This window comes from Panthera uncia, chromosome D4, assembly GCF_023721935.1.
Source record: "Panthera uncia isolate 11264 chromosome D4, Puncia_PCG_1.0, whole genome shotgun sequence".
In the NCBI taxonomy this organism is placed as follows: Eukaryota; Metazoa; Chordata; class Mammalia; order Carnivora; family Felidae; genus Panthera; species Panthera uncia.
This window is the reverse complement of record NC_064807.1, coordinates 15,668,758-15,740,846: the sequence shown is the minus strand read 5'-3', so window position 1 is coordinate 15,740,846 and position 72,089 is coordinate 15,668,758.

Sequence of the window (72,089 nt, the reverse complement as noted above, 5' to 3'; positions counted from 1 at the left end):
TCAGTTTTTAGTCATTTTGTGTACTTTTGGTTTTATTTTGTATTATTGATAGTCTAGTGAAATTTTGTTTTATTTATTTATTTTTTTTGTTTTAGTCCAGATTGAAAAGTCAACAATTTTTTAACCAGTTCATTTACCCATTTATATTTATTGTAATTTATAATGTTTTTGTTCTTATTTCTGCCACTTTATTTTCGATTTGTGTTTCCTATGATCTTTATCCTTCTGTCTTTTGGATTAATGAAGTTTCACTAGGTATTTTTGTTTGTATTTTTTATTTTTATTATTATGTTTATTTTTTATTTTGTGAAATTAGAATTTTTGCTTTTTATTCTTTCAATCTTTATGTTTTAAATATAACTTTACCTGCAGTTGTTATGAAGCTCAGATTTACTTAAACAATTTTCCTGAATCAATCTTTCTCTGTTTTTTTCTGAGTTTTTCTTTTTTTTTCCTTGAGTGCATATAATGTCACAACAAAATAGTACACTGCATCTACGTTGCATTGATTATATTTATCCATTTTGGGAATTGTGTTTCTTTATTACAAGTAAAGGTTTCATCAATTCTGATTTTCTGTTTTCTCTTAAGTTCTGACATCTGGGGATTGTTTATGCTCAATAAAGCATGTAAAAGAGAATTTTGTTATATTTTTACTGTCATTTCTAGGTGTTTATATGTATTGGAAGGTTATTTTAAGCGATCAAATGAAATGAACCGGCAGACTAAATTTTTTCCTCATTTTCTTTGTATATGAATAAATCTACTTTGCACTCATTCAGTCATCACAGGAAGGCACAGAACTTCCATATGACATGGTGAGCTGCTTTATGTAACTGTGCTTGTTATGAGGAGATATATTTGTTCTACATAATAGATAATCTATGGGAGATCTCAGAATTCGCTAAATGTGCCTTAAATTGTCTGGCTTTTTCAGCCCCACACCATGCTGGATGGCCCAATTTCATTTGTTAATTCCCTTCCTTTGTTGTCTTCCTTATTCTGCTCACCAAGTTTTTCCTGACCTCAAAATGGGCATCCCTCCTGGCTAGGTTTTTCCGAACCATGTTATAACGTGAGTTAACTTCAAAACATTAAGTGAATGAAGCTAAATGCAATAATCAGATATTCTATCATTTCATGTATTTGAAATATTTGGAAAGGGCCAATCTATAGATATAGAAAGTCTCAGGTTAGTGGTTGGAAGTGGTAATGAGGATTGATTAGAAATGAACATTATTTCTGGAATGAAGAAATTATTCTAAAATGATTGTGGTGATAGATGCACAATATTCGGGGTAAATTCACCAGAAATACCAAATTGTACAGTTACAATGGGTGGAATTTATAGTATACAAATTATACTTCCAAAAAGCTATTTAAGAAAAATAAAGCTAAGACTTCCTGAAGTTTCTCTTTTCTCTAACCTGAAGCACTGATGTGAATCTTGGAAATAGGCCACATTTATTGCAACCTTGAAAAGGATAGCTACTTGCTAAGTGGTTAGAGAGGAGTGGGATCTACTATAGTGAGCTCAACTTGGCTAGTTTTTATCTGGAATTCTTTTATTGAGGATACAAATGTATGTATTTTTTCATTTCATATTTAAAAAAAAGTTTATTGTTTATTTTTGAGAGAGAGAAAGAGACAGAGCACAAGCGGGTGAGGGGCAGAGAGAGAGGAAGACACAGATTCTGAAGCAGGTTCCAGGCTCTGAGCTGTCAGTACAGAACCCTACATGAGGCTCGCCCCCACGAACCATGAGATCATGACCTGAGCCAAAGTTGGATGCTTAACCGATTGAGCCACCTAGGTGCCCCTCATTTCATATTTTTAATACATATTATGTATCTATCTCTGCTTTTTAAAAAAATTTGAGTAGTATTCCATTGCTTGGATGTACCACAGTTCATTCATTTACCAGTTGAAGAACAAGTTAGGTTCCTTTTTTTTTTGGCAGTTATGAATAAAGCCACTAGAAACATTTGCATACAGATTTGGTGTAAATATAAATTTCATTTTTTTCTTGCTGTGGGATCCCTGGTATGTTTAACTTTGTGCATATTTAACTTTGCAAGAAACTGACCTTTTTTCCAGTTTCCATTTGGCCAGCCATGTCTGAGAGTTCCAGTTGTTCTGCATCCTTTTCACAACTTGCCATTGTCCTTTTTTAAAGCCGTTTTATTAGATGTAGTGATGTTTCGATGGGATTTTAGTTTCCTTTTTTTTTTTTTTAGGGTAAATGATGTTGAATGTCATTTCCAGTCTTTAGCTACTGTCCATGATACTGCAATATTGGAGTAATATTCAAAACACTTAACAACTACCAGTATGGTGTGGGTACCAACCAATAACTACAGACACAGAGCAGATGCGTCAGAGCAGAAGTTAGCTGTAAATAACAGTCTGGACATAACTGGATATATTAGTTAACATCAGCCCAGCATATATCATTTCATATGGATATGAACATAATTATAGGATAATTTCTAGATGTAGAACTGAGCGGGGAAATAACAACTGCTTTTAAAATGTGGGTACTTTTTTTTGCTAAATTTCCTTTCATAGCTGCTATGCCAGTGAACACCACTATCACAGAGGAGGAGACTGGTTGCCTTCTCACATGTTTGGTGCAGCAATGAGATCGAACTCTTTGCTCTTTGGCAAAATGCCCAATGAAAACTGGTCAGAGAAATTTAATTTGTGTTTTTCATATTACGATTGAGACTGCCTTTTCACATGTTTAGTCATGTATATTGTCTTTTCAGTAAATTGTCAGTTTATATTTTGTGCTTTTTTTCCTTCTAACGCATTCACAGTGCTTTTCTTAGGGGATTTTAACAAGTTTTCATATGTATAAACATTATTGCATCGTGACAGGATTTATAAGTAATTTTTTTCTAGTTACAGTTTGTGTTTTGGCTTTTTTATTGTGAGTTTTTCCATGAAAACTTTACAAAATGCAAAGGTTAAATTAGTTAAATTTAGTTTTTTCTTTTATGAATTCTAGCTTTATGACTTATTTATAAAAGTCTCCCACATTCTAAAATTAATTTTTAAGTTCTATATTTTCTTCTAATTCTATTATGCTATTTATTTTTCTTTTTAAAATTTAAATATCTGATCATGTAGAATTTATACTGATGTGGATTATTTTGCACAGTTATTTATTTTTTCAAGTATATTAATTGAAAAAAAAACCTTCCCTCACTGAGTTGAAATATCACCTTCATCATAATAATAAACATAATTATTACATCTATTTAAGTGAATTTAATTTTTTATTTTGTTCTATTGATCTATCGTCTATACATATGGTGGTAATACACATTTTAACTATTGTAGTTTTAAAATATATTTTGATTATTGGGGAAAATTTCTCATATCTCTCTCTTTCTCTCTCTTTCAATATCTTGCATGCCTTTTTAATCATCATGAATTTTTGTTAGAACTACATTAAATTTATTAATTAATTTATGGAGAATTGACATCTTATAATGTTGAAATTTTCTGTCTAGAAACATGGTACGACCTTCATTTAGTTCAGTATTTTTTTTATCTCTTAGATGCTTTGTCTCGTTCTATCTTTCTATTTATGTAGATTTTTAAAAGTTTATTTTTAAGACTTTTACTTATGACTGTTATGATTATTTTATTGTAAATTGGGTCATTACTTGTTATTTTTATAAGGCTGGTGAATTTGTATATATGAAGTTTATTTTTTCTGTGTACTGGTATTGTCTCCAGCCCCTTCACTGAATTGCCTTTTTGCTTATGATGCTTTTGAAGTTGGCTTTCGTGGGTTTCCTAGGTAGCTGGAGATTTTATCTGTAATTAACTAATTTTATTTATTTATTTATTTATTTATTTCTCTAATTGCATCAGTTAGATCATTTAGAACAATTTTAAACAGTAATAATTTCAGGGTAAATTCTTGCGCTTTTCTTGGCTATAAATGAGTATATGTTTAGTGTTTTTTCATTTCAGAATGATGCGATCCTTGGTATTGTAAAAGATGTTAAAGAAATACCCATCTGTTTCTGTTTTATTAAGGATTTAAAGTTTAATAAAGAAAGATGTGGAAATGTGGGTTTTTAGTCAGATGATTATAAAACATCGATAGGCATGATTAAGTTACTTTTTTTCTTAGATCTATTCATATTGTAATTTATATTAAAAGTACTATAATATTTCCATAATTTTATGTGGTTTTTATTTTCATTGATATTCATAAGTGGCATCAGGTAGTTCCATATTTTAAAAATTTTTGCTGCTCTTGGGAACAATATTAAATTTTATTTATAAGAATGTTTTAGAAGAAATTCCTTTTCTATGCTATTAAGTATTTTAAAAATGAGATTACCCTTTATTTTTGGGATTTAGTAGAATTTCACGATGAATCTATCTTGACCTTATGTTTTCTCTGATTAGTTCTTTGCAAACTTTGCTTTCCCCCACATCTATTCTAATTGCTTGTTTAGATCTTCTATTATCCTACGGTCTGTTATGGTACACTTTGAATTATTTAATTGAGGTTTTCAGATGTTTTGCTTAGAGTTAATAAATTTTTTTATGGATCCTTTAATTCTCTCAATTTCTATAGTTACTTTCTACATAGTGTTTCTTATTTGCTCATTCACCTTCCCTTCATTTTCTAATTATTTGCTTAATAAGGTTAAATAGTAGGGGTTTTTTTTCACTTTAAATTTTTTAAAATTATTTATTATTGAGAGACAGAGAGACACAGAGCATAAGCAGGGGAGGGGCTGAGAGATGGAGAGACACAGAATCTGAAGCAGGGTTCAGGCTCTGAGCCGTCAACACAAAGCCCAACGTGGGGCTCAAACTCACAAATTGTGAGATCGTGACCTGAGCTGCAGTCAGACGCTCAACCGACTGAGCCACTCAGGTGCCTCTTTTTTTCACTTTTAAAAGAACCAGCTTGTAGATTTGTGTTTAACTTTTTTTGTTTCTTTTTATAATTCAGTATTTTTTTTTATTAGATTTTGTGTCTGTATTTTCCCCTCCATTTTTGAGTTACATATTTATATAACTTATTATGTTATATATACATTTTATGTTTTTATGTTATTAAGACATAAACATTTAGCACTGTGAATTTTCCTCTGAGCGTTGCTTCATATATGCCCATGAGTTTTGATCACTTTTTTTTTTCATAATAGTTTTTAAAATACATACTTCAAAAAGTTTCCAGGTGAGTCAAATATTTCTAGTGTTTTTACTTTTCTACATTTTTTGATTGTCATCACATAATTTCTTTAGTGCACCTTTATGTTTGTTTTATGGCCAAATACAAGTCAATTTTTATGAATGTTCCATGAGCAACAGTATTTAGGGTAGTGAGTTACCAATAACTATATCTAAGTCCATACCTATAGCATACATATGTATATATCTATATCTCAATTAAATAAACTTCACTGGTTATACTGTAGTTTTTAATGCAGTTTACAAAATATTTATGGTTTTTCTTACTTCTGGACATAGTATAGAATTGTATCTCTCTGCCCCCACCTTGTGGTTGGGTGGGGCAATGAAAAGAATGGCAAGCAAAAATGACACATGCCATTTAATTGCTGGAGAGATGCCCCAAAGTGTTCTTTTCCTATCTAACACAGAAACTAACCACATTAGAGACCATGGACAATGTGCCATCTGGTATCCCTGAGTGAGTACTCTGAGCAGAGACCCCATCTAATCCTGGAAGACATGTGATAAAAGCAAAAAATAAACTGTTGTTTTAAGCCATTGGGATTGAGGTCCTGTTTGTTATTGCAGCTAAACTAAGCCAATATTAACTCAACCTTAATAATCTTACTTAATTTTGTTCACTTGATTTATCATTGTTGGGAGAATTACAGTTTTTGTCTACTGATGTGTTTTTGCCAATTTCTGCTTGAATCTCCTATAGTTTTTGTTTTATGAAGATTGATCTTAAATTAACTGGCATCTAAATTTTAATAAATGCTATATTATCATATTAATTGTACTATTTATCATTATGAAATCACCTCTTTATTTTCACTTAATGCCTCTTTGCATTATTTGTTTTAATGTTTTACTGTATTTTTGAGAGTGAGGGAAAAAGAGACAGAGCACGAGTGGAGGAGGGGCAAAGAGAGAGGAGGGAGACACAGAATCCAAAGCAGCCTCCAGGCTCTAGCTGTCAGCACAGAGCCTGAGACAGGGCTCGAACTCACAGAGAGATCATGACCTGAGCCGAGGTTGGACACTCAACCAGCTGAGCCACCCAAGCACCCCTGCATGATTTTAAAGTGAATTAAAATAGCAACACATGATTTGTTTTTGTCTTTGTTAGGTTTTTGTGGCCATCTTTTTATTTTCAATATTTTTAAGTCACAAAGTTTTAGGTATATTTCTTCCATAATCATAGAGTTTGGGAAGTGTGGAGCATTTTTGCATAAATATCTGAAGGATGTATGATCACTCTCAATTCAGTCTTACCGTATTTTAAGACTTCTGTTTTTAAAATAGATTAAAAATTTTTTTCAATGTGTGGTTATTTTATGGGTTTGTTGTTGTTGTTGGCTTGACTTTTGGTTTTTGCCTGATAGAAAAGTCTTCAGTTTCTCTGGTGGTTAACTTTATATTATATTCTTAAGAATACACACACACACACACACACACACACACACACACACAATGTACAGATATATAGTATTTCTTAAGTTTTCCACTACACACAAATTTGTGATACAATTTATATATTTCTTCCTTCTTACCTTCTTCTTTCTCTCCTCCACCATCTGAAATTTCTTGTTTATTATATATTTTTCACAGTATTTTAGTGCTTACACCCATATAAAAGTATATAAATTTTTTAATTTGTAGGTTTGTGAATTCTATTTTGAGTTTTAGCACATGCCCTCACCACTATGCTTTTTTTCTCCCTCGAGCTCCCAATTTTTCTTAATTTTAATATTCCTTACTATAATTTCTCTTTTTATTAGGACTAAACTTAAACAGATGTTTACTAGCATTGGCTCGGAAATGTTTTGCATACTTTCTTGGTTGGTTCTATTATATCCCTTAAGGAGAATTAATGGGAACCTTGTTCCCTTGGTTCCTGTGTGTATACACTCATGTTTATTGATGGTTATTTTTGTATTAGAGTGAGGATATTGGCAAGTAAAAAAAAAATTCTTTATTTTTTTTTTTTCATTTTTAAAATTGTAGGTATTGCTTCACTGACTGCTAGCTTTTAATGTGGCTGTGGAAAGATCAGAGACCAGGCTGATTTTTCTCTTATAAGTGCTTTTATTGCTCTTCCAGTTACTTCTTCAAATTACTTCTTGAAATATACAAGATACTTTTTTTTGAAGTATGACAACTTTATTTGACTTGGGGCAAGATTCTTTAGTTGGGTCAGTTTGGATATATTTTCCTAGTGTCATGGTAATATGTAATATGTACGTAATATGTAATTAATATGTAATTCTTCTTTGAAAGCCTGTTTTCTTGAATTACATCTTTAAGTAATTGTTCATTTCTGTTATTCCCGTTTTTTTTTTTCCATGGGTTCTAATAGTGCATTTGGAGAATCTCTTTTTGCACCTTCCATATCATTTCTTTTAATTAGTAAACGTGATTTTTTACAGCAGTTTAGGTTTACAGCAAAATGGACAGAAAGTATAAGAGGTTCCCATATACTCCCTGTCCTCATACCTGCATAGCCTTCTCCATTATCAATATCCCTCACCAGATTGTTACATTTGTTATTATTGATGAGCCTACACTGACACATTATTATCATCCAAAGGCCATAGTTTTCATTAGGATTCACTCTTAGTGTTGTCTATTACATGGATTTTGGCAAATGAAAATAACATATATCCATCGTTGTATCATTCTGAATGGTTTTAGCACCCTGCAGATTTTCTGTACTCTGCCTATTCATCTCTCCTCCTGGCACCTGGCAACACTAATCGTTTCATGATCTTTAGAGTTTTGTCCTTTCCAGAGTGTCGTAGAGTTGGAATCAGACAATTTGTCGTCACTCCAGATTGGCTTCTTTGACTTAGTAATATGTAGTTAAGTGTTCTCCATGTCTTTTCATGGCTTGATTGCTCATTTGTTTTCAACACTGAATAGTCTTCCGTTGTCCTGATATCCCACAGTTTATTCATCCAGTCACCCCCTGAAAGACCTTTTGGTTGCTTCTAAGTTTTGGCAATTATTAATAAAGCTTCTATGTAGATACGTATGCAGGTTTTTGTATGCTTTAATTTTGTGTGTTTTAGCTTCTCAATTCCTTCGGGCACAGACCATGAAGTACAAGTGCTGGGTTGTGTGGTAAGGGTATGTTTTGTCTTCTAAGGAACTGCCACACTGACTTCCAAAGAGACTGAAAAATTATAAGTTTAATGAAGAAGAATAAAACCTATTAAATGTATTTGTAAACAATAGAAAAAAGTTACTCACAGAACAAATATATTTATTCATATTGAGTCCAGTTTTCTTCAAACAGAAAGCTAAATTTTTGATCCCAAGTGCACTATCTGAAGGAAGAATTGATTTGAAAACTGAAAAAAAACAGAGACACAAACATGTAGCTCAGTTTTGAGGGTAAATTTATTTGTAGAGATTTAGCTTTTTATAACATTAGTATTCATTAATCTTTTTATATTTGACAAGTACTTCATCATTTTTTACAACTTATTTCTCATATAAAACATATGGACCACCCAACAAATAACTAAAAACAAAACAAAACAACTCTCCTTATTTTAGCCTCTGTCTATGCCAGTTCTGCAAATCATTTTGTAAAGCTAACAAGGCTCCTCTAATCCTATTAGGTGTATAAAATTTGTATGAAACCTCTCAACATTTAATAATGTCAAAATTCCATTGAAATGCTTAACTCTTATTTATTTTCATGGCACCAGGCCAAAGGGAAATATGCAGAGACTTAAGTCCATGGACAGAAGTGAAACTAATGTTTAAAAACACCTTTTGTATGCCAGGCATTCTTTGGCTTACAAATATTCTATGTCCTTCTTCCAACAATTCTGCAAGATAGGGATTGTAATCCTATTTGTAAGTGAGGAAATAGATGCTCAGAGTATTTGGTAAAACAGTGATAAAACTGACTCTAGTGGGTGATCTCGCCTACTTCAATATGCTGTATCCCAACAACAGTAAAAAACACACTCCAAATTCTTTCACTGACTAGGAATATCAAATAAAAGGACTCTGGAATGTGTGTCTGAAACATTTTGTGTTTAGTGATGAGCAATAGCCTGATGCAAGGGGTAAAACTTGGTCTTTTAAAAAAATTTTTTTTAAGTTTATTCATTTTTGAGAGAGAGAGAGAGAGACAGCATGAGCAGGGGAGGGGCAGAGAGAGAGAGGGAGGGAGACACAGAATCTGAAGCAGGCTCCAGGCTCCAAGCTGTCAGCACAAAGCCTGATGCAGGGCTTGAACTCACAAACCGTGAGATCATGACCTGAGCTGAAGTTAGATCCTCAACCGACGAAGCCACCCAGGCGACCCAAAACTTGGTCTTTTGACCAACGTGAACATTGATTAAGAGATTGGACCTCTTCTTAATAGATATATTACCTTAGGCCAATTATATAATATTCTGTGTCTCAGTTTTCTCTTTTGCAAAATACAAGTAGTAATAACTACCTTGAAGTGTTTTTTTTTTATTTTTTTATTTAAAAAAGTTTTTTTAAGTTTATTTTATTTATTTTGAGAGAGAGAGAGAGAGAGCACGAACTGGGGAGAGACAGAGAGAGAGAGAGGGAAAGAGAGAATCCCAATCATGAGTTCTATGTGGGGCTCGAACTCATGAACCTTGGGATCATCACCTGAGCTGAAACCAAGAATCAGATGCTTAACTGACTGAGCCAGCCAGGCACCCTGAAGTCTTTTTAAGAGAATTTTCAACCATCTATTTTAATCATGTAACAGTTTTTCTGAAACACCATGGTTTCAATAAAACTGCATTTTAATATATTAGAAAACATACCTGTTTCAGTTGTACAAATTGTTGTTTTTCCTATATTACTAACCCGATTTCTCTGGCTGCTAAAATGCAAAGGATTTTTAAAAAATATACACATGGTTAGATTTCATTAATTCTGTATTTATCTAGAAAGTAATGCAAAGGGTCCTTCTCCCAAGAGTAACTCCTTTCTCCTTTTCCTTTTTTCTTCCTCCCTTCTTCCTCCCTCCTTCCCTTGCTTTCCCCCTTCCTCCTTCCTTCCTTCTTTCCTTCTTTCCTTCCTTTCTTCTTTTCTGGCCTATTTGTTTACAATCAGACTGAGGGGAAACTGGTGAAAAACCATGCTCTGTGCCCCTCGTATCAAATGTGTTCAGTTTTCTTTAGCTGTTTTGTGTAACAGGATTTCATGATTTTGCTCTAAGCCACCTGGGTGGCTCAGTTAGTTAAGCATCTGACTCTTGATCTCAGCTCAGGTCTTGATCTCAGGGACATGAGCTCAGGCCCAGCTCTGCACTAGGTGTGGAGCCTACTTAAAAAAAAAAAAAAAGCTCTTAAAAAAAATAATGAATTTTGCCTAATCATTTTAGTTTATGGGTCTCTGAAATGAGACTTAGCGAAAATGTCACGCAAATATAGAAAATATGCCTCCAAATCCTACAGAATCAAGGCTATGATGTTCTGATGTCTAGGGAATTTCATTTGTGTGTGAACCCAAATTTATAGTATAAAGTCAGGTCAATTTTCATAAAATAAGCTTGATTGGAAAAGCACTTGTATCTCCTGCTGACCACCCCAAATCTTCCCTACAAACTGCAAATGCTGAAATTTGAGATTTCTTTATATTACCAACCCTTTAAAATTTAAATTCTCCATAAGGATAACCTAGGTAGTAATCATAATCATGAAATTAATATCCAGATTGTTTTCCTTTAACCAGCACTCTGGAGAAAATGGATCTGCAATTGAACAAGATCATAGAGGCGAAGGGAAATTTGAAGCACGTTGAACAAAGTAAAGGACAAGTGTAGGTGGGTGGGGCCTTACACCACAAAGCACTAGAACATTGGGGATTAGGGCCTTTGTGTAGGTTTGAGGAAAGATGCTGAAGCACAGAGGACAGATTAAGGATGAGATTTTTCTCACTGGCAGTTGTGCTTTAGATATGCGTTGCTTGTACTGAATTAAGTACTTTCTTGGAACGCATGTGAGACTCCATTTCCTGGGTTCCACTCTGGAGAGTGATTTTTTGATCTGGAACGGGCTGTGGCGTTTGCACTGCTAACAGTGTCCTAGGAGATGCGGATGTGAATGATTGTGCTTTGAGTGCCAGTGGAGGATACGCAGAAACCCTAGAATTGTGGCTCCCAAACCTGGATGCGTGCACTCTAGAATCACCCAGGGAGCTTAAAACCATCCCCTGGCCACTTGCTCAGAGATCATGATTGAATTGGTCATGATGAATGAAGGCAATCAGGACTTTTTAAAAGTTCTACCGGATGATTAGTATGTGCAGCAAGTTTGAAACCACTAAAGGACAGCGCTAAAAGGGCCACCCTTGTAGTGTGAATGATGAGGTTGTTCCTTCAAGAATGAGATTAACCCAGGCCCCTGGGTGGCTCAGTTGGTCAAGCATCCGACTTCAGCTCATGTCATGATCTCATGGTTTGTGAGTTCGAGCCCCACGTCAGGCTCCGTGCTGACAGCTCAGAACCTGGAGTCTGCTTTGGATTCTGTCTCCCTCTCTCTCTGTTCCTCCCCCACTTGTGCTCTGTCGCTCTCTGTCTCTCAAAAATAAATAAATGTGATTTCTTTTTTAAATAATGATATTAACTGCAGAGTGCTAACAGGCAGGCAATTACTACCCTGTTTCCACAGATTATTCTGAGGGTAGGCAGACCCTGTGCTGATCTTCACATTGCTTTGAAAGAGGATAGAAATCCAATATTTTGAGAAATCTCTATAATATTCAAATATTGACAACCATTTCAAATATACTTTAAAGTACAATGTGAATAAAATGTAAGGTGTTTGGGGCCCAAAATAGCCCACAAGACACAGGTTGTAAACTTTTAATTCTGAGAATTTCCAAGCAAATGGTCTATTGGTTCTAATTAGTGTCCAAATATGTGTGGGTTTTTCAGGTAGAATGACATGTAGTTCTTAAAAACAAATTGGATTTACAACTAAGTTGAAGGAATGACCTTTTCTGAATTTGATTGAAGGCAGTAACCCAGATGAAAATGGCTTGAAAACTTTAAGTAGGTACTCAACTATGATGAATTATTATCATTTTGAGACAGTAAGTAAATTCTTAAGATTTGAAAAGAAAAACCACTTTATTTTTTAACTGTTTTATGTTTATCACTTATTTTTTGAGAGAGAGAGAGAGAGAGAGAGAGAGAGAGAGAGAGAGAGCAAGTAGGGGAGGGGCAGAGAGAGAGAGAGAGAGACAGAGACAGAGACAGAATCCAAAGGAGTCTCCAGGCTCTGAACTGTCAGCACAGAGTCTGATGCGGGGCTCAAACCCACAAACCGTGAGATCATGACCTGAGCAGAAGCTGAACACTTTACCAACTGAGCCACCCAGATGCCCCGAGAAAAACTACTTTAAAATGAAACTCATTGTCCTAATGATTTGGGTTCTAACAATGTGCCTCACCAATGTATATACACCATTAAATCAGATCACTCAACATCTAATTTTGTCTTTATATCTATCCAGAATATTAGATTGTGCTGTAACTGTAAGAAATTTTCTGTCCCACAACTAATCAATTCAGGGATAACTGCCCTGAAATACTGTACATTTTGTAACTATAAAAATTTCATGCTGTGTGTGTTTAAATTTGCAGTGCTATAAATGATGATAACTCAACTAAAATATTATTAAAATTAAATATGTAAAGTTAAAAAGAACTCTAAACAAAACATTTTGTTTATACTGTTAGAGCATCTGTTAGTCTAACAGACCCTTCTGTGTAATTATTGATGAGGTCTATATAACAGCTCTCTTACTACTGAATTAACTGAGTTTTTAAAAAATACAGCAAGTCTGTAATTGAAATATGTTTCAGAATTTTCACACACATGCGTTGCAAAATGAATGTATCATATAAATGTAAAGCATAAAAAGGAAGATGCGTCAGGAGTCCTTCCATACCGTAATAAATACATAAAAACAAATACCTCTTCCCTTTTACCTAGCATCCCATTATTATTCTAAGTACTGCAGGTGAAATGGAGACTCAAGTATTTCCAAGCGGAAGGGCTATAATATGATTTTACATAATGTTAACGCACATTCTGTGCCAAGAACTTTCCTCCCATCCTTTGGTTTTAATAGGGATGCGATAACAGAGACTCCGTTTCTCCAATCAGCAGTCATATGACCCTGACAGCTAGTTACTGTGCTTTTGTCTACATTCTTAGAATGCAAATCAGAACAAAAAGAAACCTACAACTGCCAAAAATGACTTACAGTGGGGGTCAAAAAGTCAAATGTCTACAGGGGACAAGCAGGTGACATAAATGGGGGAAGAAGGCCAGAAATACATGCCCAGTCAGTCTACAGGCAGAGCAGCTCTTCAGATACAGCTAATGGCTCTCGTGAACAGTTGTAGGCATGTGTTGTAGTATCAGATTGTACAACATAAGCCAGAAATCTGGATTTTTCAGGGAGAATATTCTTCTTTTTAAACATTTCTCATGTATTGAAATGCCTTTATGACCTGTATAAGCCCAATAAAATATCTGTGTGCAACATCCGTCTCTGGCATAAAGGGACAGAGATTGACAACTAAGGAAGCGGAGATAAAATTCTAAGAACAACTACGTTACAGAAAACACATGTTGGAGAAATGTTGTATAAATACTTGTGTGCAGAAACAAGTTCTTTGCTAAAAATGGGTGAGAAAAAGTTGGTTAAGTGTAAACGAGGTGGGGACTGGGGGCTGTGATAACTACAGACTTTTCATTCATTCATTTGTTCATTCATTCATTCATTCAGCAAATATTTACCAGGTCATGTTGTAGATACTGGGAATATGCTACTTAAACAGAGAGAGAGAGAGAGAGAGAGAGAGAGAGATTTTTTTCCCTTGGAGTTTACACCCCGCTGAGGATATAGCCAAACAAATAAATACCTGATAAGCATTAAGACCGAGCTATAATGCAGTAAGTGGTATCATAGATATTCAATTATATATGGGATTGTTAAGTTGTGAGGTTTATGAAAAAAAAAAATGTTCCCTTTCTCTTCCACCTATTCTGTAAAGAAAAAAGATAAGAGTTTTTATATACATTAGGTTTGTGACATGGGTTAAAAATAGATGCTTATTAAACAATAGAAACAGAAAGTAGAACGGTGGTTGCTGAGAGCCAGGGGGAAGAGGGAATGGGGAGTTAGTATTTAACGGATCTAGGGTCTCATTTTTCCAGGGTGAAAAGAGTTCTGGAGAGGGATACTGGTGATAGTGACTCAACAATATAAATGTACTTGAAACTCATGAAATGTAAACGTAAAAATAGTTCAGACAGCCAATCGTGTTATTTTATTGTGTCTTTTAGATCATTTTATTTTTATTGTATATTTTACCACAACAAAAAAATGGGGAAGAAGAAAAGCGGTTAAGGGCCAGAATGTGGCCTGCGGGCTATAGTTTGTTGGCCCCTAGTTCAGCGTATATCCTTCTAGGTTATCTCATTCTGATAGGACATTGCCTTCGAACCATTTTACAATCTGTAAATTGTCGATAACTGATAGCAGTGCAGAATAATAATTTTCTAAACACAAGAAAATAAGTTCTGTTCAATGAAAATTCAATTACTTTCTCCCCGTAGAAAAAGTCATTTCTGTGTTTGTCTGTAAAATCATTTCAACATTAATTTATATAAATTTGTGTTTCTTTAACTTTTCTTTTGAGCTGTTATGGCATCCTGACTGGTTTCCTCATTTAATCAGTTAAATGAAATCATACATGTTTGTCTTATAGCTTTAGGAGGTTTATGATTTAACCTCTTTTGGAAAATCATCCATTAACATCATGCATATTGTTGACACCTATTTTTTTGAGAAAGAAGTTGTATTACTATGTACATTTATAGAATTGTGTGGCTGTCCATTATAATTTCTTCCTGGGGATATTAGTTGAATGGGACATTTCAACCAAATGGTTTTTTTTTTTAAATTTTTTTTAATATTGTGTTTTCACTTTAAAAAATTCACTGATTTGGGGCTCCTTAGTGGCTCAGTCGGTTAAGCATCCAACTTCAGCTCAGGTCTTGATCTCGCAGTTTGTGGGTTTGAGCCCCACATCGGGCTCTCTGCTGACACCTCAGAGCCTGGAGCCTGCTTCAGATTCCGTGTCTCCCTTTCTCTCTTCTCCTCCCCCACTCATGCTCCGTCTCTCAAAGATAAATAAACGTTAATTTTTTTTAAATTGACTAATTATTATCAGCAAAGTGTGTGTTGTACATGGAAGTGAAAAAGTCCCAAGTGAGGCATTCCAATCTTGTCATCCCCTGTCCTCACAGAAGGTAAGAACCTAAGACTTCCCTTCTTCCAAGCTGAGATGCAATTATCAATTACCTTCTATCTGAATTTGTGTTACTTGCAAGTTGCCCCTTGATGTAAATGAAGTATTGAAAAGTACCCTGAAGAAAACTAAAATGGAGTAAGGGGATGGTGGATGGGTAGAGTCTGGGGTAGCATCACTAACTTTCATGGAAGCCTCTTTGGCTGCCAGCGATAGCATCCATCCGGTCTCCCATGCGGCAATAATTTATACCATATAAACCTCACAAAATCAAGAAAAGCATGAGAAGTTTTGTATATGTCAACACAGAGCAAGTTCTGTGTTCTATTTTTGATAGTTAGGTGCAACTTAACGGGGGTCACACTTTCACATGAGCTGGTTGATGCAGAAAGGAATTTATTAAAGGGCAATAAATGGCTTTCAGGCTGAAGACACAAGTTTAGACTGAATGGGGATATTGGTTTTTTAAAGCCACCCCATATAACTGGGGCTCAAAGAGAACCGATGATCTTGCCAGCATCAGAAGCCTTGCCTAATTGGGAAACCCAAGTTATAGCTAGCTGCTGGCTCCAGATCAGTCAGCATCTACTAAAAGGCAACCAGCAAAGCGGAAGCCTCAAGCCCTGCTTCGTTTCCCACTGAATTCAGTGCAGGTTGTCCGCTGGCATCTGATAGGTGTGACCTAAACCACAAACCTAGGTCTAGGGAATTCTGGGAAATGTACCTCGCGACCCTCCACCTCTGTGATACAGGAAAAGACTAAAAACGAGGTCAGAATACATGCTGGGCGAGTTAATCTATGTATCCAACACACCACTTTCCCCAGATTATTCACTCACAGGGGTGCCTATTCTAGCTCTTCCCGTTCTCCAGTTGTTTTCGGAAAAGCTAAAGCTGAGGGTGATGGGAGTGGGGAGATGTCCACCCTCAGGCACCACTGCCTCCCGGCTCTTTTAAACCAACAATGTGCTGTGTATGGTTTAAGGTTTGTTCAGCAATTGTGAATAAAGCTGGCATAAACATTCACATACAGGATTTTGTGAGAACATAAGGCTTTATTTCTCTTGGATAAATACTCAGGAGTGGCATGCTGAGATGGGTGGAAAGTATATGTTTAATGTTATTAGAAACTGCCAAACTGTTTTCTAAAGTGACTGTACGATATTGCTTTCCAACCAGCAAGTTAGTGGAAAAAAAAAGATTGCTTAGTTCTTTTTCCACTTATTTTGCAATGAATGAGAGTTCCAGATATTCCACACCATCACCAGTACTTAGTATTGCTAAAATTTGGTTGTAGCCTTTTCTTGTAGGTGTGTAGTGGTAACTGATTGTGGTGTTAATTTTCATTTGCCTTTAATTAATGATGAATGATGTTGGGCATGTATTCATGTGCTTTTATGCTATCCGTACATCTGTTTTGGTGAAACATTTTAAAAAATTGCATGTGTATTATTTCATTGTTTTTTTTCCTGCTAGTGAGTTATGAGAGTCTGATTTGGTCTGAATGCAAGTGTTTTATAAGATATGTGTCTTACAAATACTTTCTCTTAGTCTGTGGCTGGTCTTTACACACACACACACACACACACACACACACACACACACACAGTTAAATATGTTAATTTCTTCATTTATTACAGTTAATGAACCGATCTTTTTCTTTTTTTTTTTCTAAATTTATTTGAGAGAGAGAGAGAGAGAGAGAGAGAGCGCTAGCGGGGGAGGGATAGAGAGTGGGAGACAGAGGATCCGAAGCAGGCTCTGTGCTGAAGGCAGAGTGCCCAATGCAGGACTCAAACTCACAGACTGCAAGACCATGACCTGAGCCGAAGTTGGGCGCTTAACTGACTGAGCTTTCTAGGAGCCCCAGTGAGCCAATTTTGATGCATTATTAACTACATTCTGTAGTTTACATTGAAACACACTCTCTGTGTTGTATTGTTATATGGGTTTTGACAAATGCCTAATATCACATGTCCATCAATATGGTATTGTACAGAAGAGTTTTGCCACTCTAAAAATCTCCTGCGCTTCATTTTTTTTATCCCACCTTCATACTTCTGAAACCCCTAACAAACAGCGATCTTTTTACTGTCCCTAGAGTTTGCCTTTTGCACACACACATAAATTTCATCAAGACAGGAAAAACAGCAGATTACCAGCTGTGTTCAGATTGGCTTCTTTCACTTAACAATATGCACAAAGGTCAGGTGGATCAGCACAGATGTGGGAGTCCTCTCCCTGCCAAGAGAGCCCTGAACAAAAGACTCCTGCAGTTTTATTGAACTGGGGCATGGGAAGGGGAGTTAGGAGTACTGAGAGTAGAGAAAAATGTCTTAAAGGGTCCCTCTGCACCCCCATAAGGAGGCTTTGGCTGAGGTGCCTGCAGAAGGTCTTGGCTTAAGGACCCAGATCAAGAGACCTTCAGAATGAAGGCACCAGGCTAGGAATGCAAGTATCCATAAGAACATGGCTGCCCGGGGAACCTGAATCCTTGACTGCAACGCCCTTCAGAGATGGCAGAGGCTGGAGGAAGGAGGGCAGTTCTCCCCTCAGAGGCCTGTCAGATAGAGCTTTGGTCACTGCCTGTGGGTAGGCCTGAAAAATCACAACTAGATTTTTTTGGTCAAATGCCAGGTCCTCAGAAGATTTCATTCATTTTTGTTTCGATATGCTATTCCCTGATGACATATGATGGTGAACATCTTTCGGGTGCTTATTTGCCATCTGTAAATCTTTGGTGAGGTGTCTGTTCAGATCTTTTGTCCATTTTTATTTATCGACATTTATTTATTTATTTATTTATTTGAGAGAGAGCAAGAGCTCAAGCTGGGGAGGGGCAGAGGGAGAGGGAGAGAAAATCTCAAGTAGGCTCCACACCCAGTATGAGCCTGATGCTGGGCCCTGTCTCACCACCGTGAGAGCATGACCTGGGCTGAATTCAAGAATTGGACTCTTAACCAGCTGAGCCACTCAGGCACCTCTATCACTTTTAAATTGAATAATTTCTTTAAAATTTTTGAGTTTAAAGATTCTTTGTATATTTTAGGTATAGGCCGTTTATTAGTTATGTGTTTTTCAAACATTTTCTCCCACTCTGTGGTTGTCTTTTCATTTTCTTAAGAGTGTTTTTTGGGGGCGCCTGGGTGGCTCAGTCAGTTAAGCGGCCGACTTCGGCTCAGGTCATGATCTCGCGGTCCGTGAGTTCGAGCCCCGCATCAGGCTCTGTGCTGACAGCTCAGAGCCTGGAGCCTGTTTCAGATTCTGTGTCTCCCTCTCTCTCTGACCCTCCCCCGTTCATGCTCTGTCTCTCTTTGTCTCAAAAATAAATAAACGTTAAAAAAAAAAGAGTGTTTTTTGTCAGAACAGATGTTTTTGATTTTAATAAAGTGCAACTTTACTTTTCTTTTTTCTTTCGTGGATTCTTCTTTTGGTGTTGTAACTAAAGCTTTTTTCACCAGACCCAAGGACACATAGAGTTTTCTCCTGTGTTATCCTCCAAAATTCTTGTAGTTTTATATTTTACTATTAGATATATGATCCATTTGAGTTAAATTTTATAAAATGTGTAAGGCCTTTGTCTAGATTCATTCATTTTTCTTTTGAACATCCAGTTGTTACAGTACCAATTGTTACAGCAACAAGAACAAACAAAAACAACACAACAGTGAAAACTGCCCTTTCTTCATTGAGTTGCCTTTGCTTTTTTGTCAATGATCAGTTTCATATGGGTCTACTTCTGGCTCGTTTTCATTAATCTTTTTTCTATCCTTTTACTGATATCATGGTGTCTTGATTACTGTAGCTTTGTAGCAGGTCTTGAAGTTGGTTAGTGTTGGTTAGAATAAAGTTTGACTTTATTCTTCAGTATTGTGTGTTGACTGTTCTGGTTTTTTTGGTTGTTGTTTTGTGTTTTTGTTGTTCTGACACAAATTTTAGAATCAGTTTGCAAATATCCACAAAACACCTGGAATTTTGATTGGAATTTCTTTGAATCTGTATATGAACCTGGGAAGAACTAACATCTTAACAATATTGAGTCATCCTATCCATGAATATGGAATACTTCCTTTTACTTAGATCTTTTTTGATCTTTCTCAGCAGAAATTTGTGGTTTTTCTTATATTGATCTTGTACATGATTTGCTAAGTTTATACCTAAGTATTTGATTTTTGGAGGGTGCTAATGGAATTATTTAATTTGTTTCAAGTTATATTCCTGGGCAAAGAGTTGTTTATAATATTTCCTTCTTACCATTTTAATGTCCATGGGACCAGTAGTGATGTCTCTCTTTCATTTCTGATGTTAGTGATTTATTTCTTCTCTCATTTTTCTCTTGGTTACCCTGGTTACAGGTTTATAAATTTATTGATTTTTCTAAAGGGCAATTTTACTTGTTTGTTTGTTTGTTTCATTGGATTACTCCTTTGATTTTCTGTTTTCAGTTTCATTGGTGTCTGTGATAATTTTTATGATTTTCTTCCACTTGCTTTGGCCTTATTTTAAACTTTTTTTACTCTAAATTTGTCTCTTTCTTTTTTAAAAAATTTTAATGTTTATTTTTGAGAGAGAGAGAGAGACAGAGCATGAGCAGGGAAGGGGCAGACACACACACACACACACACACACACACACACACACACACAGAATCCAAAGCAGACTCCAGGCTCTTGCTGTCAGCACAGAACCTGATGCAGAACTTGAACTCATGAACTGTGAGATCATGACCTGAGCCAAAGTTGGACACTTAACTGACTGAGCCCCCCAGGCACTCTTCCTCTAAATTTCTAAGGTGGAAGCTTAGGTTGTTGATTTTAGGCATCTTCTAACATAAGCATTTAATGCTATGCACTTCCTTTTAAGCACTGCTTTTGCTGCTTCAACAAATTTTGTTAATTAGTATCTTTTTTTTGTTTTACTTCAAAATATCTTAAAATTTGCCCTGAAACTTTTTTTTTCCACTCATGTGGCATTTAGAAGTGTGTTGTTTAATATCCAAATATTTTGGTATTTTCTGGACATCTTTCTGTTACTGATTGATGATTTAATCCATTGTGGTACGAGAATTCCTTCTCCTTCTCCTCCCCCTCCCCCTCCCCCACCTCCTTCTTCAATAGATATGAGTTTCTGATTTATATTTTTTTCCTTATCCCTGAGGAATTTTTTTGACATTTCTCACAAGATAGAACCATTGTTAAAAATTCCTTTAGTTTTTGTTTTTCTGAGAAACTCTTTATTATTCCCTTCACCATTGAAGGATAGTTTGACTGAATGCAGAATTCTAGGTTGGTGTTGTTTTCTTGTTTTTCTCTCAACATTAAATTTTCCATTCCATTTTCTTCTTGTTTGCATGGAAGCTGATGAGAAGTCTGATATAATTATTATCCTTGCTCCTCTATAGGTCAGGTGGTCTTTCTTTTCTCTTTGCCTTTTTCAAGACTTTTTATGTATTTTTAATTTTCTGAAATTTGAATATAATGTGCCTAGTTAGATTGGGGTGGGGGACTTTTTGGCTTCTTTCAAGATTTTTTTCTGTATGTTTAATTTTCTGAAGTTTGAATATAATATACCTAGTTAGATTGGGGTGGGAGACATTTATCCTGCCTGTTCTCTGACCTTTGGTCTGTGTTTTGGTATTCATTAAATTTGGGGAATTCTCATCATTGTTGCTTTCAGTAGTTTTTATTGTTTTCTTTTCTCTTTTTCTCCTTCTTCCGGTAGTTCCATAATGTGTATGTTACATATTGGAATTGTTCCAGAGTTGTTTTGTTTTGTTTAAATCTGATTTTCCATTTGCATTTCAGTTTTGGAATTTTATATTGACCCATCTTTTAGGTCATGCTTCTTTTTTTGGCCATGTCTATAGTGAGCCTATCAAAGGAATTCTTCATTTCTATCACAAATTTCTAGCATTTTCTTTTTCTTTTTTCAGTTTCCATCACTGTGCTTACCTTATTTATTTTTGCATGTTGCTTTTTTCCATTAGAGCTCATAATATATTAATCATAGTCATTTTATTTGATTTATTTTTAATGTTTATTTATTTAATTATTTTTGAGAGAGAGAGAGAGAGAGAGAGAGAGAGCACGCACGCGCGCCCGAACATAAGCATGAGTGGGGGAGGGGCAGAGAGCAGGAGACACAGAATCCGAAGGAGGCTCTAGGCTCTGAGCTGTCAGCACAGAGCCTGACACAGGGTTCAAACCCAGGAACTGTGAGATCATGACCTGAGCCAAAATCAGATGCCTAACCAACAGAGCCACCCGGGTATCCTATAATCATAGTTATTTTAAATTCCTTAACTGAGAATCCAAAATCTGGGTTTGGTTCTGATGCTTTCTTTGTCTCTTCAGACCGTGTTTGTTGTTGTTGTTGTTATTTGTTTTTCTGCATTTTAGCATGCTTGTAATTTTTATTGAAATTTGGTTGTGATATACAGTAAAACCTTGGGTTGAGAGTAACTTGTTCTATGAGTGTTCCACAAGGCAAGCAAACATTTCTAATAAATTTTAACTTGATAAATGAGCAATGTGTTGCAATACAAGTAGACTGTGACGCCATATGTCACATGATCACAACTGAGCCAATGGTTCTTGAAATTCGCCTTGATATGCGAGTGCTTTGGATTACAAGCATATTTTTGTAATGAATTATGCTCACAAACCAAAGTTTTACTGTATTTGGCAATAGAATCTGAGGTAATCAGGTTTTTAGTATGAAATTCATGTGAATTTACATAGGAACTTTGGTTGTGTTTAATTTCTATGGCAGCAGATGTTCCCTCTAGTTTTCGTGTTATATTTCTTTTTTGTTTGTTTTCTCCTCTGTTGTTTTGGGCTTTCCCTATGAATTCATTCTTAAATAGGGTCTGTGTCTTACAGCTCATTCAGTTGTAATTCATTGTTGTACTGTTGCATGGTTGATGTGGTATAAGATGTTGGAGAGGGGAAACATTCCCAGGGCCATGACCTAATAAAACATTTATTTGCCTGTAAAAGAAAAAAACAAAATATTCCCTCCTCTTAGAGGAGATAGGAAAGCTACAGCACTATGGAATTTTCCAAATGCCCATCTTCCAGGTCTAGTAAGGCTCTGGTAAAAGTAGCTTTTCCTGGAGGGGATGCTTTTGTCATAGTTATTTTCCTCTGGGCATATCTCAATATGGTTATTTTTCCCTTCTCTATCTGATACAAGAGGAGATTTTTCTCTGAATTTCAGCAGAAGCACCTGATGGGGTTCCTGAAGACAAAACCCAAAAAGTGGGGGAACTCCCTTAGAACTGTCTCCCAGGATTTTTTAACTCTCAGCCTTCAGGAATTCATCAATTGCCATTTAAGTGTAATGGCAGCTTCTATTTCCAGTAAGCTGGTCTCAGCTATGATTCTAGTTTTGAGGTGGTGGTTTGTCTTCAATTACCTGATGGACCTAAGAAAAGTCATATTCTGTTTGTTTGTTTGTTTGTTAGGCTTTTTTTTTTCTCTTATTTTGAGAATAGAAATAATGGCTTTCAAGCACTTTACATGACTCAGTTGAAACTGGAATCCTCTGGATTGTCTTTTTATTTTATTATTTTTCATCAGTGTCTTTCAAAGTTTTTTTTTTCCTTTTCTTTTCTTTCTTCTCTTTTCTTTCTTTCTTTGATGAAATTGAATATATATTATACTTTTGATGTCGATCTAAGAAATCTTTGTGTACCCAATGTGACAAGAACTTTCATTCCTTTTTTTCCCCCAGAAGTCATGGTTTTAGGGTTTGCATTTAGGTTTAAAACCTCTTTAATATTAATTTTTTATATGGCATGAGGTATCACTTGAGGCTACTTATTTCTTTCTTTGTATCTGGGTTTCTAATAGTTTCAGTACTGTTTGCTGAACAGGCTGTATAATTTCTTCTTTGAATTGCCTTTGTAACTATTGAGACTATTCTAAGCTTCTCTCTTCTGTTCCATTTATTTATATTTTTGTCTTTTATCAATACCACACTGTCTTAAATCAGGTATTCTTATAATTTTGCTTATCTGTCAAAGTGATTTTGGCTATTCCAGTATTCCAATTCTTTTCACCTGGTGGAAAAGGCAATTAGAAAATTCTATCCTGCTCTATCCTTTCTTTCTCATGTGGGGGTGGGGGGATAAAAGGCCAATAAATGTTTCTTTTTTTAAAATTTGTTTCAAGTTTATTTATTTATTTTGAGAGAGAGCGAGGAGTGAGAGAGGTAGAGAAAGAATCCCAAACATTGTCCATGCTGTTAGTACTGTGTCCAATGTGGGGCTGGTCTCACAAATCATGAGATCATGACCTGAGCTGAGATGAAGAATCAGGAAACTTAACAGACTGAGCCATCCAGGGGCCCCAGCCAATAAATGTTTCTTAAAGTCACAGCCCATTCCTTTATCCACTTTAAATGGAAAAAAGAAAACCAGAAACTCAGATTTAATCATAAGATTATGGAAATATTTCAATAGGAATGCGAGTGGATATCCTTACCTATTCCCTATGTTAAGGAAATAGCATGGAGTCTTTCCTGTTCAGTATGACGATGGCTGAAGGTTTGTTTGTAGATTCTTTATCAGGTTGAGAAAGCTGTCTCTATTTTCAGTTTTCTAAACGTTTTGCCTGAAAGGGACACTGACTCTTGTCAGAAGCTTTTCCTGTAGTGATTGAGATGATATATTTAGTTTTCTTTAATTTGTTGATGTGGGGAATCACATTAATTGGTTTCTGAATGTCAAAGCAGCATTGCATTCCAAAGATAAATGATTCTTGATCTTGGCGTATTATCTGGTGTATATATAGCTGGGCTTGATTTGTTCATATTTGGTTGATAATTTTTATATGTATGTTCATGAGGAATATTTGTCTATTATTTTCTTTACTAATAATATCCTTAACTTATTTTGACGTCAGTCTCATAAAGTGGCTTGGTAGTATTTCTTCTTTTACTGTTTTATAGAGAATTTTGTGAAGAATTAGTAGTCATTTCTTAAATATTTTGCAGATTCAAGAATGAAATGATCCAGACCTTAAGTTTCAAGGTCTGTAAAAGGTCTGAGATTTATGCTACTTGCAAGATAATAAGTTATATTGACAGTTTCATGGATGCTGGTAGAAGACATGCAAATCTTGGCTCATAGATGGAGCATAATTCATGTCTCATGATAATAGTAGGCATGATTATCATCATTTTTGCCTCAGTTTTTCGAGCCCAGTTCCTACAGGATGACACAAAGAGATCAGAGGAGCCCTGGACCGGAAATGAATTTCATTATAGGAGACAGCTGAGTTTAGGGGATTTAAAATTTTCTAATGGGCAGGACACATGCTTATCCTTTGGTCTGGAGAAAACATTGGCCCTAGCTTTCAATACTATTGGCCCTACAAAGATCCTTGACAACATTGTATAGATAAAATGGGTAATCAGTGCCTTATTCCAAGACATGTAGATATGCAAGAAATACAAATTCAACAATTACAAATTCAATTTCTCTAATAGGAAGAGTATTATTCATATTAGCTATTCCATTTTGAGTGAGCTTTGGTAGTTTCATTTTTTTTTTTAAGAAAATAGTCCATTTCATATACTTGAATCAATTCAGTTATATGAATTGTTAAACTACTGGGCATAGAGTATTTTTTTAATGTTCTTTTTTTTTTTTATTCTTTAAACTTACAGAATTTGTAATGATTTCCTCTTTTTTATTCCTGTTATCAGTAATTTGTATTTTCTCCTTTTTTTATTCATCAATCTGGTTTAAGATTAATCAATTACATTGATCTTTTCAAAGAACTGTGTTTCATTTAATTGATATTTCTTAATTTTGGCTCTGAAATTTCATTGACTTATGTTTCTGTTTTTTGTGTTTTGTTTTTTGTTTTTGTTTTTGTTTTTTGTTTTTTGTTTTTTGTTTTTTTTGCTGTTTAATTCCCTATGTTTGCTTTGTGTTTAATTTGCCTCTTTTTAAATAGATTCTTAAAATGGATTATTGATTTGAGACCTTTCTTCTTTCCTGATAAAAACATATAATACTGTAAATTTCTAAGCATCGGCTTAGCTATATTCTACAAATTTTATTATGTTTTGTTTACATTTTTATTCGGTTCCAAATATTTTAAAACTTTTCTTGATCCATGAATGCCTTCTTCTTTGCCCTATGAGTTTTGTATATATTCCAACTGGTTCTATGATAAGCTTTCCCATTTTATGTTTCATTTATTTAACTTTCCATTTTTATTTTTTATTCCCTTACTCCATTCTTGATAACATTGTTTGGCTATATAGCCCAAGTCATTAATTCTCTCTTTAGTTAACCTACTGGGTTTTTATTTTACCAGTTTGTAGTTTTTAATTATGGAAATTAAAATTTTTCTTAAGTCTATTTATTTCTCATGGTGACTCTTCTCACCATCCCTATAATTTATTTTATTGCTTCTTTAAACTTTTATATAATTATTTTTCTCTATGGGATAATAACAATCTTGGCAAATCTTTAGCAATCCAATATTTTACTGTTCATCTATCTTGACTTTCAGTAGTTGTCTTCTCAGATGATGCTGTGCTTTGCTTAGGGTGTGTGTGTGTGTGTGTGTGTGTGTGTGTGTGTGTGATCATGAGAGGTTTTAATCACTGGAAATTCTGTTGCCTAACTTGGGGATACTTTGGAAAGAGAGTTTGACTTTGCTCTGAGGCCCTAAGTCTTTTTTTTTTTATTAGTGTTTGTTTGTTTATTTTGAAAGTAAGTGTAAGTGCATGCAAGTGGGGGAGGGGCACAGAGAGAAGGAGAGAGAGAATCCCAAGCAGGCTCCATGCTGTCAGCACAGAGCCCAACACGGGGCTTGATCCCACAAACCACGAGATCATGACCTGAGCTGAAACCTAAGAGTCAGGCGCTTAACTGACTGAACCACCCAGGTGCCCCATGAGTCCCTAACTCTTTATATTATTATCATTTTTCTTTTTGAGGCCCTTCTCCTGGAGGCCATTTCCAATTCTTGGTCCTGTGTGTTCCTACTTTGCCTTTCAGTCACAGACTTCTGGGTTTCTGGTCCACTTTACTCCTCATCCCCACCCATATAGAATGGGGTTTTCTTACTTGTTGCTTTTGGAGGTGTGGGGAGACCAACAGTGCTACCGAGAGTGTGTCCAATCTGGGAGTCTAGTAGTGGATTAGGGATAGCTATTCGTACATTAGTAAGCATAGGGAGCACCAGTTAGTATAATCATTAGATATTACTCACTTGAATTCACAATGATCCAAACTTATTTTTAAGAGATTTCTTAACTAGTCTACTCACCCAGGGCTCTCTCTTCCACATGACTACCAATGAGAAAATTCATTGTGTTGTATCCCTAATTAAAATCTATATTGATCCCCCATGCTTGCAGAATAAAATCCAGGCTCTCCAGCATAGCATTTAAGTCCTTTTATCATCTGTTTCAAGTATATCTTCTTAAACATTATCCTCCTCTCCCACTTTTCTCTATAACCACATGGGTTGCATCAGAGCATTCTAAGTTCTACCGAATATGCTGTAGTCTTTTATCAGCTACTATTCTTGGTTGTTTCTTCTTTCTACACTATCCTTTTTCTGTTGAACATCAGGTACATTTGTTTCTTCCTTCAAACTCCTATACAAACAGGTGCACTTCTGTGAAGGCTTATCTAAGTTTCCCTTTGTAAGAAACATGTTATCTCTCCCTTTTCTTCCATACACTCAGAGCCATTTCTTTATGCCCTGTTCATGGTTTTAAAGTTAATTTTTTATTTGTCTATTTTGCCTTATTGATGATGATATTGTTAAGAACGGAGTGAGTATCTGCAGAGTTTAACCATCAGTATATGCAGGTGGGTAAAAAAAAAAAAAATCCTATGGCACAGCCATTGATAGTATGTATCCAGATAGAAACAGTATGTTCTATGGAAGGTGTCCCATAATTGAGGTAACAAAATACATTTTGAGTTACACGTATTACCACTTATTCTCTGGCCAAATCCAAATGTTGACTACATTAAGGTTTACTTTTACAATCTACAGAAAAGTAAACACTAACTTCCACTGAAATATATTAGGTATATAACATTTTCCTACTTTGAGGAACATTATGAGAAAAGGGCTCTGAGAAACACAATGTGTGTATAATGAAAAGTGTCTTTTAAGATTGTTGTTTATCGCTGTTACTTCGTGTCTTATTTGAGAAGGACAGAAAATTCTGTTTTTTAAATCAAGAATGATTAATCGATCCCAAAAAGCTAGTTTATTACTCCTTATATCCTCTGACTCATACATTGTGTTTCCCTCTGCTTTATTTTCTAGAAATTTCTTATTTTTTTATGTGTGTAACAAATTTCTCAGAACTGTATTGGTCATTCTGGCATGGATTTTATTTAACTTTACCTTTACATTAATATACTTTTCTTTCTTTTCCCCTTGACTTTATGCTTGTAATAATCATGGTCATCATGTTATATTGTGTATATTATTACAAATCCCTCCAAATACTTTTTGGAATTATGAGACTTTATCACTCATTAAATTAATTAGTTCTTTTAGGTTACTCATACAGTTATGATAAGTAACTAAATAGGAGTAAGTGAAAATGCATCGAAAATTATTGAGCCTTTATTTATAAAAAGTTATTATTTCATACCATAGTTAATGGTGGTATACCATTGTCAGTGATTTATAAGGAAATTAGAGTCAAACAGAGACTTAATCTAAACAATAATTTGTACATATGACCTCTTTTTAAAACTAATAAATTATTGAATAATTTTTAATTAGGCAAATTCTCAGAGTGTGGAACATTATTATCATTATTATTATTAAAAATCTGTACTTTTACCTAGCACCAAATCCATGCCTATAATAAAAGTCTATGGGGGTGCCTGGGTGGTTCAGTCAGTTGAGTCCTACTCTTGATTTTGGCTCAGGTCATGATCTCACAGTTCATGACTTCAAGCCCCTCATTGGGCTCTGTGCTGACAATGCGGAGCCTGCTTGGTATTCTCTGTCTCCCTCTCTCTGCCCCTCCCTGTTCACACCTTCTCTCTCTCTGTCTCCAAAAAATAAGTAAACATTAAAAAAAAAGCCATTGCTTACAAAAATAGTGTATGGATGCATTTTTAAAAATCTCCCACCTTCCCCAAAGAGAGCTATATTGAGGTTTCTACACGGGATTCTTACCTACTGTAGTATAGAGTAAATAGCATGGATTATCATCTTGCTCAAATTAGTTGAAGCTGAAATATAGTGTACTCGACTATGAAATCCTGCAAATGTACCAGCAACTAGGTTGGAGGAGGGATTATATTACATAATGTGTTCTTACTAGACATTCATTAAGTATTACTTTTATTTTCTTTCCTTAGATAAATTGAGAACTATATGAATAAATAGAATTTATATGAGCACCCTCTTAAGTTTGGCTTGTTTTCTAAAAGACCTCTAACAACATTTGGCTCAAAAATCTGTCATTTCATTGATTTGCCTAAGTGTTTCATCTCCAGTATGCTTAATCTTCAAAAAATTCCTCTTTGTTCCCTCAGCTTCTCTCACCTTACAGGGGAAAATGACAACAACAACAACAACAAAAACAAAAACAGTGACTGACTTAATTTTTATTTTGGGGTAAAAGACTATGTTCCTTACCCTAAAAAGTTAAAGATTTCTTTTCTCTGTAATTTTACAGGATGTGTTTTATACTTCCTGTAGATGAAAATAGAAAATTAGAAAATAAACCACTTCTTTATAGGAAGTTATAAAAAAAACTCTAGATGCACCAATTAAAATATGCCTAAATCAGTTGTACATTTATCTAAATTACAAACATGTTCAACAGCCACTCTCATTTTAGAATGTTCACTTTTAATCTTTGACATGGATACACATCAATTCAATCAAACTGCATAATTTATTTTATCAGAGATTTTCTATCTTTGCCTGCCGGCTACATAGAACCTAAATTAGAATTTTTCAAATTATACAATGGATATTCTCACTTGCAAAGATATTTAAAATTTTTTGGCTATCCAAAAATCAGTTAGTAGATATGGAATTTACATGAAATTATTCTGTGGCTGCTTTCTCAATATTATAGAATGGTATACAATTATTTCTAAAATAGTTCTTTTCTATTTTAGTTATGCTACTTAAATATTATGTCTTCAGTTTTCAGTGTCAATTAAACATGACTGTATGTGCTTATAAATTTTAATGTCTAATTAAATTTCGATGTTCAAAACTTCATTATTCAATTCTGAGATCTATGAATCAACAAGAACTTGCTAATAGTGCCAAGAAAGAAAATAGTATTAGTGGAATCGCTAACATAGATGTAAATGCTTATTCACACACATTCAAATCAATTTAACTAACTTTTTTTTTTCTCATAAGCCTCATGGATCCAAGGTACTGCTTTCCTCACGTTGATGAATTACAGCAGCTTTTCTCAATTAGGGACCAGTTTTGTCCCCAAGGGTACATCTGGCAATTTCTAGAGACATCTTTGGTTAGAAGGTGGGACGTCCATGAGGTGGAGGACAGCATCGTTGCTGAACGTCTGAGCCTATACAGGATATGCCCCTTTCCCTAACAAAGAATTATCCAATCCAGAATGTCAACATTGCCAAGATTGAGAAACACTGCCTCACAGCCTATTAGAGAAGATGATGTAGACATCCAAGTAACTTTTTTTTTAACAATAATTACCAACTGATTCATCCAAAGAGGTCTTCCATTTAGCTTCCCTAATTTATTTATGATTATGATTGCTATTGCTATTTTTTTAAGTAGGCTCCATGCCCAATATGGGGCTCAAAGTCACAACCCTGAGATCAAGGGTCGCATGCTCCACTGACTGAGCAGGTGCCCCATTTACCTTTCCTAATTTAATCTTCACCTTAACGTGATTTTACCTTCACTTCCTTGTCAGTACTATGTATTTTTATTTTTTCATTTTAAAAAAGTTTTAATGTTTATTTATTTTTGAGAGAGAGAGAGAGATTGACAGAGCATGAGCAGGGGAAGAGCAGAGAGGGAGACACAGAATTTGAAACAGGTTCCAGGCTCCAAGCTGTCAGCACAGAGCCTGATGTGCGGTTCGAACTCACGAACTGTGAGATAACCTGAGCCAAACTCAGACATTTAACCGACTGAACCACCCAGGTGTCCCCCAAGTCAGGACTATTTAAATAATTTTATAGACATATGAGAAATCTATATCTCATTTAGAGAATACTAACAATAGTCAATCACTTCATTCAAAACCAATGTTAAACTAACCACAGAACTATTGGAATTTCAGCCACATGCTACAAGTGATGGTAATGTCACATTTATCTTAGTTCCATAACTAGATATAAATAATACAGTAGAGTAGATAATTCACCAACTAGCTGTGTTTGTAAACAGAGAAGGAATGGACTGCCACAGCGAGTCCCAAGGTTCACTATCAGGCTAAAAAACAATTAACTTTCTGAATATTTACTGTTCTGTGTACTTTCTAACACATTTTGGTAAATACGATCTCATTAATTCGAGCTACTACCTTGTGAAATAGAAATACTACATGCATTTCATACTGGGAAAATAAAGCCTAAGAAATATGGCAGAATAACACAGAATCCGTCAACACACTGGGTTTGTATCCTAAATGTGTCTTGTCCTGGTTACAAAGTAATGCTCTGCCTGGCTGCTTGTGACCTCTTCCTATTTTTTTCTCAGAGCTGAAATACTTTAGTGTCTGGGCCAATAGAGAATACTCCATAGTAACGATTATAAACTTAAAACAGTACATAAGTAATTTCCAAGGGCTAGTATATAAATTATAAGTTTTGAAGACTAAGTGTAATGTAGTTAAAATGTTGTGCTTATTAGGAATGGCTTTGGCTCAGGGCGCCTGGGTGGCTCAGTCGGTTAAGCGTCCGACTTCGGCTCAGGTCATGATCTCGCCGTCCGTGAGTTCAAGCCCCGCGTCGGGCTCTGTGCTGACAGCTCAGAGCCTGGAGCCTGTTTCAGATTCTGTGTCTCCTTCTCTCTCTGACCCTCCTCCATTCATGCTCTGTCTCTCTCTGTCTCAAAAATAAATAAACGTTAAAAAAAAATTTAAAAAAAAAAGGAATGGCTTTGGCTGCAATTAATACAAAAACTTGCTAATAGTGGTCTAACCAATAAGGATTCCTCCCATCATGAGACCACATGAGGCAGTTCTTCTCATTCTAGTAGGAATTGCAGTCATTCATTCTCTTGGCCTTTTTGTCATGGTCGGAAGCTATCTGGAGAATCTGCAAGCGTTATTTTGTCTGTCACGCTACAGAAAGCAAAGAAGAGAGAAGCATGGCGGACTTTATTTTTTATGATGAATTTTTGGGGGATATAAAGCAAAAGAGCTTTTCTGGAAGCCCTAACTAGACTGGCTTTACATTTTATTGGCCAGAAATAGGCCACACAGTTGTCTTTGGTTGCAAAGGAGGCTAATCGTTCTTTGAGTTCTTTCAAGAACTGGTTGAGAAATCTCTTAATGAGCCAATGAAAAGTGGCACTACAAATTTTATAGTTAAAAAGCAATTTCACATGTTTCATTTCATTTGCTGTATATCTATAATAAAAATAACAACAGATTATTATGTAAGTGTCTTAAATCGTATGCATTTATATAAGTTAACAATGATAGTTAATTCTTTTTAAGCATTGGATCTGCTCCAAGTGTCATATGTGTAATTCTTATAATGCTACAAGCTGGGTAAATTTACTGTGTCTGTTTTAACACACATCTGTTTTATAGGGGAAAGAATTTAGGTTTAGTGAGATTAAATAATTTGCTAAGGTCAAACAATGGCTCAGAAAAGGAATGGAATACAAGTCCATTATTCGACTAACTTCAAAGCTGAAATATTAATAATTACATAACTATTGTGATTTTTACACAACTCATCCTTTTCTTTCTCCATTTATTAGGCCTATAGATACATATTAATATTACCATGGAATATTGACTTTAATATCATTTACGCTTTGTTCATCATCAGTACCACTCATGGTGACTTTACATTTGAAGTCGGAGATTCTGGACTTTGCTTCCCGATATTGCTATCCCTTTGTCCTAACTCCCCTATTTTCCTGTCCATACCTCTGCTCTACCATCTCCACTGAACACCTGAGTGGCCTTCTCTCCATCTGCCTTTTCCATGTCCCTGTTTCGAGCCCTTTGCACCAAAAGAAGTGCCTGTTCTCTTTCAGAATCCTTGAATATTCATTTTTGCCTCTTGTTAAGATCTGTAGGTAACTCAATATTAGCCATAACCTGGAAACTCTGTTCAATAAGAATATAGACTCCCCAGGGCTGTCTCAGAATGATTGCTATGTTATGAGCAGATGCTGGAGAGACTCAAGCCGTGAATGATGGGGCTGTAGAGAGGGAGAAGGAGATCGAGACTGGGAGCCAGCCTCCAGGACTTGGGAGCTGTAAATCTAATGACTGTCATTTAACACATATTTGAATAAATAAAAATATGAAGAAAAGATAAACTAGCGGGTGAAATATATCACATTTGATACTAAGGTGTTAATTTATTCTTTAAACAAATAGCAAATCAGTGGATCTACTACATACTTAATGAATTTGGCTTATAGAAAACCAGAAGTGTGATTTGTAGATAGAAAATGAAGGTAACCATCACTTGTCAAATCTTTCTTATAGCTTCCCTGGGGAAGAAAATGTATTAATCTAGGAGGATATTATTTTTGTTTATTGGAATAATAGATTTAAAAGGTATACCTAGTATATAATATAGATTGATTGCACATGCATGAGGATACTGATTCTTTTATCATCAACAGAGGAAGGGGTTAGGAACCTGGAGCATGAACTGTACCTAAAAGGTAAGGGGGTATGACACCGTTGGGGTAAAGATGCTATCGATGAAGGACGGAGAACATAAAGTGAAAATTGAAAGTTTTCACAGATGTCAATACATGACATTGCACAATCATGTCTTACACTGGTTTACAAACATGAATATTGGCCTCACAGAAACTTTATCCACTGTGGATTTCATATATATATATATATATATATATATATATATATACACACACACACATATATATATACATATATATATACATATGCACATGCATATATGCACATATATAAATGCATATACGGGGCGCCTGGGTGGCTCAGTCGGTTAAGCGTCCGACTTCGGCTCAGATCACGATCTCGCGGTCCGTGAGTTCGAGCCCTGCGTCGGGCTCTGGGCTGATGGCTCAGAGCCTGGAGCCTGCTTCCGATTCTGTGTCTCCCTCTCTCTCTGACCCTCCCCCGTTCATGCTCTGTCTCTGTCTCAAAAATAAACTTAAAAAAAAAATTAAATGCATATACATATATGTGCACATTTATTTTAAATATATATATAGTATTTACCATATTAACCAATTTGAAGTGTACAGTTGAGTGATGTCAAGTATATTTTCATTGTTGCAAAACAGGTCTCTAGAACTTTTTCATCACACAAATCTGAAACTATAGCCATTAAACAACTCCCCTTTTATCTTTCCCCCTGTTCCCTAGTAACCACCATTCTACTCTGTTTCTATGAATTTGACCAGTTTATTTCATGTGATAGAATTAAACAGTGTTTGTTTTCTTGTGACTGGCTTATTTCACTTAGCATGATGTCCTCAAAGTTCATCCACGTTAGAACACGTGACAGGGTTTATTTTATTTTTATTTATTTTTAAGGCTAATAGTCCATTGTATGTGTTTACCACATTTTGTTAATCCGCTTATCTATCAGCGAACATTTTGGCTTATTCCACCTCTTGACTCCTGTGAATAGTGCTGTTGTGAACTTGGGTGTGCAGACATCTCTTTGAGCCCCTCTTTGAAATTTTTCTGCATATGTATGAAAAGTGAGATTTAGGGGTCATATGGTAATTAGTATGTTTAATTTTTTGAGGAACTTCCACGCTGTTTTCCATAGCAGATGAACCATTTTACAATACCACCAACAGTACATAGGGTTCCAACTTTTTCCACATTCCTTACCTAACTTGTTGTTTATTTTTTTATACTAGTCATTCTAAGGAGTGTGAAGTGATAGCTTACTGATATTTTTATTTGCATTTCTCTGTAATTAGTGATGTTGAACATTTTTCATACGATTGATTATTTTTATATTGTCTTTAGAAAAATATTCAAGTTCTTTACCCATTTTTTTCCTTTTTTTAATGTTGATTTATTTTTGAGAGAGAGGGTATGTGTGCAAGGCAGGGGAGAGGCAGAGAGAGAGGGTAACAGAGGATCCAAAGCAGGCTTTGCACTGACAGCAGAGAGCCTGATGCAGGGCTCAAACTCAAGAACTGTGAGATCATGATCTGAGCCTAAGTCAGACGCTTAACCAACTGAGGCACCAGGTGCCCCTCTACCCATTTTTCATTCAGGTTATTTTGTTGTTGTTGTTGCTGTTGTTGTTGTTGAATTGCAAAAGTTCTTTATATATCCTGGTATTACCCCCTTACAGATACATGATTTGTAAATATTCTCTTCCATTCCATAGGTTGTCTTTGCACTCTTGATTACGTCTTTAGACGCACAAAAGTTTGAAGTCTGATGTAATGCCATTTGCCTGTTTTCCTTTTGTTCCCTGGGCTTTTGGTAACACATCCAAGAAATCAGTGGTAAGTCCAATGTCTTGAAGCTTTCCACCTATATTTTCATCGAGAAATTTTCATTTAGAAATTTTATATTTTCATCTAGAAATTTCATCTAGAAATTTTCATCTAAAAATTCATCTAGAAGTTTTTAGTTTTACATTTTGGCCTTTACTCCATTTTGAGTTAATTTATGTGTATGGTGTAAGGTAAGGGTCCCACTTCATTCTTTTACATGTGGATATCCACTTTTCCCACTTCACGTTTATTGAAGAGACTGCCTTATTGAAGATCATTTGTCCCTATAAATCAGGGTTTATTTCTGGATTTCACCTTCTATTTCATTACTCTGTTGTCTGTCTTTATGCCATTGCCACACTGTTGTAATTAATTAAACTTTCTAATATGTGTATTGATCAGGAAATGTGAGTCCTTCAATTTGTCCTTTACAAAATAAAGTATTATGGTGTTTTGGAGTCCCTTGAGATTCTGTATGAATTTTATGATAGATTTTGTATTTCTGCAAAAAATGCTGTTGGGATTTTGAAAGACTTTGCAGAATATGTAGATCACTTTAGGTAGTATGGACATCTTAATAACTTTAAATCTTTTAATCCATGAACACTGTATGTCTTCATTTGTGTATTAATTTCTTTCAGCTATGTTTTGTAGTTTTCAGTGTATGGGTCTTTTACCACCTTAAATAAGCTTATTCCTATTTTATTCTTTTAGAGACTGTTATAAATGGATCTCTTTTCTTTTTAATTTTTCAAAATATTTATTTATTTTTGACAGAGAGGAGAGAGAGAGTCAGAGCCTGAATGGGGGAAGGGCAAAGAGAGAGGTAGACACAGATTTTAAAGCACAGTGCGGGCTTCAAGCTGTTAGCACAGCGCCCTATGTGGGGCTCAGACTCCCGAGCCGTGAGATCATGACCTGAGCCGAAATTGGACACTGAACCAACTGAGCTACCCAGGTGCCCCTAAATGGATCTGTTTTCTTAATGCTTTTTTGGGGTTGTTTATTGTTAGTGTATAGAAACAACAGATTGTGTGTGTGTGTGTGTGTGTGTGTTTGTGTGTGTGTGTGTGTTGATTTTGTATCCTGCAGCTTTACTGAATTCAGTTGTGAATTCAAAAATTTTTTTTTTTTTTGGTCGTAAGTTTAAGGTTTTCTACATATATGATCACATCAGCAGCAAATATAGATAAGTTTACTTCTTCCTTTCCAATATGGATTTTTGCTTTCTTTTGTTTGCCTGATTTCTCTGGCTAGGCCTTCCAATGCTGTGTTGAATAGAAGTGGGGAGAGTGGGCATTCTTGCCTTGCTCATGTTCTTAAGAGGAAAAGCTTCCAGTCTTTTAACAGTTGAGTATGATGTTGGCTGTGAGGTTTTCTTAAGTGGCCTTTGAGGCAGGTAATTTCCTACTACACTATGTTTTCATCATTGCAAGGGTGTGGAATTTTCTCAAGTGCTTTTTCTGCATCAATTACAATGATTATGTTTTTTTTTCATGTTTGCATTTCTTTCTGTTATTGTGGTGCCTTACATTAATTGATTTTCATATTTTGAGCCATCCTTTCATTCCAGGATTAAATCCCACTTGATTGTGGTGTATAATACTTATAATGTACTGTTGAATTCTGTTTCCTAGTATTATTTTTTTTTTTGAAGACTTCTGTATCACTATATATCAGGACTATTGGTCTGCAGTTTTCTGATAGTCTCCTTAGTTGTCTTTGTTATCACAGTAATTTACTAATTACTACTTAAGGACTTACTATTGTCATTTTGTAAGTTATTTTCTGTATGTCTTATAGCATTTTTTCTGTCCCTGTTTTCTTCTCTGTTTCATTTATTTATTTATTTATTTTTATATTATATACTTCATTTCCTTTTGTGTATAGTCTATAGATTTTTTCTTCTGGTTCCTATTGCAATTATATACAACATCCTAATGTTACAATATTCTATTTTAAACTGATAGCAACTTCAATTGCATATAAATACCACTACTTCCAGCTCCGTCCCCTTCATGTTACTGGTGTCCCAAATGCATTTTATACATTATATATTCATAAACATAGATTTAAGAAGTTAGTTTTTTGTCATTTATTTATTTACTTTTTAATATTTATTTTTGAGAGGGAGAGAGACAGAGCACGAATGGGGGAGGTGCAGAGAGAGAGGGAGACATAGAATCTGAAGCAAGCTCCAGGTTCTGAGCCATCAGCACAGAGCCCGATGCGGGACTCGAACTCCCGGACCGTGAGATCATGACCTGAGCTGAAGTCAGACACTTAATTGACTGAGCCCCCAGGCACCCCAGTTTTTTTGTCTTTTAAATTCTATGCACCAAACTCACAATATAGTACACTTTCCTATATTTATCAAAAGGAGGTAACTATTTATTTGTGTAATAGTACACAATATGATATCTCTCTATATTCACCTTTGCTGGAGAGCTGTATATTTTCATATGCTTTTGTATGTCTATCTATCATCCTTTATATCAACTTGAGGGATTACCCTTCACATTTCTCGTTTTGCAAGTCTCGTGGTAAAGAACAACCTCATCTTTTGTTCATCAGGAAAAACTTTAATTTTTCCTTCACTCTTAAAGGACAGTTTTTCCAGATACAGTATTCTTGGTTGGCTTTTCTTTCCTCCCTAGCAATTAGAATATATCATTCCATGCTCTTCTGGCCTATAGCATTTCTGCTGTAAAACCTCCTGTGTATCTAATGAATCACTTTTCCCATGCTGCTTTCAAGATATTCTCTTCGTCTTTAAAATTGCATTTTGACTGTAATATGTTTTGATGTAGTTCTCTTTGAATCAATGCAGTTAGAGTTCCTGAAGCTGTGGAATCTGTATGTCCATGTATTCCCTCAGATTTTTTGAGCTTTCAGCTATTAGTTCTTCAGATCAGCTCTCTACCCCTTTCTCTCTTCTCCTTCTAGTATTCTCACAGTGTATATACTGATCCATTTGATGATGTCTCATAAAGTCCTTAGGCTCCCTTTGCTTTCCTTCATTCTTTTTTTCCCCCTTAGACTAGGTAACTTCAAATGTCATGTCTTCAAGTACTTTGATTCCTTCTTCTGCATGTCAAGTCTGCTGTTGAACAGTTCTAACAATTTTTTCCAGTTCAGCTATTTTATTTTGAGCTCTAGAATTTGTCTTGTTCTTCTTTATAGTTTCTAGCTCTTTGCTGATATTCTCTTTTTGTTCATTTTCCTGATTATGTTTGGTCATTTATCTATGTTCTCTTTGATCTCACTGAGCATCTTATTATAGTTATTTTAAATTGTTTGGCAGGCAGCTCCTAGACCTGTGTTTCTTTAGAGTCAGTTTCTGGAGTGTTATTTTGTTCCTTTCGTAGGCCAGGTACCTTTATATTTTTGTGTGTCTCATAGTTTTGCTTTGTTTTGTTTTTCTGGAATTTGGGCATTGAGCAGGGGGAGAAAGAAATCTTTCCCAGTCTTTCCACACTGGTTTTATGTAGGCAAAGACTTTCATCGGCCACTTAAACCTTTAGCTGATCTCAGGATTCTTAGGTCTCCTAAACCTTTTTGATATCTTGCTCTCTCGACATCTACTTATAGAACTGCAGGTCTAAGGTACTACTTTATTTTCAGCAACTTCCAAACTCTGACAATGGTCTTGTTAGTGCTCTGTGTCAGGTGAGAGTGAAATGCATCTCTCAGGCAGCTCCCAGACAAGTCAGAACATTGAACACGTGGTTCACTCTCTTGTTTCTATCCTAAGAGAGCCCTGGTAAGTGATTTTCTCTCTGCTGCCCCACACTATACAGGGTAGGCATGCCAATGCCACAAATTTTCCTACCCTTTTCACTAGAATTCCATCTGGGTGGGATTTACAGTGGCTTGAGTACTATACCTTTTCAGCTGGTTTCTAGAATTCTCACAGAGCTGTTTTATGGGTTTTGGTCTTACATTTAGGTCTTTAAATCCATTTGGAGTTAATCTTTGCGAGATGAGTTTCTGAGTTAAAGTTTATGTTGAACTAGATCAGCTTTCACTAAGAAATAATAATTTATGTTGTTTACACTCTTAATAAATTAAATGGACAAAATATAAAATTTTTTCATCATCTAATGAAATAAATTATTTCAAATGGGATAACATATTTCAAAATAGAAGAAAATACATTCATTATGTTTTATAGAGCTGTGAAAACACAGACTAAGAAGACCTCCAGGAAAATGAAGAAATATAACAATAGGATTGTTGAGGTAGGAAAGTGACGTGAAAACTTGGAATCATAGAACCCAAAGATTAAATAAAAATATAACCTTCAAAAAGGAAGCCAAAAATTACTCAAGAGAAAACTTAGTCTGTAAAATTTAGAGTCATAGCAACCAATTCTGAAACTATGGTTTCTGAACTTGAAGGATGAAACATGATAAGATGGCAATTTATACATGTAAAACTTTTACTTTTTCAATATCCAACCTAAAAGTAATAATGTATTTAAATTTAGTTTATTTTTCCTTAATTCACTTTGTAACTTAGATACCAGTACCAGTTATGTTGGTATATATTTTACTTTATGTGTCTTATATAGAAGTGTCTTATGTATTATGTGTACTACATAAATATTAGTATTTTGCATTTTTTAAAGTGTTTTATTTATTTTTGAAGCAGAGAGAGATAGAGCATGAGCAGGGGAGGGGCAGAGAGAGAGACACAGAATCTGACGCAGGCTCCAGGCTCTGAGCTGTCAGCACAGAGCCGTTGCAGGGCTCGAATTCACAAGCTGTGAGATCATGACCTGAGCCGAAATCGGATGCCCAACCCACTGAGCCACCCAGTCGTCCCAGTATTTTGGACTTTTAAAAGAAAATGATTATGGTATGATAATGAGAACTTCATTTTCAATTCTAGGAAATTTGTAGGAAGACCACTCTAAACTTTGTAGACTTAGGGAAGAGCCCAGTACTGATATGTGTTTCTGTGTGTGCACACACATTTATTATTTTGGACATCAGTAGTTGGTTCGTATCACTCCGATTCTTTCTTCTTCACGTTGAAACAGCTCAAAGCACCAAACCCATTCTCCAGTGATTGGGACAAAAGTAGGTTTAGTAGAGTGGGTTGCTAGGAGACCAGTATCAGCATCATCTATGACCTTGCAGGATGTAAAAAATAAGTATAGATTTATCGAACTCAGTGGCACATTGTTTGCGTTCTCTGCTCTGGCTGTCTTATTTCATTTCTGTCTACCTCAGTGTTTTCCTCTTTCTCTTTTCTCTCCTTTTCTCTCACACAAATGTGAATACATAAGGCCATACAACTGCCTTTCTTGATACCTCCTAATTCCTCAAAGTTATTACTATGCTGCATTTAACCATAGCATTGTCTCTTAGCTAACAAGGCACTCTAACAGCAGCGTCAGCAAATCCTGATCTTTTTAAAAGGCTGATTCTTCATACCATCGCTGTAAGAAATATAGAAATCAGTTCTACTGGGAACAACATTATGAAAAATGTATAAACATCACAAAGTAATTTTGCTGTCACATTCAAAATGTTTTCTCAAAGTTGCATCCCCAGTTTTTCACAGTTGAGGGGGCTTAGGTTAAATAATCTCATGCAGGAGAGAACTCTAACATTCTTGTCATCTTCTTGGAGTTATCTTTTTTTTTTGAAATTGTTTATGATATGGATTTCATATAGAAAAAAAGTAACAACAGAGAAAGTGAAATTAAAATTCTCACATCCTAAGCCACTTTTGTATCTGTAGATTCCTAGATTTACTTGTTCTTAAATAGATTATAAATAATACTGTAAATAAATGAGGTGTATGTGTGTGTGTGTGCGTATGTGCATGTGTGAGTGCGTGTGTGTGCGTGTGATGTTTTTCTCCATAGGTTGGAATCTTCATTGGAAGTTATATGAGAATGTACCCCCCTTCTATCTCTAACAAAAAGTTCTATACTTTAGACTTGCTATCATCTCTATATGGTTTAATTGTAAAATGCTGAAATACATGTGGATGTACTTATATATCCCACCAGTACAAATGTTTAGACTTTTGTTAATTATTAAATCAGAAAGAATATTATTTAATCTGAATTATAATATCTTTACAGAATTCATTGGATAGTATTATGAATACAAATCCAGGTTACTTAAATGAATTGTAAAGCTTTATATCAGTGTTGTGATTGTACAGAGAATTTTGTGCAGAACTTGGTATTTCTTACGGACTAGACAATGAAATTAAAAATAATATTAGTTCTTTTTGAAAATGTCTTAGTAATAATCAAGAAAATAGAAAATAGTTACTTATGTTTGTTGTATACATACTTATTGAACTTCTAAGAAAGAAAATATAATTCACCAAATTCCTAAAACTTGAGAGGACAGAAAGATGTTCTTAGATAATTCACTTTTATTCTACCAATATATAAACTAATCGTTGCAGATGCACTGGTCTTATTTTCTGTGTGCTTAAGGCATCAGTAATTCTCATAATCCCTGCTATAACATGTAGGGCAGTGATGTTGAACTGGTCTATATAAAGATATAGTGATTCTCCCATGAATTTTGCAAAAGGTATTTAGAGATTTATGGAAGGAATGGATACTTAAGGAATATTAACACATTCACTGAAAATGATGAGCTCTAAGAGTTAAAACCAAAACCTTCATATGGTGTATATTAAAACTCAAGTGAGAGAAGTAAGTAAGCATTTGGCCAAAGGGTATTGGAAGTAGCTCTTCTTTTTGTTTGTTTGTTGTTTGTTTTTGTTGTTTTGTTTTGTTTTTAAGTGTAATTATGGAGTTGTTACTTGTGAAAGGCATGAACCAAAAAGGCTATGTGAAACTAGTATGGAATCACAGGAGTGAGTTCTAGGGCAATGAGCAAATGTGAGATCAGACTATAGAAAATAAGATTTACTAACAGATGAATTAGGGGAACAGTGAGGAGTCAAGTATTAGGTGTAACATCTGTGACAAAGCATTTTGCGAAATAATCTCATCATCTATGGGAATACGGATGCTTTTCTTACATCTAGAAGTCACTAGTGGAGGAAATAAATGCAAATTGTATTTCATTATGAAATAAGATGAAATGTGCACTTGGTATTTATTAATTAACCATTTCTAAAGAAACCATTGAATGCCTATGATATGCTAAACCTTTTTACATCTGACCTTTGAGTCTAATGGGGGAGACAGGTATGTAAAAAGATAATTACAGCACCAAGAAACAAAAAGTGCTAACAAATGTAGGAAAGATTGCTGTGGTGGCAAGGTGGATTTGCTTATAATTGGCATATACGTTATTATTATAGTGGTTCCAGGACATGTTTGAGATGGTCCATAGAAACTAATATGGTACTTGGGATTTTGTACATTGTAAAAAAAATAAAAAAGAAAGAAGAAAGAAAGAAAGAAAGAAAGAAAGAAAGAAAGAAAGAAAGAAAAATAAAAGAAAAAAAATCTCTGCATAATGATGATTTTGTTCTAGTGACTAGTTCATTTTATAAAAAGAAACCTGAGAAAATGATCCTAGAAGACCTACATTTTCATCAAAAGTCATACCTTCTCCAAAAAGCTTTTGTTTTTTCCCTTCATAACCTATTTAAACTTCAACATAATTAGAATAATTATAAAATTGATTGTGCTCATTGTCAATTATATTTCTGACTAGGAGTTCACACACACACACACACACATACTCAGCCAGAAGTAATACCAAGAAAAAATTCTATAGATGCAAAGTTGTATCAGCCAGATGTATCTATAATTATTTAGAATAGCAGAGCACGGCTCTGAGTTTCACCTTGAATGCATGCACATACTTTACACACAGACTCAGTGTAGGGTTCATGGGTCTCAAAAGGTATCAAAGGATATATGTAGTGGTGAGTCACACACAGAGAGTTGGGACACTAAGGCTTTTTTTCCAGGAAGCAGCTTTGTTCGTGCCAGCAAGGGCTCAGTGGGCTAAGACTCAAAATGCTGAGCCCCAAGCTCAGCAGGGGGGTACCTTTTGTACAATTTTTGCTCCTTTGTCTCCCATATATGGTAACATACAGTCTGAATGGGTGGTCTGTGTTACAGAGTCATGGGGAATATTGCACACAGGCACATAGCCAGGTTTCCTTCCCTTGTCTTGAAGTTTTCAAAACATTCCTTAGGGAGGGGCTCTACTACATACTCAGACTTAAAACATGACTGTTGTATTTCACATTTTACCGCTCTAAACTAATGTGCAGCTTAAACTAAGATTATATAAATAGGATTCAATATCACTTTTTTCCCTCGAAGTTTGGAAAGCATTTTTGGAAAAAGTGCCAGATCACCATGGGTGTGTAGAGCTGAATGGGGAATTTTTCCCCACTTTTAATTTTTTTCGCTAGCACCTAATCATTCAAATACATTTTTCTGACATTAGATATGGATATGAAGTATCATAAAGAATGCTCTCTCTTGATAGTGTTTTCTCTGAAGAGAATTATTTATAAAAGCAGAGTCTATGGGCAATAATCTTCCCCTTCATCCATTCGAACTCACAGATGCATCTTCTCAGAACAAATAAAGTACATCAGGAAGGAATGTATGGTATTAATGCATCCTCCCATCATTCTTTGCTTCAGGACTGACTTAACAGTTTGCAATTATCAGTTTTTTATGCTTCTCAGGAAAGCCATAAAACAAAACAAAACAAAAGCTATAGAATTAATAGAACGGGCATTTAAAATGAAGCCTGAGAATTTTTCTAACAAAGGAGAGAAATCTTATTAAATATAGAAGTTCTAAGATTATTTTTTGGCCCATGAAATTTATGAAATCGTAAGCCAATGTTTAGGAAACTGAGGTAGGACACTAAAACAAAAATATTCAGGTAAGTACAAGAGTACAATTGAAAGCAGTGTTTCTAATTCAAGGCAGTGGATGGAGGTGACCAGCACATAAAGAGAATATTTCCCAGTTTTGTACAGTTGTTTCTTGCTGTATTAGCAGACCCACAACTATTATCTCCTGTGACTTCCTGATTGGTCTCTAGGTATGTCAAATCTTGGAAAGGCTGATGGTCTTGCAATCTCAGAGCTAAAGTGGGTCTTGTATGTAATTGAAACATTTAAGGATGTCTTAAGTGGCTGCCTTTGAGCCTACAGGGAAAGCACACGAAATCTAGGGACAATGTGGGATAGCCCCAGTGGTCTGGTTAATAAAACAAAGGACATTGCAGAAAGTTAGTTATCAGAGACCTTGAAAGCTTTGTACCACATTGCTTTACATACAACAGCCATTTTAGCTTTAAAATTGCAGGATTAACAACCCTGGAAGGTTTAAGAAAGTAAAAACACCCCCAAGGTAACAAGCAGAAATTCACAGGGGCCTCTTTGGGTGCCCTATTGATTCTGCTAATTCAACAAGGGATAATTGCGGAAAGTTCCCGGAGACATTTAAAACTCCCTACAGCGCAAGGTTTCTATCAAATACTGGCCTATGGGCAGAAGGTCTACAAAGGCTCTTTCAGCTTGCACAGCAAAATGAGTATTGGAGTTTTAACCCTCAACATGCTATATGCAGCATCTTTGATTCCCCAAAAGGGGGAAAAATTGTACTTCTAAAGCAAGTAATTTTCGATTGTAACAAATCTGCAAAAAAGTGATCTTGTTTTGCCTGTGCTAATTTAAATAAGAGACAGTTCTGCTATTCAATGGTTCTTTGAAACACAAGCAACTATAATTGCATCATAGTGTATTCTGAAAAATAAAATTGAGTAGAAGTGTTTGCTTTTTTTTTTGTATTATTACAAGGGCTTGTAGTTAGGGCACATGTTTAGTTATATAAGAAGGTCTTTTTTAATTTCTTTGTGAGTTTGCAAAGGATCTTTGTCAATGATGGTTATTTTTTTTTTAAGTTTACTTATTTATTTTGAGAGAGAGCACAGTGCATGAGTGGGGGGGACAGAGAGAGGGAGAGAGAGAATCTCAAGAAGCCTCCATGTCAGTGTGGAGATCAACATGGGGTTCAATTTAACGACCACAAGATCATGACTTGAACCAATATCAAGAATCAGACGCTTAACTGACTGAGCCACCCATGTGCCCCTCAGTGATGGTTATTTAGAAGGTTTTTTTTTTTCTCCTTACTGATTGTTTGAGACTGGTTTGATGCTAATCTTTATACCCTCTCCTGACTTCTGAGCTCTAGCCAAATCGAGAACAGCCATAAAAACGAGGGAAGCATTAAAATATCGTACCCCCTGTAATATGGTTTATATTATATCAGATGAAGAAAATTGGACTTTGAGAACAAAGTGAGATCCTCAAGCAATCCTTGGGACCTGTATTTTGGGAGAGTTGGATTCTCTGGACAGAATTACTTATTCACCCACATCGGGTATAATGACTTTTCCTATACCCTAGAACACAGCAAGCAAGGGCTGAGAGTCTTAACCTTATTTAAATTCATGTGGGTTTTGTGTGTGAGGAGGGCCCAAAATGGCAAGAGAGATCACAGATCACTGGTAGGAAAACTGGTGACAGGGAGTAAGAGAGACAAAGAAGTCTGGGGCGGAAGATGTGGTCAACTGTGAGCTATAACCTTTCTTTGCCCAGGGTGCCAATTAGAAAAGTTATTCTTCCCAGTGAGAAGAGTGAGAAGGAACCTGAATATGGTATAAGTTTCCTCCCTAGTACTTCTTTGACAGGACGGAAATGTTTGCAAAACTATCATTTTTATGGGTCAAGAAAGAAATGTGGAAAAGGAAAGGGCTATTTCCGTTCTTACAAATCTAGTCTTGCCTTAATGAATAGCCTGTTTAAAACCATGAAGGACTGAGTTTGGTCTCCTATGAACCCTGGCTCCTGGTACGCACTTCATGCATAATTTAAATAATACAATAATTAAGAAATAAAGATTTTAGGAGCAGCTGTGTGGCTCAGTCAGTTAAGTGTCAGACTCTTGATTTCCGCTTAGGTCATGATCTCATGGTTTGTGAGTTTGAGACCCACATTGGGCTTTGTGCTGATGGTGTGAGGAGCCTGCTTGGGATTCTCTCTCTCCCTTTCTCTCTCCAGCCCTCCCCTGCTCGTTCTCTCTCTCTCTTTCTCTTTCTCTCCCTCTCTCACAAAAAAAATAATAATAAAGTCTAAAAAAAATTGGAAAAGAAAAAATAAATATTGAAGAAATCCAAGTACATTTTATATACATACCAGTTTAAATTATGGGGTACTTCTGGCCTTTATCGCCACACCATTTTTTTTTTTCACTTTTCCCCAATTTCTTGACTTAAGTATATTTTAGTAAGGTAAACCTCCCTAGTCTTAATAAGAAATGAAAACAATTTAACTTAAGGTATATAACAACAATACATAAACTTGGCAGTTGTCTCAGAAAAGGTACCAGTCACTGTAGCTTAAGGCTAACCTTACGTAACTCTGTGCAGATACATCCATCTATTTAAGTTACCTGAGGAGAGCTATGAGAAAATGGCGGGGACATTTCTGAGTCTTACTGTATGCCATAGTGAGGGACTGTTAGCAAAAAGGCTTCAAGTTTGAACATCTAAGAATTTGCTCTGGATCATCAGAGAGGTATGACCCACAGAATTATGTTGCCTTCTATGAAAGTTTGCAAACCCTAGTGAAGATAGGAATGGTATCTGCTCATTCCAGTGTCTTATTTCAATGTCTTAACTTTTGGTGGTCTCTTGTTATTCTTGCATGAATTAAACTTTCATGCACACGTGGTTATATGCACCTGCACATAGTGCTCAAATTTCTAGATAGGAAGAAGTTAATTGGCTTCTTTTCATTTTCTTTTTTAAAAGTTCATTTTAAAGAACCTTGATGTTTTTTCCCCTAAAGAGGGAAAATAAACTATTAAAAAAATGATGATTTTTCTTGGAATTGAACTCAATGCCTATGGAATAACATGATTCTTGCAGTTTTTCTCTCTCCCAATTCTGAAAGTTCCCTTAACTTTTGTAGGATCACCTAGAATATCTCTACCTTGGTTTTCATGACATCTTCTACCTTGTTTTTTTTTTTTTTAATGTTTTTATTTATTTTTGAGACAGATAGAGGCAGAGCATGAGCAGGGGAGGGGCAGAGAGAGAGGGAGACACAGAATCTGAAGCAGGCTCCAGGCTCTGAGCTGTCAGCACAGAGCCCGACGCGGGGCTTGAACTCGAGGACTGTGAGATCGTGACCTGAGCCAAAGTCAGCTGCTCAACCGACTGAGCCACCCAGGCGCCCCAACCTTGGTTTTTATTTTGTCATCACTTCCATCCCATTATCCTAATTTACATAATCCCTTGTTTAAGGTGATAGGTAAAAGATTTAATCTCTAACAAGGACAGTGGATGATGTGTTTTGGACAATTTCTGAAAGGCAGAAAAGAAGATAAGATTGTATTGATGGACATATGGGGGCAGAAGAAGGCATGGATTAAACACCCAGATGAAAAAACTGCCAGCAGAGGTTAGAGCTGCTGGTTCTGAAAAGATGCACTAAGTTCAGAGTGGGCAGGTCCTACCAGAGTCAAAGGAGGGTTGCAATCAGCAGAGCTAATTGGAGGCCTGTGCAAGGCACACAGGGAATCCTGGGAAGGTAAATCCTCCCAATTTCCCTCTCTATTGTCCAAATTACAGAGCTCTGGCACCAGCACTTGTCCTGACCTGAGTCGGACAGCACAAAGCTGCTTTCCAAAGAGAGTGGTGGACGTGTGGTGTGGATTGGGCTTGGAGAGATAAGAGTATCTGTATTCAACTTAGAAAAGTAGATCAATAAAGGCAGTTTCACTGCTCCACTCAGGAGGAGTAAAGCACAGCAAAGCTGTTCCCCTTGGAGTGAAGTCCTTCTTAAGTTTGGGAATTATGGAAGCCCTGATCCAATGGCCTGCCTTCTGTGCTCCACAAACGGAAGCCCAAGCCAAAGGGAATCACTCTCACACCATGGCCCACTTTTATGCCTTCTGTTCGGTGGAATCATATTTTGAGTGGAAAGCTGAAAGAGACAGATACAGAAAGTAGAACAATAGACTGGAGGAAATACAGGAAATGAATGGATCTAAGAGAACATATTACCTATTATAACAGATATTCTGAGGATCATTAAAAAAACATCATATTCATAATGCAAGCCGAGGCTACTATGAATAAAGAGCAGGCATAGAAGAGGAAGAAACAATTCTTGCTAATTAAAAACATGATTGCCAAAGTAAGTAAAAAATAAGTACAAAGCCAGGCAGATATAATATGTACTGAGGTGCATTATAGAATAAATGAAGAAAGGGGTCAATGAATACATGAAAAACCCACAATTAGACACATTATTCTGAAATTTCTGACTTTCAAGTATAAAAGGATGAGCCAAAATCTTTTAAAGAAGAAATCCAGAAACCTACAAAAGCAAAGTTTTCACACTGGCATCAGACTTTTAAGAGTGGTATTAAATGCTAGAAACTAATGAAACAGGTTTGAGTAGGATTTGAATCCGGAAACTATAAATTATATATAAGGGTAAAAATAAGCATTTATTTTAGATCTACAATGACAGAACATTTAGTCCTATACAAATCTCTAAAACATTACTTAAGGTTCTGGTCCAAAAAATGATAAAAGAAACCCAACAAAAAGGAAAATACGAGATCCAACACAATAGAAGTAACTTAGAATTTTATTTGGAAAAAAAAAATCTTAGAAATACAGTACAACAGACATAGGCTCATTTGTCCACTATAGACCAAGAAGTAAAAAAGGCTTTTTGAAGGATTCCGTGGTGGACCCCAGGAGTGGGAGTGGGGGTGGGACATCATAAGCCATATAAGCCCTCCATGGTAAGATAAAGCTGTAGTTCTCTTCTGTCCAGAGAAAATGAAAATAAATAAATAAGTAATTGAATCTTACAGAAAGAAGAAAAGCAAGAATGCAAGGATTCAAACATGAAGCAAACTAAAGTGTGACGTGGTGATGAAGTGTAAGAAAAAGGAAACAATCTGATCGTAATGGTTAGGAGATTCTATGTTCAGGGGTATGGATTTAGGAACCTAGAGTTATGTGTTGGCTTCCATTTCTACTCCTTCTAATCGACTGTTTAGTGACCAACATTTATATCATCAAAATGTCAATGACTAATGATTTTCAATGTTTTCAATTATTTTGGAAAAATTCCAGAATATTTAATGGGCCTATTTTGAACCTGGACGAGATAAACATTAGAGTTCACAGACACAGAGAGTGAGGAAAGAAGTAGAACAGTAAAGCAGCATCACTGCTTCAGCTAATGTCTGGGAAATTAAGATAACTCTTTAAATTGAATGGGCCAAACCTCGAGAATAGGTTTCATTAATTAAAACTATAAAGCTAACTATTGAAACAACTAAAATAATAGTAATATGTATAAATGAGGAGGTAGATGACTAAAAGGGAAACTGAAGGTGTGTAAGGGGGATAATAATTCTATTTTATAGCAGGGTTCCTGGGTGACTTGGTCAGTTAAGCATCTGACCCTTGGCTTCAGCTCAGGTCGTGATCTCAGTTCGTGGGTTCAAGCCCCAACTCGGGCTCTGTGTCAGCAAGGGTCCTGCTTGGGATTCTCTCTCCCTCTTTCTCTGCCCCTCTCCCACATGCTTATGTGCTCTCTCTCTCAAAATAAATAAGCTAAAAAATAATTCTATTTTATAGCTCGAATTCAAAATATCTAAAATTTATCAATCAGTAAATGTTAAGAATATTGTTTAGAATTATGATAGTGATCATCAAAACAATTAAAACATAAGGAGTTAAAATTGGTTATATCTCAAGAATAGTAAAGGGAGAAGGGAGTGGAGTGAAAATAAATATTTTACTCTTTACTTTCAAAAAATATATTTGCTTTCTGTTATGATGTATAAATATGGGTTGTAAACAGGTATTAAGGAGTCCCACTAAGGCAGTGTTAAAATCTTGTGTCAAAGATGTTTTTAAATCTAAATTAACAGGAACTTTGACTCATAGTGGCTTAAACCATGAAAACATTGATATTATCTTGAATAACCTAAAGTCTGCAGGGAGGATGGACATCAGGAAAGGCACCTTATATAGTTGGTTGTCTCTTTCGGATTGTTTAAGCATGTCAGTGATATGATGGGTGTTATAATTTCTTTACATTTAATTATTGTAACATTCTCCGTACTTTCGATTTGCCCTCAGGACCCATCCAGTTATGAAATACCTGTAGGAGTGCTAGGTATCCTATCCAAAAACACTGGCAGTGCTATAAGAAGAAGAGCTAATTCTTCTCGTAATTCCCTTTCAGGAATGAGAAAATCTTTCCCAGATGTTTTCCTTTTAGCTCATTGACCAGAATTTGGTCACATACCTTTTTCCATACCAGTTAATAGCAAAGACAATATTAACACGATTTGTTTAGAAAACTTACGAGCTGCCACAAAAGCTAAGAATAAGTCCATTTTCCTTGATTCATACAAACTTTAATAAAATGGGTCCTTTAACAAAACCTATTCTGATAGGAATCAAAACAAGCCGGTGACCGCTGGATAGGCAAACAAGTGTATCCATGAAAGAGCTTCAAACAGAATTACTGACATAGTGGAGACTGGTGTCTAGCAAACCTTCGTTTTGATCCATATGCTCAAATTATCTCCTAAATTTCCTTTCCCGGAGACTAGAGTGATGGTCTAAGTCAGTGGTTCTTATGCATCAGCATCACCTCCAATGTTCATAACACAGATTACTGGGCATCATCGTGAGAGTTTCTGATTGAGTAATCTAGGTGTTGCTTAAAAATACTAATTTTTTAACAGTTTCTTAGGTGATGCTGATGCTTTTGGTCCAGGAACTGTCCATTGAGAATCAGTGACCAAGGTGATGCTCTTTGTGAAGTTTCATTTTGGTATCTTTGGTGCCTGGCACAGTGACTGAAAAATAATAAGTGAAAAATTGTAGATTTTTAAAGAAATATATATATATGTATATATGTATGTATATATGTATACATATATACATATATGTATACATATATGTATATATGTATGTATATATGTATACGTATACATATATGTATACATATATATGTATGTACATATATACATATATATATATATAAATTCTATCTAAAGTTCAGTAAATCTTAGATTTTCTTTAAGTCTAGATTTATTATAATTACAAATTCTGTTCTTCATTCCAATTAAGAATTTACTGTTGTCTACATCCCCTGAATGCATATATATTAAAAAATAATGTAATGTTAACTAATTCCTTGTTTTGATATCTCTGTTCATTTGTCTGCATGCATTATGCAAGTATATTGCAGTAATATGTCTGATTTGGAAGATAAGCATCCAATACTAAAACAATTCTATACCTAAGTTATTCCAGTGCTCTTTTGTAGTGACCAGCATGTAGCCAAAGTCTCATAAGTATGCCTCAGGCTTTTTGCTGTAGGGAATTATTTCCTAAGCTTATTTGACTACAGAATACACTAAAACATTGGCAGAAAATCAAGCAAAGCTCATGAGATGTACTGTCCATTTGAATTAAAATGGACAACATAAATGATCTCACAGATGAATTATTTGCTATAAGAAATAACTGAACCCTTATTTATATGCTTTTTGAGAAACATTATAAAAGCAAATTAGAACAATTAAGTCATTTTTATTATAAATAATAAGAAAATAAAGTAAAATAATTTACTTTATATGTTGGTATAAAGCATAACATAAAGAACACGTTAATGTGACACCATTGCTTACAGTCATTTCCTCCTTTTATACTTAATATTATGAATACTTTTACCAAAATTATAACTTTGTATGCTAGATATAATATTGAGTCAATTGTCTGATTTTTTTTTCAGTTTAATGTATGACAATTCGGTTTGCATAGGTCTGTGCTTTAAAAATCGTACAACAGGCTGTATTTCAACAATTAAATCTCTTGAATTAGGGTATTTCAAAAAACTATTTATTTATTTCTAATGCTTTTATTATTTTATTTTATTTTATTTTGTTTTGTTTTATTTTATTTTTAACGTTTCTTTATTTTGAGCAAGAGAGATAATGTGAGCAGGGGAGAGAGAGAGAGAGAGAGTGGGAGAGAGAGAATCCCAAGCAGGCTCTGTGCCATCAGCAGTGGAGCCCGATGCGGGACTCAAACTCCCAAACTGCAAGATCATGACCTGAGATGAAATCAAGAATCAGACACTTAATGACAGAACCACTCAGGTGCCCCAACTATTTATTCATTTCTATTAGAGCACTGATTATCTAATATTTTAGAAACGAAAGGCTTCAATTGTCAGTCTTTCCTTTGGTTTATTCTGACCCCAAGACAGTGTTTTGTATTTAAAGCTACTTTCTTTCAACTACAGATACATGTGTTTTCAAAAACATTAGAATTCAAATACTGTTAAATAGTAAGTGTATGTAAAACTTTGAAACCGAGACATAGACTGATACATATAACTTACTAACCATGTCAAATCCGAACGTGCTTGTGATGGGATCTTGAGATTTTGATGAAAACTGTTCAAACTTTTATTTGGGAGCCAACAATCTGCTTGAAAAATCTGTGGCCAGGTTGTGCTTGAAAAGCACCCTCTCCCTGGTTTTATTTATTTCTTCTTCCTCGTGAAACTTCCCTTTGTGTAAAGTTTGCTCTACTCAAGTTGGCTCTTTCTTTCCTCGGTCTCACTTTTGTGCTTGTGTATAAAAACTTCTGGAATATTTACCCCAGTCCTCTCTTCATGAAAATGATTGGGTACTCCTGAAATACTTAGAACTTTATTGTCCACTGTGGCAGCCACTAGACACATGAGACTATTTAAATATAAGTAAAATAAAATACAATTCAGTTTTTCAGTGGCACAAATTATACTTCAGGTGCTCAATAGGTACATGTGGCCAGTGACCTCAACATTGGACAGTGCAGGTGTCAAACATTCCATCATCAGAGAAACTTCAGTTGCAAAGTACTAGCTTACAGTCTGTGATGTGCAATATAGTATCTCTTTTCTCTTCTACATCCATAGGAATTCAGAATAGTGTTTGTCTTCTCATAGGTGTTCAGTACTTAGGAGCTCATGATTTTTTCTGAAGTGTAGTTGAGTATGATCTAGCCTCTTACTTGTAATTACTCAGTAAATACACATTTTTTTTCATTTTTTTTTCCTCTTGGAGAAGAAATTAGAGAATCTCTAATTTCTCATTTCTGTATGTCAAGAAGTGTGATCATGTCAGAAGGCAGATATGCTAAATAATCAAATTGCAATCCTATTCTTGTGCCATTAATCAACCGCATTGAATAAAGTTGATCTTTTGCTCTAACAAGATAAGGTGTATTCTGTTGACTTTTATTGCCTCCTTTAGTGTTCCTTTTAGGATTGGGTTACACACCTAGGGAGACAGTAACATGCTAAATTTTGTGAGGCTCCAGGTAAGACAATTAAGTTTGCTTCTGTTTGCATGCTCCTTGACTGGGAATATATGAGGTGGACCTTTAAGGAAATAGTAAACCCTAAGTGGCAAATTTGGGAAACAGCATTAAAACACAGAATTTTCTAAGTGTGAGTACTACAAGGGAAACTGAAGCCTCACTGATGACAAATATTCAGAATGACAAACCTAGGTGAGAAAGTGACATGTTCACCTCTAGCATGATTTACTGTTTTGCTAAGAGGTTTTCAACAGAATGAAAAGATATTTACAATTCAAGCAGGTAACTATACAAAGTAATGTGAATTTTTGAAAAGATCAAGTGGATACCTTTATTCTCACTTACAGAGCAAGGTATACTGTACAAATAATTTTTACTTTTTTCCCTATGAATCCCTCCATTACTTTGCATTCTAGAAATGTCTGTCTTTTAATAGCCTCCCTTAATGGTAATAGCTGTGTTTCAGTCAATTTTAAAGAGAAATTGAAACCAAATGGCACAATCACATACAAACTGCCCTACACTGCAGAAAAAAGCACCTTAGGTAAAGGCCCTCAAAATTTATATTAACTGTTCTGTAGGAACACATAAGACACAGAGAAACTTTGCTACTACTGATGATTTTTTTCCCTATAAATGACAGAGAATTATTAACATACCTACTGCTTATATCTGCTCATTAAGACATTGCTAGTCTAACCACATATGGTATCCTCCATAATTTATCATAATATGTAGAAGTGTTACCTTCAGGCAGCTGATATTATGAGAAACAATTAAGTAAAACACTATGGTGCTATCTCTGTGGGTAGAAAACAATTCAGGAATTTAAATATCTGCTCCACCCAGAGGGGCAGCCGGAATCTGCCTATCCATTGTCCTGGCTGAATTTATAGGGCTTGGTTTTTAAATTGTAAATTTCATTTGCAGTGGGATGGATGGGAATGCAATGGTCTAGCCCTCTACTCATCAATAAAGATTTCTGTGCATCTTTCTCTCACTGAAATGTTATTCCTATGGTTTGTATTTCCATACGAATCAACCCTGTAAGGCTATGAAGCCAAGACAGACACAGCAGGAACATTTCTCTCCTTGTGTGCTTCCATTTTTAAGCTGACATTAAATAACACTACCTAGAATAATGAGGGAAGCTGCATTGGCTTTTGTGGCCTAGAAAAGTGACAATGCTAGGGGAAAAGCCAAAGCAGAATGATCACAGTGAATTAAAAATACAAAACCTAAACAACACGAATTAAGAATAGTGACCAGTGGCTTGATGATCCAATGTGATGTTTATTGAAGGCTGCTGTTTTAATCAAAAAGAGGAAGATTTTGCCAGTCACTTTGGGTTTCAACTTTATAGTATTTAGTGGGTAATTTGCCAGCCATCATTGTCATTTAAGTGTTTTCTTATTATCACTGTGTTTGGGATTTTTCTCTTAAAGGAACCTATGCAGAATCCTTTGACCTGTGCATAGTGAAGAAGTTTAGCTCACATTCCTTCTGTATCTCAGACAGACTGTTGTCTATGATGATCATTCAGGAGCCTTTACTACATCCTTGAAGTCCACCAGTGTTGAAGTTTCTCTTAGCCCATTCCCCTACAGAACGAGAAATGTCACAGGAAGATTGAAGCATTGAACTATGATTTGAGAAATTCAGCTCAGCCTTGGAATCTGAGCCAGTGCATTTAATTGAGACCACATTTAAATTTCTTTGATATTTCTTTATAGAAAGGTATAATGCCCCAAAGGGGAAGCATTTCATCCTAGTTACAGTAGCTTTGTTAAATAAGCAAATAACTACCTACCTGTAAGCAAAAGAAATGGACAAAATATAAGCTAGTAGCTCTATCCCCTTTGCATCTAGAATAAGCAATTGCTTCTCCACGGTTATTTCCAACCAGGAATTAGTCATGCTGAATAAATCACTTATAAAGAAGTCATAAGAAATAATTCAGCTTCCTTATAAAAGCAATTGACCCCTGTCTGTTTTCAACTCTAGAAAAATTTTCCTTGGCTTCCCTTGATTGATTAGGATAGGTACAACCAAGAACAGTATGATTTCCACCATGCCTGGCATGTGATAAAGTAGTGGTCATAAAGTTCATTTTTGGGCTTCAGAGTTAAGAGGACCTGTGAATCTATAGCTGGATGTGCTGAGGCAATTGCTTTTACGATGGAGGGACTGGATTTAAAGACCCTTTCTTTCTCCCGTTGAGAATATAGTTTGCACAGTAACGTGCTGATATACATGGAGACTACTCTGTGGGAGAACACAGATCCATAGTCTTAATCCAACAGAAGCATCATTTCCCTCACAGTCAGAAACATTGAAGGGGAGGGGAGAGGTAGGTCATGAGACAAAGTGACCATGATGAAAAAGGCGTGTAAAATAGGTGCATGATACTACTCTAGGTTATTCTGAAAAAAAAAAATAAAAAAAATAATAATAATGACAATTTTTAATTGTTCTTTTAGATTTTATAGCAGGCTTGTATAAATTTTCCTTAGTATTGGAGAGTTGAGAATGACATGTTCATTTGATGAGTGAGTTGTTTGTTTGTTTGTTTATTTATTTATTTATTTATTTATCTATCACCTACCCTGTTCAAAAGAGTATTTATGATAATAAAACCAAATCTAATAAAAAAACCCAAAATACTTTTTTTGAAAAGTGACAAGACTGGCAATAAGAGCCAGAGAAGAGTAAGATAAAGATAAATTAATATTTCAAATGGGAGCAATGTCTAATAGATCACCAATTTGTCTCTGGGTTTTGGTAGTCGAAGGGAGAAACATGAATCAAACTTTCATATTGATGAGGGAGCATAAGGCAAGCTGAGGGCAAAGTACAGGCTAGCATACCCCCCCTCCCCCAGGTGGAAGGAAATGGCAGATAAAATTAAATTTCCTTATAACCTGAAGCCCATTGACAAATACTTGAGGGCAGGCAGAGTAAGGTATTTCTCTAGGAACTCCCTACTATCGTAATGCTAATGTTTTACTAGAGGGAAAAAACAACCTTACCTTGACAATAGCTAGGCCTCTAGTATCTTGTGAGTCCTCTTTAGCATATGAAAATCCCTTTGGAAACTCCCCCTTAACTTTATCTCCCCAACTCCGTAGTACATAACCAATCACTCTTCACACCCCCAGTGCAGCTCTTTCTGCCCACAGGTCCTGTCCCAATGCTTTAATAAAATTACCTTTTTGCACCAAAGAGGTCTCAAGAATTCTCTCTTGGCCATCAGCTGTGAACCCCCAACATCACCCCAAAACCTCATCAATATAATCCTTACATTAAAAAAAAAAAAGAATATTACTAAAGATGTAATGCAACTATATTGTGAAGACTGAGACCTGAGAGAAATTTATCTTATAGATCATTATAAAGATAGTCCTTTATGACGTGATTATTCATGTCTTTAGGGGGGTGTCATTACAATAATATAACAAATTATATCAGGCTGTGACTTATTAGATTCCTAGGTTGAGGATGTCATGCCCTAAACACAACTTACTGAATTCAGTTCTATCATCAGCCAAGAAGAAAGAGGTAGAGAAGGTAGAGAGAGAAGAGAGGGGAAGGGAAGTCCAAAAATGTTGTCTGCATAACTCCTATGTACTTTGGAAGAATTGAATCATTGCATGCATGTGTGTACTCACACGCAATTCATTGTGAAATTAAAATGCCTAATCATACAGGAAATTCTGCTTAGGAAAAGTCATTTGTAAAGATCTCTTTATATAGTAACAGTGTTCAGCCACCTATTCTCTTATAGCATAATAGGGCATGACCAAGAATAAAGTATAATAATTATAGGGGATACAATCCTTCAGATGTGTTATTGATGGAGGAACAGAGAATTTTAACACTGAGTAGAGCCCAAGAAAGGGTGCCCTTGATGAAGGAGCCAAAGGCAAGCTGGGGGCAAAGTGTTGCAGGATTTTTTTACCTCAATACCCGGGGTTCATTGTCTCACCACTTTGAAGAATGAAGAGGTGGACACGAAATAAAATGAGCAGCAGGCAAAAGTTTATTAGAGTATAATATTAGAAAGTAAGAATAGCAGGAAAGCTCTCTTTACAGAGAGGAGACATTCTAAAGTGAATGCCTCTACTGTAGGCAAGCGTCCTTGTCTTAAAAGGTTTTGGTTAGGGGCGCCTGGGTGGCTCAGTCGGTTAAGCGTCCAACTTCGGCTCGGGTCATGATCTCACGGTTCGTGGGTTCGAGCCCCGCATCGGGCTCTGTGCTGACAGCTCAGAGCCCGGAGCCTGTTTCAGATTCTGTGTCTCCCTCTCTCTATGCCCCTCCCCAACTCATGTTCTGTCTCCCTCTGTCTCAAAAATAAATAAACATTAAAAAAAAATTAAAAATAAAATAAAATAAAAGGTTTTGGTTAGCCCTCCCCTCCCCTCTGTTCCCTCTCAGGTCACACCCTTATTGGCCTGATAGCTCTAGGTGCTTAGGTGGTCCATTTCTGATTGGCTCAATTCCATTGTATGAAGGGCCTAAGGCCATATTTGGGTCTTTTGTCAAATTCCTGAGGGAAACCTGAGGGGCAGTAGGTGTGTCTGTTACACACGTTAAGAGGAGTTCTTAAGAGGAACCTTACCCCTGAAGGGGTTTTTCTGTGGTCAGACACTCCCAGTATCCAGGAACATCAGGATCCTATCTTTTCCTATCAGGATCCTATCAGGATCCTTTCCCCATCCAGGAACATCAGGTCCTATCTTTTCGTATCATAAAAGCACAAACTAGCACACCCACCTCCAGGCGGGATATGTGTGACATTCTTGAGACATTCGTGGTTAACTGATCGCAGTCTTGCAGGACAGGGGTCTCCATCAGTTTACAAACATCTTAATTACAAGAAAATTACAAGAAAAAGGCAATTAACAATAGCCTAACCTTCAGAAACCCATTGACTCAGTTTCTGGGGCCTTAACATCACCCTCCCTTCCATAGTGCTTTGGAGAACAAAGGCAAGAAGAAAATGTAGATAAAATTAAATTTCTTTGTAACCGGCAGGCCATTGACAAATACTTGAGGCTGGCAGAATAAAACCTTCCTCCAGGAACTCCCTACTGTCTTAATGTTAATGCTTTGCTAGAGGGAAAAATAACTGTAGGTCAACAATAGCAATGCCTCCAGTATCTTTTGAGTCCTCTTTAGCATATGAAAGTCCTTTTGGAAACCTCCCTCTTAACTTACCCCCCACCCCACCCCACCCCAACTCCCAGGTATATAATCAGTCACTCCTTACAATCCTAGTGCTGCTTTTTCTGTCCTCAGGTCCAGTCTCTATGCTTTAATAAAATCACCTTTTTTTTTTTTTTTTACACTGAAAAGGTATGAAGAATTCTTTCTTGACCATCGGCCCCGGGGCCCCACTACTCCCAAACAAAACCATATCACCCCAAATTGTTTTCTACTTACTACTCAGATCCAAATCTACATATTGAGAGTCCTAAAATCTTTGTGGTTTATTGATGGGTGCTTTGGGGGATTTAGCACATCTTCCAACTCAATGTGGAAAATCTTTCTATAGTTTTCAACAATGTCTTCTTGGACACATTCACTTCATGTTTTGTTGTTGTTGTTGTTTTTCTTTTCTTCCAGTACCAGTAAGTCTATTTATTTATTGTATTTTCCCAGGGAAAAGAGAAGGGAAGCGGGAAAAAAAAAAGTCAGCCTGTGTGTTATAAAATGGTGGCAAATGATTAAGAAAGTACCGTCACAGAAAAATCAACCATCAAATAAACTCCCCAGTGATGGAGTCACCAAAGCCCATGGGGCTCAGTCTTCTGCAGTTCAGGACTGAGGGGAAGGTATCAGGGAAAGAATAGACAGGTATATGCTTTCCTCACCTCCTTCCTTCCCTGTAAATTTAAGAGTTCACACAAACATAGAATTCTATTTGTCTGTCTCCTGTTACACAATCTTGTGGCCACTTTGACATGAGTTTCTTGCACCTGAATAAAAGTTCCTTAATGACTTAAATATACATTCCTCTTCCCTTTCTTGGTCTTGTGACTTGGCTTTCTATATGGAAGTCTTGCTCTTGATTCTCTCTAACCTAGGATTAGATTTTAAGGTAGGTTTGATCCCTCCAAATACAGTAGTTTAAGTGTTTGACATGAATCACATCAAGGAATGGTGTTGACTTACGAGGTGAGATTGGGAACAAGGGATAGAGTGTTCCTAGCTTTTCCAGGAATTTTGCACAAATCACTTAAGATTTGTGGCATCACTCCACAAATTAATTGTGTATGTGTGTGTGTGTGAGCTTTTTTGAGATGGGGAATGGTGATAAGTTGAGAGGGAATAGGGTAGGAGTAAGATTTTTAGGGTAGAGGATCTGGTCCCAAACAGAAATAGGGGGAGGTCAAGACCAAATAAAGGGTGGTTCAAGACCCCACTTCGAGAACAGGGGCCCCAAGCTTACGTTTCAGATCTCTTTTCCCGGTGCAGAACCTTTTGTCAAAGACACTTCGGCTGGTTTTCTCTCAGTACAAAAAGAAGTTTGTAAACAACAAGAACACGGAGAAACGCCAACACACTATATTTACACAGACTAGCCCACCTAGCAACCACCAAATCAGTAGTGAAGTTCTACAAAGCCCAGACAAGTATAATAACTACAAGGGCTGCTGACTGGACATGCAATCTATGCTAGTAGGCTGAGTCCAGGCCTCAGACCCCTGGTCAGGTGGCTGTTGGCCCTTGTGGGGCAAAGGAGTGGCTCCCACTTCATTGTTACGTTTGTTTGTTTGTTTTTATTTGTTTACTTATTTTTAATGTGGTCCAGCCTTTGTTCTTTTTCCTGTGTGTTTTTCCCCTTTATTTCCTTTGTAAAAAGTCATTTTTATAATCGACACAAAATTCATTTTGTTCTAATGTCTACCCATTTTTCCTGCTTTGTAGAAGTTTCATAGATTGATTCTAATCCCTATTCTATTTAACATTCTATTATATATTTTAAAACACTGAACATATTACTCTTCTCAATAATTTTGTTTTAGAGATTAAATATCTACACAAATATCAGGCAGTGTTCAGTTAATATAGGTTTTAGACTCTCTATCACCCATTCACCTTACTTACAATGCGTTTTGGCTGTCGCCCTTCCTTTTACAATTTCACATCAAGAAGGAAGGACAAATTAAGTAGAGTATGTGGGACAGAGAATGACAGGGCTCAGGGTGGTTTGGCCTGTGCTAGTGCTTGGTGAAAGCACAAATGCATAAAGAAGTACAGACTTTTTTGAGGAGACTCATCTAGTTTCGCGATCTTACTTCACGCTGATTTGTTTAACGTCTTTACCGCATGATTCTCTCAACCAGCATGTCATTGCATAATCTTAAAATTTCTTGAGAAATTGCTTCATCTGGAAAATGTTCTCCCTCTTCCTTCTTCCAGCTGATTCCCTCACTTCTCTTCTTCCTACTCTGCTACTGCCTGGAACCGATTTGTGGAGTAAAACACGGAGTGGGGAGATTATTCTTTTTCCTTGGGAGAATCTGATTGTATTAGTGATTAGAGTCAGCTATTCAAATAATCATGGTGCCAATGTTAATTAATCCATGCTTAAATCTACTAGACTCTAATGTTGTTTACATTAACCATGGGTAAGTTCATTCTCCATAAAGTTCTAATGCAGTGGATTGTTAGAATCAATATGGCAATTTACATATATCCTTCTTAGGGTTAGTTTTTAGCTTCATCTTATATTTCATGTGTCAAGATCTTTTAAAATCCTAACTATAATATGTTATCTTTCAGTTCGAAAACTATTTTCATTCATGTTATTGACTTTAATATTCTATAAAGAGGATAGAGCATGCACCTAGGGAAAAATCTCATTTGACAGCAGTTTGACATCATATCTTTAAATAATTCTTTTTGAATAGTTATTCTAATTATAAATCAATTTATTATTGTTATTGATTTGCTCAAATATTTCCATAAGACATGCTTGATATAGATTACTCTCATTGTAATGATCATAAAAGTAATTGGCCATGACTCAACTACCTCCTATTTAAATGACCAAAACAAAAAACAAACAAACAAAACCCAAATCTCTAAAACTTTGTGCTATGACTAGACATGGGGTTAATTTGCAATCTCCTTTTCCAAGAATTGGATATTTGCCAGCTTTTTTTTTTTCATCTTGCCATTCTTCATGATTTTTTTTTAAACACTAGGATTTTTTTTTTTTTTTTTTTTTTTTTTTTTTGGTATGGTACCATTGGCAAAGTTTCCTTCCACTGCTCTGAATATATTTTCCTGATTCTAGAGATTTGCCAGTTTGAAAGAGGCTGACTTGCTCAACCCTTATCTGCTCACCTATCTTTTGTTTCATTTGTCTTTGAGGCTTGAAGAAAAGAAAAAAAGAAAAACTTTGATATAAAACAGACAAGTTTCAAATTTCAATTCCAACACTCACTGGCTAAACAAATGTGTCCATATTAGTTTAAATTGGTATCCTCATGTGAACATAGTAAGAATATAATATATGATGAACCGTTTGTTTTGGATGGTCAGTTAGATAGTCAGTTTACATTATGCCATACAAGAACGCAATGTGATGTATTAGTATCTTGGCTAGTTGAGCAGGGTAAGAAATAATCTCCCTGCATCTTCCTTCACATGTAATTATAGGCTGTACTTGCAAATGACACTCTAGGTCTGGAATATTTTCTCTCATGTCAGTGAGATTTCACTTATTTCTGCTTTAGAAATGAAGTAACTGAGTTCTAGAATAATGAGGAGACTTAAAGCAAGTTTTCCAGTTTGTTAAGATCTTTTCAGTAAAAGGAAAAAAAATAAACTAAGAGTTTGCATCTTTGGTGCAGTGATTTTCAGGTAACCCATGTGCCTTGGGCTGTGAGTATACACTGTAGTGATTATTTAAAGATGAACACACATTCAACTTGACTGACTGTTCATTTTCATACCTGGGATATTAAAACCCCAACCTAACATACTTAACTGAGTTGCAGAGTATTCTGATCATTTTCCTCAAGTAGCCATAGTCTCAGACCTCAGATATCTGTATAAAGTGAAGTAGAAGCAGGTATTCATATATTCAGAACAAAAGTACTCAGAGTAATTATTGACTCACTGACGAATAAATCAGACAAAATATTTTGGTAATTACTCAGTTCTTAATTTATATAGCCATAGACTTGAGCAACATTCTCAAAAATGTATCATTCATCTAACAAAATAAAACCCTCTAAAAGCTTTATGAGGATTAATTGAAGTCCTGTAATTGATTTTATGAGAAACACTCTTGAAGATTTGTGCCTTTTCACAGAAGATACCAACAGCGCTTTTGTCTAAGATTTTAGAGGAGAGGAAATGTGAAGCATTGCACTGGGGAAGAGTTGCAATAACTTCTGTACAGCCTCCTTTCACTTTAGGGGAAGTGAAATATTATTAGGCTTTAGCACTGAAAAGAGGAAGTGTAAACTTTGGGAAAAAATAACAAATGGACTGATGAGACAGCCCAAAATAGGGTATTTTACTAGGAAACTGAAGAGAGTGAATGTTGTATTTCTGATCTCAGGTAATAAGGATCTATGTTCTGTTTTTTTACCAGTAGGGTGGTACTCTTGCAATGAGGTCACTTTAAAATCGTATTCTCTTGGGGCACCTGGGTGGCTCAGTTGGTTAAGCATTAGACTCTTGATTTCAGCTCAGGTCATGATCTCACGTTTCATGAGTTTGAGCCCTGCGTTGGGCTCTGTGCTGACAGCATGGAACCTGCTTGGGATTTTCTCTCTCCTTCTCGCTCTCTCCCTCCCCCCTGCTCATGCTGACTCTCTCTCTCTTTCTCAAAAATAAACTACAATAAAATAAAAATTAAAAATATAAAATGGCATTCTCTTAGAATGTGCCTTGTGTTGATGAAGCCTGTATGTACTATTTAAAAGACCCAAGAAGAAAGTGAAATTTTCTCTTTAATCCTCAAGGTGAATATCTGCAAAGTTGGTGTCACTTTTACTTAGGGAAAGAAGTATTGGATTAAGCAATTTATGTTGTGCACTGAACTAATGCATGGCAGAGGGAGGAGTTCACAACTGTTTAGTGGAAGGAAGAAAAGGTTGGATATTGGAATCCCCTTGACTTTAATGTGAGCAAAGGGGTCCCTGTATTTAATGGTTTAAAATTAAATTCTTTCAACTCTTCTTGATCTACTCTTTAGGCATATGCACCTTCAAAATTGTTAGAGTAAAATAATAAACATTTAAAATCTCCAAGCAGCTCATGTAAACTATCTTTGCAAAAAAGTCTGTTCTTAGGAGATTTTGCTCCATTTGCCTGAAAGAGTCAAGCGACTTCTTCAGATGCTTAACTAACTTTGAGAAAATAGGTTGGTTAATAAGATACTTTGGCTCAGAATATTTCAGCTGAGAATTCATTTCTGACCCTGCCCAAGTGAGGACATGTAGAAGTATTTCACAGACACAATATTTAAGTAAGATTGCAGTTGCCAAAAGATAAGACATGAAATTTACTAAAATGTGCAATCTGATGATGTTTGCATAAAATTCTGACATTGTAGCATTTTCTCTGAAAGCTCAGAGTTGCACAATGAATGTTTGGTGAAGGGAAAACTAAAAACATTTTTCACCAAGTCATATAAAGCTTTCAAGCATGAGTATGGTACACTTGAATCCAGTGATGAGAAGGTGACAAATAATACTTTTGTAAATAACTTGATGCATCTTAAAAGCAACTATTTGTAGACTGGAAGCGTAGGCAAATCAAAATAATAACCACTGCCCTGATTTCAAAATTTTTGAATTTTGAAATCACTTCATACAAAAAGATGTGGTCTGCCTAAAAGTTCTGTTGAAGTCAATGGAAAAAGGAAAGGCAGATAAACGGAGAGAAATTGTAGCCATTTGGGGTTTATACATCACGGTTGGCAGTCTGGATGATATTGATTTTGGAAGAAGAAATTGATACAATAACGTTTTTTTAAAGTTAGATTGTAATTCAAATTGTCATTATAAGTGGGTTTTGTATAACCAGGAGATTAGGAAAAAATGATATATATTCCCTGGTTTGGACCTTCATGGCAGGGTTTTTGTTTATCTTTTATATGCAACGTGGCATTTGTCTGTTACTTTACTGTTTTACCTGTTTAAAAAATCAAATGCAACATTCTAAAAGTCACACCTCTGAGCAGTCAAGATTTTGGTTTGGCATCTCATCTTTGTTTTACAAAAAGATAAGTGACACACAGGTAAATGTAAATTTAGGTTTTTATCAACCCAGGTAAATGTAAATTTAGGTTTTTATCAACCCAGGTAAATGTAAATTTAGGTTTTTATCAACCCAAGGTTTATTTTTAGGGAACAAAACAATCCTTGAACAGCTGCACATCCGTCATTTGGCACTGAATCTTATAATCCATTATTCCAAGGCACATGGTCTCTCTCTCAGCCTTCCTCTCTCATCAGCTTTTGCCCTGGAAATGTTGCTACTCCAGCCACTGGGTTGAGCGCATGGACATCTAAGGACTCAGGTGGCTTTTTAGGCCACCACCGCCACCCCTCCCCCGCCCCAACACACACACGCACACACACAAAGTGGCACCTGGGTCCTTCAGTTGCGCCCTCTTTCCCCTTTTCCCTGTTTGAGTGACCAGAGAGTGGACTTGGCAGTCCTTGCTCTTTTGGATTGTTCTTCAGCAAGAAACATCTGCCACTGGGTCTGGCTCCTCCTGGCTCCGGGATAGGCTGTTCCCTAACCAGAGCTGCCCTAAGGGCATCTGATTGGGCTGATGCTAAGTCACCAAAGGAGAAACGTGAGTTGATGCTTAAATCTGACTTTAAGTCAGTCCTACTAGCTTTAGATAGGACTTCACTATAAGATACAGAAGTCGTCCCTCTTCAATGTCAATAGAAAGAAACGTGTTTCCTTTCAGGATTAATTATGTACGTTCCAAATCCCACTACTGTGCTCCAGGCCCTGCACTGGGCGCTTAGGGATATTATTCCTAATCCTCATAGAAACATTCATGTTTGGCCTGTTTGGCAGAAATGGTAGCATTTTGCAGAACTGGTGGAGCAGTGAAGCGGTTATTCAAGGACACAACAATAAGCAGAGCTGGGTATCAGACCCAGGCCTCTCTGGTTCCATTAACCCACACTGTTTCTCAGTCTTCATGGGGAGGCCGTGTTGCTGTGAGGGCACAGATCTGTCCTCCAAGTCACAGACAAAAAGGCACATATTCCCAGCGGCAAGAACATGCAAAACTGTCATTAGGTCTGTCCTAGCATTTTAGTAAGTGTGATTCTCCCATTCTTTATGAGGGACTGGTTCTGCTGCTGTGCACGAAAGGCATACCCCTCTTTCTGTGTTCTTTATTTTATCAACCTCCCTCCTATCCTTTGTTCCACCACCACCATACATTTTACATCCACATGTTTCATAAGCTCCACGCAGTAATACTTGTAGCAGACAAATGCCTTTTTAAAAAACCAATGTAGGGGCGCCTGGGTGGCTCACTCAGTTAAGCATCTGACTTCGGCTCAGGTCCTGATCTCATGGTTTGTGAGTTCGAGCCCCGCGTCGGGCTCTGTGCTGACAGCTCGGAGCCTGGAGCCTGCTTCGGATTCTGTGTCTCCCTCTCTCTTTGCTCCTCCCTTGCTCACACACTGTCTCAATCTCAAAAATAAATAAAGATTTAAAAAAAATAAAAACCAATGCAAAAATGGTCATATATGATACATTTTTGTATATAACATGTCATTAATGTGCATTTATCAATATACAAAATTAATATCTTTAATGGTGTTATATATTTATTTAAACATATATATCTATTTTAAACATATATATTATTATATGTCCTCTCTCTCTCCTCTGTCTATATATATATATATTTTTTTTTTTTTTAAACACACACACACACACACACACACACACACGCACACACGCACACACACACACATTTTGTCATTCCCGGGACTGTTGGGTCTTCCAGAACAGTGTAGTGCCTGCTGTCTGGTATTCTGTTCCTTCAGTCCACAGAACTTCCATTAGCATTTCTTTTTGTGTGGGTATGTTCAATAAAAATCAGGTCTCTTCAGTTTGTCTATCTGAATGTCTTCATACCGCCTTCATTTCTGATAAAAATATTGCCGTTTCATCTTTCAGCACTTTGGAGTTGCTATTCCATTGCTTTCTGACTTCCACTGTGGCCGATGACAAGTTAGCCATAATTCACATCAGCATCGCCCCGTGTGGACAGTGTTGCTTTCCTCCAGCTTTATGACATGTCCTTGATTCTCAGCAGTGTGGCTGTGGTATGAGGAGGTGTAGTTATCCTGTGTTATTTTTTATTTGTGTTTTGAGACAATTTACCAAATAACTCACTGGCTTTGTAAATCTCTTCACCTGTTTTATTTTCCACATTCTTCCAACTTTCTCGTTCTTTCTCCTTCCCACCGCATTTCCTGACATTTCTTGTTTTTTCTACTTTATACTATCTCCTCTCATTAACCATATATCTTGGTCTTAACGTTCCTTGGATTCGATACCTCTCAGTTATGCTCCATATTTGGCAGATTTTACCTCCGCACCATTATGCCATCCAAGGACCCTCTAGCAATGAACACTTTACAGATTTGTTATACTAATTGCAAAGATTAGTGATGCATGGCCACATGTGTTTCTGAAATTAGGCAAGTGGTTTTCCTCTCAGACACTTTGAAGTTCCATAGATAATTGCTTTTTTAACTTGGCACGTGTTAAACTTTTTTTTTTTCTTAGTGTTTACTTTTTTTTTTTTTTTTTTTTTTTTTTTTTAATCCAGGCAAAGGTACCCTGGATCATGGGGATAAGTAGCTCAGTCTTTTGAGAATCTTTATTCTATTTGGAAACAAAGACCAGGAAACAAATGTTACAGTCTAACGTTATAAACTTTCAAAAAGAATTAAAGCAGTGTGATAAGAGGCAATTTACTTGTGACTGAGAATTCCATGTGGGAGTATATAATTTTTCAAAGAGATACCATTTGTGCTAGGTCTTGAAAAACTGAGTTGGAGTTCAGCAGATGGAAAAGTGGGAGAGGAATGCAGAAGCAAAAGAAACAATGTTAAAAGATACAAAGACTTGAGAAACAATGTTGTTATTTGACAAAATCGCTAGTTCCACGCACTCACTTGATCCTGGGGTGACTTCACTGGGGCTGGGAGATGCAGGATATGAGTTAGGAAACAGAGGAAGTAGTGATTTGTCTGGCATGCTAAAGCATTTTTATTTACTTCTTGTGGTAGACAGATCAGGTCTCCCCAAAAGGTCCCCATCCTAATCCCCAGAACCTGTGAATATTTTACTTACATGGCACAAAAGGACTTTTCAACTGTTATTAATTTAAAGATCTTAAGATAGAAATATCCTGGACTATCCAGATAGACCTAATCATAACAGAAGGAGGTAAAAGCCAAGAAATTGCAAGGTAGCCTTGAAAAACTGGAAGAGGAGGGGAACCCGGATGACTCAGTCAGTTAAGCGTCCCACTTCAGCTCAGGTCATGATCTCACGGTTCGTGAGTTCAAGACCCACATTGGGTTCTGTGCTGACAGCTCAAGCCTTGAGCCTGCTTCCGATTCTGTGTCCCCCCCCTCTCCCCCACCCCCTGCCGCTCTCTGCCCCTCTCCCACTTGCACTCTCTCTCGCTCTCAAAAATAAATAAAAACATTAAAAAAATTAAAAACTGGAAGAGGAAAAAAACCAGATTCTCCCCTAAAAACCTAATATATAATAATAAATTTGTGTTGTTTTAGGTTACTGAAAGAGGTGGGGAGACTCCTTACAGGCCATGTTCATAGTCCTGCTGAAAAATGAAAAGGGATTATATATAACATTAGAGGTAGTTGTGAAGGGAGTCGCAGCTCTCATCTTTCTGGAAGGAAATGCTTGTAATTGTCAAATAAGCATACCATTATTTGACAGTATAATACCTTGAGTACTGGGACATAGATCAACTAAGGTATTTCAAGCACATCCAGAAAGGAAAAGGAATATATATATATATACCTAGCGATCATCTATCATCTATTGGATACACTGTTATAACTTGTGTTCCATGTCAGTACTTCTCTGGACCTACCTCTCCTGACTGACAGACTCCATATCCTTCTTTTGTTTCCTTTCTGGCTTAGTATTGTCTCTTGCTGGAGAAATTTAGTGATTGCTATATCTCCTAATCTGCTATTTATTCCTGGCTCTGGACCAGTGATCATTAGTTGATTGTAAAATTATTTTTTTAATAGATGAAAGAGAAGATAATAGAGAATATGAAATATCAACACACTTCACATGAATTTACCAGTATTGTTTCAGGAAACTGTTACCATTTGATACACACACTTGAGTATGTGCATGTATATTACTGCTAGATCACATGGAAAATGGTGTCTATACGATTATGCACATAAAATGCATGAAACACACTACTGATGTATTTGCGTTTAGACATACTATACCCGTGATTAAGGGGCCACCTAAGGCTGTGGTCCAAAGGCCAGAGATGAAGGAAGTATTTGAGGGAAGTTTTGTCAGTAGGATGAAAATGAATTTAGCTAACAATACATTGACGAAAGTAAAAGAGTTAACGCTCAAGAACTGTAATTGTTTGGTACAGAAAAGCTTTTAGTATCATAAAATAAATATGTTGCATGTACTTTTAAGATCTGTGACACTTTTTGTTTGTTTATTTTACTGATATTTTCAAGTGTGGCTTTTAGCACCTGAGGCCTGGATAATACAAATTGAGCACAAAAATATGTGTGCCAGAAAATAAAGATGTGTTCCAAAGCAAATGTAATCATGTTGAAAGGACACAGACACTGGCATGAAGGGGCTCCACAGGCCAACTTGCAACAATTTAAGCATCAAAAATATGATGAGAATTGATCATAGCATCTACATATTTTAAAATCCACAATCTACATAATCCACATTAGTATTCAAAGTGATAGGAGATATGTGGGGCCAGGAATGAGAAGGAAAACTTCTTAAAGAATTCCAACTAAAAAACGTAGAAGGAAATAAAAATAAAGAGAATATGTCATTTTCCAACCCCAGTTAAAAACAAATGATTCAGATAAGGCTCATCAACCACTGATCGAACGATTGGCTGAGAGATTGTTGAGGAATAATATATTTACCCTGTGCCAAAATAGCAGCCTATAGATAACTTAATGACTAGAAATTCTAACACACTCCTTTATGGTAGAGAGGACTAGCGTTCAACAAGTGAAAAATGTTATCATCACTGGTCGTGAAACAATCCTATGTGGCACGTGTGAAATACACAATAGAACTAGCAAGTTTTCTGGCCAGCAATGTCTAACGTGAAGCTAATTCCATCTTTATATCTAATTCCATCTATATATAGTCCATCTTTTATATCTTTATAAACTTCCAGTTTACAGAAAATGCAGGAGTAGAGGAGCATATTAAGAGGAAACAATAAAATTCAAATTACAGGAGAACATTCCATAAGAAAACTAGCTTGGATTCTTTATAAAAAGTCAGCATTACTAAACAAGGAGGGAGGCTATTGTAGATAGAAAGGAACTAAATGGACACAATGATTGAGTGCATTCATTGTGTGAATCTTGGTTTGGATTCTAGATTTAAAGCCCAAACATTTAGTTCTCTCTGCTTTCTGCCATGTGAGAATACAAGGGGATGGTTAAACAAGGAGAATACAAGGAGAAGGGGAGTCTGCAACTCAGAAAAGTTTTCTCAGCAGAATTTGACCTTGTGGCTTTCTGGTCTCAGACTTCCAGCTACAGAACTGTGAGATTTATATTTCCATTGTTTATAGTTAAGAAAAGAAAAGAAAAGAAAAGAGAAGAGAAGAGAAGAGAAAAAAGAAAAGAAAAGGAAAGAAAAGAAAACACAGAACAAAACAAAAACAAACAAAAAACATTTATAAAAAAACATTTGGGGGACAATTTGGGAAAATAGAATAGGGACTTGAGATTAGATATTATGGAGTTATTTGCTGATTTATTTTAGGTGTGACCATGGTATTGTGGTTAAATAGGAGAACGCATTTATAAGGAGATGCTTGAAAAATCATTATAGAGTGAAATTTTCTGTCTGGAACTTACTTTCAAATGATTCAGTTAAAATAAAATATATTAATTGTTGAATCTAAGTGAAGGAGATGTGGGTGTTCATTCTTCAAACTATGTTTTTAAAACTGTTCTTTAGATTTGAATATTTTATAATTAAAAGATTTGAGAACAAGGTTTTCACCTTAAGTTTGAATCTTTAAATTTTTTTTAATGTTTTTATTTATTTTTGAGAGAGACAGAGCACGATTGAGGGAAGGGCAGAGAGAGAGGAAGACACAGAATCTGAAGCAGGTTCCAGGCCCTGAGCTGTCAGCACAGAGCCTGACACAGGGCTCGAACTCAGGAACTGCGAGATCATGACCTGAGCCGAAGTCAGATGCTTAACTGACTGAGTCACCCAGATGCCCCTGAATCCTTAAAGATTAAAGTGTTCATAAAGCACCTTTTTATATACTTTTCAAGATTTAGTCCCTTTGTCTGGATGGCATTCTGCTGCCACAAACACTTTTCTTTTTCCATTTTGTAATTGGTATATAGCTCACATACGAAAGCACCATCCTTATAAACTGCAATCAGTAGTTCTCAATTTATTCTCAAGGTTGTGTGACCATCATCACTGTCTAATTCTAGAATGTTCCACCACCCGCAAAAGAAACCCCATACTCATTAACAGTCAGTCGCTCCCCATTTCCACCTACACTCATCCCCTGGAAGCCACTAATCTACTAATTTAATGTACTTTAGGTCTCTATGAATTATCTATTGTGGACATTTCAGATAGATAGAATCATACGTTTATGTGGCCTTTTTGCCTTGGCTTCTTTTATTTGGTGCCATACTTTCAGGATTCATTATATTACAGCATCCATCAGTACTTTACTCATGTTTATGGCCGAGTAATATGCCATCGGATTGCCATGCCACGTTTTGTCTATCCATCATCAGTTGGACATTTCACTTGTTTCTTCTTTTCAGCTATTCTGAATAATGCTTCTGTGGTCATTTGTGTACAAGTTTTTATGTAAACGTGTATTTTCAATGTGGGGAGGTATATAGCTGGGAACAGAATTGCTAAGTGATGTGGTAACTCTGTGTTTAACTTGTTGAAGAGCCGCCCAACTTTTTTTCAAAGCAACTGCACCATTTTACACTTCCATTAGCAATGGATGAGGGTTCTAATTTTTCTGCATCTTGACTAACACTTGTTATTGTTCATTTTTAATTTTTTTTAAAAGAACAGTTGTTCTTAGGTTTGTTTATTTTCAGAGAGACAGAGACAGTGAGTGGGGGAGGGGCAGAGGGAGAGAGAGAGAGAGAGAGAGAGAGAGAGAGAGAGAATCCCAAACAGGCTCTGCACTGT